Source organism: Arvicanthis niloticus, chromosome 14, assembly GCF_011762505.2.
Source record: "Arvicanthis niloticus isolate mArvNil1 chromosome 14, mArvNil1.pat.X, whole genome shotgun sequence".
Taxonomy (NCBI): Eukaryota; Metazoa; Chordata; class Mammalia; order Rodentia; family Muridae; genus Arvicanthis; species Arvicanthis niloticus.
This window is the reverse complement of record NC_047671.1, coordinates 23,035,531-23,107,619: the sequence shown is the minus strand read 5'-3', so window position 1 is coordinate 23,107,619 and position 72,089 is coordinate 23,035,531. Positions and strand designations below refer to the sequence as shown.

Sequence of the window (72,089 nt, the reverse complement as noted above, 5' to 3'; positions counted from 1 at the left end):
AGTTAAAATAATCAAATCAGGGTTTACAAACATCCGGTCAGAATTCAGTTAATAGTGAATATTCTTGGCCATCTTCAGAAATGTATGGCCTTTGTATAAGAGGTAAACATGCTTTCTACATACAAGTTAACCATTCACTGTTACAACCTGCAAACTTTTTATTCTTATTTCCAGACTAAATTAAATGTTGGTGTAAGGACATTGAAACGAATAATGACTCCCTCATATAATTGTGCCCAAATCATCATGAGCCAATGAGGAGAAGAGCTTCCTGGAGGTGTTTCTGGTTCACACAGGAGCCCAGTATATACAGAACAGAGAGGAGCGGAGTTCATTTACCCTCAAAGCAAAGAGCAATCGGCAGCCTAGTGCTTCCCAGAGGAGGTAACACCTTTATTTCAAGCATTTCCTTTAAGTAAAAAGGACCCACCTTGGTGGTGGCACACGCCTTTTAATCTCAGCACTTGGGAGGCAGAGGCAGGCAGATTTCTGAGTTCGAGGCTAGCCTGGTCTACAGAGTGAGTTCCAGGACAGCCAGGGCTACACAGAAAAACCCTGTCTCGAAAAACAAAACAAAAAACCAAAAAAACCCCAAAACAAACAAACAAAAAGGACCACAAGTCTCTGTAGGGCATCTGGCAAGAAACTTGACCCCCTCAGGATTTTCTATGGCTTCCCTGTCATCCCAGAACCAGGATCTCTTAGAACTAATTTCTCATTCTTTTCAGAACACATGGATGGCTCGCTATGCAAAAGGGACACTCTGGTGAGTCTCTTGCTCTATTCTCTCACATCTGGCACCTTCCTTTTTAGATGTGGAAACAAAATGATTTACCAAGGTGATTCAGAACATTGTAGTCAAGTTAGAGGAGGAGGCTCTAGATTCAGGCTCTCCAGGAATTCTTCTGGACTCAACACCTGCTCCAGAACCCTCAGGGTCTCACTGGGACATCTCATGATTGCATGAAGAGCATGCCTGTATTGAGTCCCCATGTAAACATCTGCTGTGCAGACACAATGACGTCATTCTCCACACTACACCCCAGTTATTTACCAAGCCAATCATTTTGGTCCCGAGCTTGCTTTTTAAAACTTTTGTAAGACCAAGGAGTGTCTATGTAATAAAAAGAAAATTCTCCTGGCAATAAGTTCACATGGCATTAGTGTGTTAGAACCAGCACCCACTGTCCTGTGGGAGCTGGAGTCAGGTTTTTTTTTTTTTTCCAGCTCTGATGCCATTATTTGCTGTTCAAAATGAGCCATAGTAGGAGCATTTTCTTCTCAGAAATCGGCAAACATTCAAAATTGGGGTGTCCCGCCATTTACTAGCTCCTCTCCCCCTAAAGAATTAGAAATCACAGGATATCTATTAATATCAGTTTTAAAACTAGAATAAAAGCAAGAACTGCTAGTTAAGAATGTTCCCCTTTCTTAAAAATGCAGAGTAATATCATCTCAGAACGCATAAACAAAAGGGAGGCATTCGAATATGCAGCACGGAAATGGACCTCTGGGGGCTGCTGGGAGCAAAGCTACACTGAGATAATTCCTCTTTGCTTGTTTTCTAATTAAACTAATTGAATTCAGAGTGTCTGGGGGAAGCAGCACTAGAGACATTTATCTTGAGGGGATGATGATCTCGAAGCTCAGCAATCCTCTTAGAGCACTAAGGAGGTAAATCCAAGGATACCCGCCCCTGTGCAGCAGCCCTTGGGCACACCTACGCCTGTATTTTTATCTTTCCTTCTCATTTCGGGAAGCCTGTTCCACTAGCTGCTATCCAGTGAGCCCTACACTCAAATGCGCATGCTCAGACTCCCCTTTCCCTCCCCGCCCCCCCTCCCCCGCTCCATTTTCAGATCAAGAGTCTAACATATTCTATCAGTTTATCATTCTATTTTATCAGTTAAATTTAAAGAGTGAAGACAGACTCGGGCCATAGCCACACTCTGACTCATTGGGTACGAGCCCATCGTGGACACAAACATTCAAACACCAAGGCTGTCTTTTACTTCTTCCTTTTGTAAACCTGGAACGACACCAAGTGTACCATCTCGACCGTTTTAAGTATATGATTCATTGGCACTAAGTACATTCACATTGCGTGCAACCCCCCCCCCCCAACACCTGCAGAGCTTTTCCATTTTCCCCAATTCTGAGCCTGTTAAATAATAACATCTTACTGTCCTCTCAGCCCAGCGCTTCGCAATCAATGGCCATCCTCCTATCTACTGCCTCTATAACTTGACGACTCTTAAGTACATCCTGCCAGAGGAAGTATACGATATTTGTCTTTTTGTAATAGGTTTATTTCACCTCAGTGTCTTTGACGTTTAGCTGTATTGTGGTACATATCAGAGTCTACTTATTTTTGAAAAGCAAAACAGTATTATTTTCCACTGTTTGTATATACCACATCTTGCTTCTCTGCTCACCCACTGATGGACATTTGTGTTGCTTTCATCTTTGGGCTGTGGGCATCAGTTGCTGTGAGTGCATTTAAGCCTCTGCTTTGAATTCTGCTACCCAGAAGCAGAATTACTAGATCACACAATGACCATTCAAGTGTCTGAGGCGCTACCACACTGTTTCTTTCAGGAGTGGCACCATCTTACATTCCAGTGCAAAGGACTGCCAACGCTCCACTCTTCATTAAGAGTCATCCTAACATGTGTGAAGTAGTATCTTACTATGGCTATGATATATACTTCCCCAATGCAGAGATTCTGAACACCTTTCATATCCCCATTGGGCATTTTCATGTGTTCTTTGGAAAAAATGTTTTTTTTTTTAAAGATTTTTTTGCTTACTGTGAAAATCTATTAATACTTTGAAAAATAATGGCAATGTATGTGTTCTTTATATATGTTAAATAGAAATCCCTTACCTGACACATGTTTTGCAATTTTTTTTTTCTGTTTCTATAAAAAATTATTACGGGGCTTTTGATTTGAATTGTGTTATAATACAATGTATCATGAGAGACTACTATAAGCAATTATAAGCAATTATAGACTAACAATTGGATAACCTAGAGGATGTGGATAAATTCATGGAGATATACACTCTATCAAGACTTAATTATGAAGAATAAACTACCGGAACACACTAATAGTAAGACAGGAGATGGAACCAGTAATTTAAAACATGCTCTCAGCAATGAAAGGCCCAGGACCAGGGGCCTCCTGGGTGAATTCTGTCAATCAATTAAAGAAAAACAAATGCCAATACATCTGAAATACTTCCAAAGAAATGGAGGCAAACAAAAGGGAAAATGTTCAAAGTCGCCTTATGGGGCCAGCATTTACCCTCACACCAGTCCCGATAAGGAAAGTGGAGGATATTTATCAAGGATGTTACATGCTAATATCCTTGCAATAAATGGATAAAAATCTTAAAATTCTGGCAAACCCAATATACTACAAGTATCATCACCATGGTCTAGTGGGATTTATCCCTGGGCTGCAAATGCTTTGATCCTCAAGCCCAAAATGTGATAGACTACGTCTGCAAGATAAAAAGTCTAAGATCCTCTCGATGCATGTAGAAAAGCTAGCTGACAAAATCTAAAATTCCATTATTCTTTTTACCCCTCTAATTTGGTGTAGAAATGTCCAGATTTCTAGATTAGGTTCAATTTCCATGATCCTACCTTCAAGTCAAGGTTCCTGATCACTCTGTCTTTGGTCCTACAGGGATGACCCAGTTACAGTCTCCTCCCCCTCCCCTTGGCCTTAGTCCTTGTCAATATCATGGACATCTTGATCACGCTGTTGATGGAGTACCATGTATCACCTTTCCACTGCTGTTTTATTCCATTTTCACATCACCCCACCAAATGGATGTCACCGAAACCTCTCCTACAGCCCTAGCTTCAGTACCTCTGTGAGCCCACTTGACTCTTTTCTCTAGCACAGTGCAGTCCACTGTCCTTCTAACTGTCTTCTTCCTGTTACTATTCAATCCCATCTTTGTACCCAGCAGTCAGGTAGCTGCTCAAAAATAAAGTCAAAGCTGCATGTGGTGACATACATTTGTAATCCCAGGAGTCTGGGCCAGGAAGATTATGACTTCAAGGTTGTCCTCAGACATAGGCTCCAGATCAGTCAGGTCAATATGGTAAGACCATGTTACAAAACAAAACAACAACAATAACAATAATAATAATAGACAGATAAATCTATTCCTTGAATAAGACCCATCCATACCATTATACTTAGGATCAAATCAAAGCTCCTGCCCTGCTCTATAAACTCCTGTCCTTTCCCAGGTCTGGGTCCACCTCTTTGACCTTATCCTCTTTCCCAGAAGAGCCCTCCCTCTAATTTTTATATTTTCTTTACTGCCATTTTAGTTTTTTCCTATAGCATCAACCAGTGATCCAACCAGTGACCCTTATCACGTCTATACTGGTTTGATGCCTGATGGTCACTGGAATCTAAGCTGTATGGAAGTAAAGACCACATCAGCAGAAGCCCAGCACCGGGGCCGTGGTAATGTAATTTCAAGGAACTCTTATCTTATACATGAGGAAACTGTTAAGCAATGTGTCTATTTCACACAGTTACTACTGGCACAGATGTATTGTCCACATTCTTGTATTCAGTTATCTGGAGTTCTCTAAAATATTATTTCTTGTATGTTTGAAAAATGTCAAATGTTTTTGTTTTCCCTCTCAAAAAGTCCACGGGAATCATTTGATCACTTTCCAAGGGCATTCAGTCCACTCCTGTTTTGTTAGCGTTAGTGCTGACTGAGGTTCCCTCACAGCCTTTGATTTACTGAGGAGACAAGGTTTCCGTGCAGGGCCACTACCACCTTGCTGTAAGACCACACCATCTCAGGGGCTGCCATTGTTTGCCTTCAGTGGCTCTGGCAACTCTGTGGCAGCCATATTTGGATAGTTAACTTGGTTTACTGTGGTTTTGTGGACAATTTTTTTTTTTCCTTTTTGGTCCATTTGCTTGTGCTCTCTCCTTTGACCCTTTAAGCCATGGAAGTGCTGATCCTGTATGTCCTGGAGAATCCAATTAGCCCCAGATGCTTTCAGTAGGGTCTCAGAGGCTGTCTAGAAGTGTCTTCATTCAAGTGAAGGAGGTCAGGACTGACTATAGGTCCTGTGAGTTAAATGAATGATCTTTAGTGAAATGCAACTTGGAAGTCTGAGAGGTTTCAAAAATGATTTACAAAAGCAAGCAAACACCAGTTGGTGTACACACTCCATCTTTCCATAGCTCAGAAATCACATAGTCTAAGAATGATCCTGCACAAATACCAGCTTGCAAGGCTAATAGCACTTCAGAGTTAGGTAAAGAAACAGGATTTCAGAATCCATGGATTTGTTACACTTTTATTTTGATTTTTTTGTTTTATTTTTCTCTTTGTTTCTTTCTCATTGTTGTGTTTCTTTCTCTTTCTTTCCTTCCTTCTTTGTTTCTTTCTTTAACTCTTTCTTTCTTTTTCAAGATAGAGTTTCTCTGTATAGCCCTGGCTGCCCTGGATTTGATTTGTAGACCAGACTGGCCTCCCACTAACAGAGATCCACCTGCCTCTGCCTCCCGAGTACTGGGATCAAAGGTGTGTGCCACAAAGCCGGGCTATTTTTTTTAATGATAATTTTTTAAAAAGATATTTTCTACAAGGTTTCTGAATCTGGATTTAGTCTGTGTGATTCTACATTTTTATAACACTTCTCAGGCATTCTTTTTGTAGCCTCTCCAAAGTACTATTTATCAGTTATGAAAAACTTGTCAGCGATTCTTTTTGTCCATAGGTACTCAAAACAGAAATGATGGACCTGGAAGACAGCTCAGTTGGTAAAACGCTGGCTGTGCAAGCAACAAGGATCAGAATTTAGCCCCCCATCCCCCATTCACATTTTTTTTTTTTTTAAAGCAGGCAGTCTGGTATACTTAGTTTGTAATTCCATCACCAGGAACTCTGGGGGCTTGCTTGGCAGGCAGTCTAGTTAGTCGGAGAGGTTAGAGCCTGTGAATGACATTAACAAGACATTGAAGTAGATGGAGTCCTGAGGAAGGATATTCACACCTCTGGCCTCCACATGCAAGCACACACATGTACACATGAATACCCAGGAAGAGCTGACAGCAGGAATTCACCCACATTCTTAGCACCCACAGTAGCCACAATTTTCAGGGGCATGAGTGCTCCCCAGTGCAGAATGCCACATATACCTATGGTAGAACATTACCCAACCTTAAAAAGTGAGGTACAGCCTTTAGACCCCCACGGTGAAAGGTGAGAACCGACTCCTGCAAGCTGTCTTCAGCTCTCCCCATGCACGCCCACACACATACGTACATATGAAAGAAATACTAAACCTATAAACGTACAAAGAAGGAGAAACTATGCTTCACCATGGACACACCTGGAAGATGGCATGGTAAGGAAGACAAGTAACTGTTTCAAAACACAGGTACTGTACTAGTCTGCTCGAGTGAAGTACTGTAAGGAGTCAAGTTCACAGAAGCAAGCTGGGCGTGTGGCCTGAGCCTGTAAGTCTAGCACTGGGGTAGCAGTGTCTGGACGACGACAACAACGAAGAAGATGATGAAGAGTCCAGTCTGTGCTACATATTGAGACTATGTCTCGAACAAATGCAAAATACTCTTGAAAAAAAAATAAATGAGAACATGTAGGGAGATAGTTGTAAGCAATGTTGTTTTCTGACTACAGAATTTCAACTGAAAAGATTAAAAAGTGCTGGAGACAGGTGTGTAGTGGAAACACTTAAGCAAATTTGTGAATGTGCTTAGAGCCATTCACCCTGAAAATGGCATATTTTATGCTGCATATATTTTACCAGATTTAAAAATGACAAGGGATTCTTTTGGGCATGTATTCTCTCTCTCTCTCTCTCTCTCTCTCTCTCTCTCTCTCTCTGCTATTTTATTAGATATTTTCTTTATTTACATTTCAAATGTTCAAATGTTATCCCCTTTCCTGGTTTTCCCTCTGAAAATCCCCTATCCTTCCACCCACCCACTCACTCCTGCTTCCCTGTCCTGGCATTCCCCTACACTAGGGCATCAAGTCTTCACAGGACCAAGGGCCTCTCCTCCCATTGATGTCTCACAAGGCCATCCTCTACTGGATGTGTATGCAGCTGGAGCCATGGGTCACTTCATGCATACCCTTTGGTGGTGGTTTATTCCCTGGGAGCTCTGGGGGGGTCTGGTCAGTTGATATTATTGTTTCTTTTATTGGGCTAAAAACCCCTTTCAGCTCCTTCAGTCTTTTCTCTAACTCCTACATTGGGGACCCTGTGCTCAGTCCAATGGTTGGCTGCGAGCATCCACCTCTGTATTTGTCAGGCTCTGGGAGAGCCTCTCAGGAAACAGCTATATCAGGCTGCTGTCAGCAAGCACTTCTTGGCATCAACAATAGTGTCTGGGTTTGGTAATTGTATGTGGGATGGATCCCCAGGTGGGGCAGTCTCTGGATGGCCTTTCCTTCAGTCTCTGGTCCACACTTTGTCTCTGTATTTGCTCCCATGAATATTTTGTTCTCCCTTCTAAGAAGGACTGAAGTATCCACACTTTGATCTTCCTTTTTCTTGAGCTTTATGTGGTCTATGTATTGTATATTGGGTATTCCTAGATTTTGGACTAATATTCCCTTATCAGTGAGTGCATACCATGTGTGTTCTTTTGTGATTGGGTTACCTCACTCAGGATGATATTTTGTAGTTCCATCCATTTGCCTAAGAATTTCATGAAGTCATTGTTTTTAATAGCTAAGTAGTACTTCATTGTGTAAATGTACCACATTTTCTGTATTCATTCCTCTGTTGAAAGACATCTGGGTTCTTTCAAGCTTCTGGATATTATAAATAAGGCTGCTATGAACATAGTGGAGCATGTGTCCTTGTTATATGTTGGAGTTTCTTTTGGGTATATGCTCAGGAGTGGTATAGCTGGGTCCTCATAATGCTATGTCCAATTTTCTGAGGAACCTCTAGACTGATCTCCAGAGTGGTTGTACCAGTTTGCATTCCCACCAACAATGGAGGAGTGTTCCACTTTCTCCACATCCTCGACAAAATCTGCTGTCACCTGAGTTTTTGATCTTAGCCATTCTGACTGGTGTGAGGTGGAATCTCAGGGTTGTTTTGATTTGCATTTCCCTGAAGACTAAGAATGTTGAACATTTCTTTAGGTGCTTCCCAGCCATCTGGTATTTTTCTCAGGTGAAAATTCTTTGTCTAGTTCTGTACCCCATTTTTAAATAGGGTTATTTGGTTCTCTGGAGTTTAACTTCTTGAGTTCTTTGTATATATTGAATATTAGCCCTCTATCGGATGTAGGGTTGGTAAAGATCTTTTCTCAGTCTGTTGGTTGCTATTTTGTCCTATTGTCAGTGTCCTTTGCTTTACAGAAACTTTGTAATTTTATGAGGTCCCATTTGTCAATTTCTTGATCTTAGAGAATAAGCCATTGGTGTTCTGTTCAGGAAAATTTCCCCTGTGCCCATGTGCTCAAGGCTCTTACCCACTTTTTCTTCTATTAGTTTCAGTGTATCTGGTTTTATGTGAAGATCCTTTATTCACTTGGACTTGAGCTTTGTACAAGGAGATAAGATTGGGTTGATTTGCATTCTTCTATATGCCGACCTCCAGTTGAACCAGCACCATTTGTTGAAAATGCTGTCTTTTTTTCCACTGGATGGTTTTTAGCTCCTTTGTCAAAGATCAAGTGACCATAGGTGTGTGGGTTCATTTCTGGATCTTCAATTCTATCCCATTGATCTTCCTGCCTGTCTCTGTACCAATACCATGTAGTTTTTATCACTATTGCTCTGTAGTACAGCTTGAGGTCAGGGATGATGATTTCTCAAGAAGTTCTTTTATCGTTGAGAATAGTTTTTGCTATCCATTTTTTTTTTGTTATTTCAAATGAATTTGCAAATTGTTCTTTCTATCTCTATGAAGAATTGAGTTGGAATTTTAATGGGGATTGCATTGAATCTTTAGATTGCTTTTGGCAAGATTGCCAGTTTTACTAAATTAATCCTGTCAATCCATGAGTATGGGAGATCTTTCCATCTTCTGAGATCTTCTTCGATTTCTTTCTTCAGAGACTTAATATTCTTGTCATACAGGTCTTTCACTAGCTTGATTAGATTCACACCATGGTATTTTATATTATTTGTGACTATTGTGAAGGGTGTCATTTCCCTAATTTCTTTCTCCTCCTGTTTATCCTTTGAGTAGAGGAAGGCTACTGATTTGTTTGAGTTAATTTTACATCCTGCCACTTTGCTGAAGTTGTTTATCAGGTTTAGGAGTTCTCTGGTGGAATTTTTGGGGTCACTTAAGTATACTATCATAACATCTGCAAATAGTGATATTTTGATTTCTTCCTTTTCAATTTGACCTCCTTTTAACCTCCTTTTGTTGTCTAATTGCTCTGGCTAGGATTTCTAGTACTATATTGAATAGGTAGGGAGAGAATGGGCAGTCTTGTCTAGTCCCTGGTCTTAGTGGGACCACTTAGTGGGTCAAGTTTCTCTCCATTTAGTTTGATGTTGGCTACTGGTTTGCTGTATATTGCTTTTACTATGTTTAGGTATGGGTCTTGAATTCCTGATCTTTCCTAGACTTTTATCATGAAGGGATGTTGGATTTTGTCAAATGCTTTCTCAGTGTCTAATGAAATGATCATGTGGTTTTTGTCTTTGAGTTTGTTTATATAGTGGACTACATTGATGGATTTCTGCATATTGAACCATCCCTGCATTCCTAGGATAAAGCCTACTTGATCATGATGGATGATTGTTTTGATGTGTTCTTGGATTCAGTTTTCGAGAATTTTATTGAGTATTTTTGCATTGATATTCACAAGGAAAATTGATCTGAAGTTCTCTTTCTTTGTTGGGTCTTTGTTTGGTGGAATAGTTTGAAGAGAATTCGTTTTACGTGTTCTTTGAAGGTCTGATAGAATTCTGCACCAAAACCATCTGGTCCTGGGCTTTTTTTTTTGGTTGGGAAACTATTAATGACTGCTTCTATTTCTTTGGGGGTTATGGGACTGTTTAGATGATTTATCTGATCCAGATTTAACTTTGGTACCTGGTATCTGTCTAGAAAATTGTCCATTTCATCCAGATTTTCCAGTTTTGTTGAGTATAGGCTTTTGTAGTAGGATCTGATGAATTTTTGGACTTTCTTGGTTTCTGCTGTTATGTTTCCCTTTTCATTTCTGATTTTGTTAATTTGGATACTGTTTCTGTGCCCTCTGATTACTCTGGCTATGGGTTTATCTATCTTGTTGATTTTCTCAAAGAACCAGCTCCTAGTTTTGTTGATTCTTTGTATAGTTCTTTTTGTATCTACTTGGTTGATTTCAGCCCTGAGTTTGATTATTTCCTGCCATCTACTCCTATTGGGTGTATTTGCTTCTTTTTGTTCTAGAGCTTTCAGGTGTGCTGTCAAGCTGCTAGTGTATGCTCTCTCCAGTTTCTTTTTGGAGGCACTCAGAGCTGAGTTTTCCTCTTAGTAGTGCTTTCATTGTGTCCCATAAGTTTGGGTATGTTGTGCCTTCATTTTCATAAAATTCTAAGAAGTCTTTAATTTTTGTCTTTCTTTATTCCTTGACCAAGTTATCGTTGAGTAGAGTGTTGTTCAGCCTCCATGTGTATGTGGGCTTTCTATTGTTTTTGTTGTTATTGAAGACCAGCCTTTGTCCGTGGTGATCTGATAAGTTGCATGGGATTATTTCAATCTTTTTGTATCTGTTGAAGCTTGTTTTGTGACCAATTATATGGTCAATTTAGGAGAAAGTACCATGAGGTGCTGAGAAAAAGGTATATTCTTTTGTTTAGGATGAAATGTTGTAGAGATATCTGTTAAATCTATTTGGTTCACAACTTCTGTTGGTTTTACTGTGTCTCTATTTAGCTTTTGTTTCCATGACCTGTCCATTGATGAGAGTGAGGTGTTGAAGTCTCCCACTATTATTGTGTGAGGTGCAATTTGTGCTTTGAGGTTTAGTAAAGTTTCTTTTATGAATGTGAGTGCCCTTGCATTTGGAGCATAGATGTTCAGAATTGAGAGCTCATCTTGGTAGATTTTTCTTTTGATGTGTATGAAGTATCCTTCCTTATCTTTTTTGATAACTTTTGGTTGAAAGTCGATTTTATTTGATATTAGAATGGCTACTCTAGCTTGTTTCTTGGGAGCATTTGCTTGGGAAATTGTTTTCCAGCCTTTTACTCTGAAGTAGAACCTGTCTTTGACACTGAGGTGTGTTTCTTATATGCAGCAAAATGCTGGGTCCTGTTTACATATCCAGTCTGTTAGTCTATGTCTTTTTATTGGAGAATTGAATCCATTGATGTTAAGACTTATTAAGAAATAGTGATTATTGCTTCCTGTTATTTTTATTGTTAGAGGTGGAATTATGTTTGTGTGACTGTCTTCTTTTAGGTTTGTTGAAAGAAGATTATTTTCTTTCTTTTTCTAGGATGTAGTTTCCCTCCTTGTATTGAAGGTTTCTATTTATTACCCTTTGTAGTGCTGGATTTGTGGAAATATTTTGTATAAATTTGTTTTTGTCATGGAATATTTTGGTTTCTCCATCTATAGTAATTGAGAGTTTTGCTGGGCTGGTATTTATGTTTTCTTAGGGTCTGAATGACATCTGCCCAGGATCTTCTAGCTTTCATAGTCTCTGGTGAGAAGTCTGGTATAATTCTGATAAGTCTGCCTTTATATGTTACTTTACCTTTTTCCCTTACTGCTTTTAATATTCTTTCTTTCTTTCTTTCTTTTTTTTTTTTTTTTTTTTTTTTTTTTTGTTTTTTTTGAGACAGGGTTTCTCTGTATAGCCTTGGCTGTCCTGGAACTCACTCGGTAGACCAGGCTGGCCTCGAACTCAGAAATCCGCCTGCCTCTGCCTCCCAAGTGCTGGGATTAAAGGCGTGCGCCACCACTGCCCGGCTTAATATTCTTTCTTTGTTTTGTGTATTTGGTGTTTTGACTATTATGTGACAGGAGATATTTCTTTTCTGGTCCATTCTATTTGGAGTTCTGTAGGCTTCTTGTATGTTTATGGGCATCTCTTTCTTTAGGTTAGGGACGTTTTCTTCTATAATTTTGTTGAAGATATTTACTGGCCCTTTAAGTTGGGAATCTTTGCTCTCTTCTATACTTATTATCCTTAGGTTTTGTCTTCTCATTGTGTCCTGGATTTCCTTGATGTTTTGGGTTAGGAACTTTTTGCATTTTGCATTTTCTTTGACTGTTGTGTCAATATTTTCTATGGTATCTTCTGCACGTGAGATTCTCTCTTCTATCTCTTGTATTTTGTTGGTGATGCTTGCGTCTATGTCTCCTGATCTCTTTCCTAGGTTTTCTATCTCCAGGGTTGTTTCCATTTCTTCATTGATTCTATTTCCATTTTTAGATCTTGGATGCTTTTATTCAATTCCTTCACCTGTTTGGTTGTGTTTTCCTGAAAATTTTAAGGGACTTTTGTGTTTCCTCTTTAAGGGCTTCCACCTGTTTGCCTGTGTTCTCCTGTATTTCTTTAAGGGGAGTTATTTATGTCCTTAAAGTCCTCTATCATCATCATGAGATGTGACTTTAAACCAGTCACATTTTCTGGTGTGTTGGAGTATCCAGGGCTCTCTGTGGTGGGAGAACTGGGTTCTGATGATGTCAAGTAGCCTTGGTTTCTGTTGCTTATGTTCTTACCCTTGCCTCTTGCCATCTGGATATCTCTGGTGTTAGATGGTCTTGCTGTCTCTGACTGTGGCTTGTCTCTCCTGCAAGCCTGTGTATCAGTACTCCTGGGAGACCAGATCTCTCTGGGAGACCAGTTCTCTCTGGGATTAATTTGGGTGTGGAGAGCTGTGGCACAGGTTCAGCTCCGGGATACAGACAGAAACCTGAATGACCCTGTCCCTTACTGCTCCTTGGTGCCTGTGTCCTGATGGCTCTAGGCTGGTCCCTCTTGGGTTGGGAATTTGAACAGAAGTGGTGGTGTTACCTGTGCTCACAGGTGTGCCAGCACTCCTGAGAGATCAGCTCTCTCCTGGTGGTATTTGGGTATGGATCGCTGTGGCATAGGATCATCTCCTGGAGCAGGATTTTTTTTTAAAAAAGAGGAAAAAAATAAAACTAACTGGAGACTTAAGGAGGTAGAGGACATTCAGAGACTCTCAAGTGTCCTAGTGGTACCTATTAGAGCTGTCCTTTTGGTTTGGAGGACAGAATCTCTTGCTGGGGGGTTTCCAGGGCTTCGTGCTATGGTTGTGTGGGACCGCATCATCTTTCTAACACCTTCTGGGAGGCCCTTACTCCTGGTAATGATGATTCTGTTGAGAGCTTAGACTGGCTGTGGATGTGAACAGCGGGACTAGAAAAAAAAGACAGATCCATTGCAGAAGCCCCTGTGCTGATGGGCTGAGCACTCTGAGTTTCCAACACTTTCACATTGGACCCGAGAGACTACACAAAACTTCTTATTTTAAAAGCTTTGGGGCGCTAGTCTTTTACTTGCTTTGGGGAAGGTAAAAAGACAAATTCACTCTCCAGAATCATCTCGATTTATCAATGGCCTGGCATGCCTTTAATCTCAACATGTGGGAGGCAAAGGCAGGCGGATCTTTGTGAGTTTGAGGCCAGCCTGGTCTACAGAGTGAGTTCCAGGACAGCCAGAGCTACACAGAGAAACTCTCTGTGGTGGGGTTGGCCTAATGCTGCTTGTATTCTAATGTTAATTTGGGGCCCCCAAGACTGGTTACCCCAAAGACAAGAGAGTCTGTACATAAGGCACTGAATGACCATGCCCCCAGTTAATTGAGACTGGTAAATAAAGATGCCAGTAGTTGGGCAGAAGAGACATAGGTAGGGTTGAGGGTTTGGTGACTTGGGTAGGAGAGATCCACAAAGAAGGAAGGAAGAGGAAGAAGCCGATGGAAGAAATAAAGGCAGAATGTGCAGGAGAGAAGAAAGGAGAAGCTGCCATGGGTGAGCTGAGCCATAAAAGCGTGGCCCTGAGGGCTGCCCAATTGGAGCTAGGAGCAGCCCAGATGGAACACAGTAAGTAATAACTTGGGTTATTGATAGGAAGGTATAGTCTAACAGAATGGAGGGTAGGCAGCTGCCCAGCTCTTGTGCTGCTTAACTCATATTGTAAATATAAAGGTTGTGCGTGTGTCTTTCATCTGTGAACTCAATAACCAAAGGTGAGGTTAAAACCCTGGGCCAAAAATTTTAATAATTTCTACTACAACTCTGTATTGAGAAAAAAAAAAAACAAAACCAAAACAACAACCAAGTATTTTGACATTTATTATATTTTTCTTGTATGTAGTGTGTGGGTGCACATATGGTTTAATCTCTCCTTCCATGTGGTTTGGGGTTTGTGGGTATAAAACTCACATCATCAGGATTGGTGACAGTCATTCTTACCCCCCGAGCTGTTTGCTGGCCTTATTTCTTTTTTCTTTGGTCTTTTTTTTTTTTTTTAATTGGATACTTTATTTATTTCATCTCAAATGTTTTCCCCTTTCTTGGTTTCCCCTCCAAAAACCCCCTATCCCATCCCCTCCTGCTTTTATGAGGGTGCTCCCCCACCCACCCACTCCTATCTCACTGCCCTGGCATTCCCCTACACTAGGCTATCGAGCCTTCATAGGACCAATGTAGAGTTTTATGAGAGTAACATTTAAGTATTAGTCAATGCTTTTTTGGTTGTGGGGTCCTAGGGATTCAAATTAGGATTTTGTGTGTCTAAGGTATGCATGCTAACACTGAAATACACCATCTACACTCTGTTCAGGGCTTTGAATGCTCATACAGAAGCCCAGCAATCAAACATCAGTCTAGGAAGCAATGTTCATTTCGGGATACCTGGGTGGAGGAGGAAGCAAGAGTCTTAAGTACATGTGAATCCCAAACTTCATTTTGTCTTTTTGTTTCAGCTGCTGGTAAGGATAGAGGAGCTCACTCTGCCCCCAGCGTTCAGCTAGGAAGTATGAAACAAACAGAACAATTTCAAGACTATAAGCAAACTGAAACCATTAGAAGCTTTGTGGGCCGACCACTTAGGCTCAACGTTAGTGCTTCTCTAGAACATACACTCACTCTATCTATGCACTTGCCTAGCAGCTTGTGTTTTATGCCTTTAAAGCAGATTTCAGACTTCTTTGCACACCCCTCCCCCAGGCCCGTTACCTGGAATTCTACATTGGTGAAGGGTTCTAGTTTAGTATACAAGTCTTTTACATAACCCTAACAGATCTTTCACCAAAGTAGTTGTACTAATTATATTCTCTTCAGTAACATGCATTAGTTCTGACTGCCCTGTACTTTCTCCAACACTTGGTAAAGTCAGTCTTTCTATTAAACTATGAGTAGGTCTTTTGTGATATGTTACTTTAGGGCTGATTTTAATTTTTATTTCCCTAATGTTTGGTTGGGCACATTTTCATATGCTTGGTCATTTGCATATCAACCCTGGTCATTTGCATATTCTTATTTACTGAGTATTTACTGAGCTTTTGCTTTTATTTTCAATTTTTTAAAAGTTATTTTTGTGCCGAGCAGTGGTGGCGCACGCCTTTAATCCCAGGATTTGGGAGGCAGAGGCAGGCAGATTTCTGAGTTTGAGGCCAGCCTGGTCTACAGAATGAGTTCCAGGACAGCCGGAGCTACACAGAGAAACCTTGTCTCAACAAAACAAAACAAAACAAAACAAAACAAAACAAAACAAAACAAAAGTTATTTTTGAGCTGTAAGTGTTCTTATACACATGCTGTGTATGTATACACACTCCCTGCATCCAAGTCCTTTGTCAGATATGTGCTTTGTTAATATTTTCTCCAATCTAGAATTCATGTACTTATTTTAATGGTGTCTCTTGATGAGTAGAAGTCTTACATTTTCAGAATGTCTAGAGATCAATAAGCTTTGCTTATCTTAAGATTACAAGGATTTTCTCTGCTATATTCTAAAAGTTTTACAAACTTGGCTTTATGCTTAGGTCTAATTGAACTAAAATTTTGCTACAGTGTGAGTTAAAGGTCTAGATTTAATGTATTTCTGTAATTCAGTCTGCTTATGGATTACATTGGTACTGCTGTCAAACTCATTTAGTTGGGAATAATTCAATAGTTGATGGTCATTAGTGATAGGAAAGGCATAGGATGGATATGGTGGTGTTGGCACAGGGAGACCCCATGGTGATGGAATAATTCTGTATTTTCATTGTAGTGATGGTAACAGAATCCTATACACATGATAAGATGATAGCAAACTGACTGCACACGTTGGACAACTGTCAACTTCCTGATGGAGTAATTATAAAAAATGAAATTACTCAGGGGAGCTGAAGGAAGTATGTGGGACCCCTCAGAACTATCTTTCCAGAAATCTGGGGAGTCAGTTGCTATGTAAGTGCATGTCTATTTCTGGGCTCTGTATGCTGTTTCAGTGGTTGGTCTGTATCAGTACCACATTGCTATGGTTACAGAAGCATCAAGAAAACCCCCAGCAAGCAGATCTTTCAATCCTGTTTTCTTTGAGATTTATCCAGTATCTCTAACATCATTTGCCTTGCCAGTGACATTGTAGGAGCAGCTCATCCTTCCTCCAGTTATGGCTGGCATCTCACTGACTCAATCCCTTCAGAGGATGTGAACCAGGCTGTATTAAGTCTTGTGATACATGCACATGCTTCAGTTTTCAGTGTGCAGGCTTTCCTCATCCATTGATAAATTTACTATTAAGAACTTTGTTCCCTAATGCTACTGATAATAAAAATCATTTCAAATCTCATTTTTTAAAAACTGAAAGAGTCTTACTAGGCAGTCCTGGGCTGGCCAGGAACTCTCTGTGTAGACCAGGTAGGCCTTGCACTCACAGAAATCCATCTGCATTTGCATCTTGAAGGTTAGGATCAAAGGCAAGTGTACCACACCTCATCCTGGCCCTCTGTTTTAGTCAGAGTTCTCTAGAATATATGAATAAATAAATATATGACTCATTTATAATTTATTAAGTGAGCTTTAAGATAATCCAATAACCAAATTATACCTGAGGTGCTGAGTGCCAGAGTAGTCCCAGAATAATTGTCTCTTAGTGGGGCGACTACCAGTAGTCACTCAGTCCATAAGGTGGGGTGCCTCAGTAGTTATAATCTGACACCAGAAACCTAGAGGGCCCCTGGAGAGCTGCTGGTCCCTGTTCCAAGGTAAAAGCTTGGAATCACTGGCTCTACAGCCAGTAGAGGAATTGGAAGCAGCAGCCATAGGGCAAATGAACTCTATGGCAAGAGAGAAGGGCCAATCTGCGAAGGCGAGAGTAGACTTCCCCTTGAAATACCCGCTTTATCTGGGCTCCTACTAGAAGGTGCCATCCACAGTCCAAGCCAGGCTGAGGAAGTCTGTAATCTTAGAAGCAGGGACAAGTGATCCCTGGAACAAGCTTGCTTGATATCCTAGCTCAACTGGTGAGCTCTGGATTCAAATGAGCGACCCCAGCTCAATATGGAAGGTGGAGAGGCATTGAGGGCCAACTCCCGGCGTCAACTTGTAACTTCCACATGCATCTGTCACATGCACATAAATATGCATATACATGTGCACACACAATACAAATACATACATACATACATACATACATACACAAAAACCTGCATTTGAGTTGCTGATTTGAGTTTCATATAGTAAGCTTGCTAGATTAATTTTGGGGTGGGAATCGGAGAGAATTTCCAACAAGTTCTGGAATGGCTTTAAACATAGATCTGTCATTTTATTTATTGTGTGCTTGTGCAAAGTGGCATATTGGACACTGATGATTATAAAATTTTTTGAAAGAGTTTTTTTTTTCTTGAGACAGGGTCTCATATAGCCCAGGCTGGCCTCAAACTCACTCTGTAGCCAAGGCTGGCCTTCAATTCATAGTCACTCTGCCTTTACCTCCCATGTGTAGGGATTATAGACAAGTGTCACCATATTCAGCCTAAAATCAACACATTGATCAACTCTAAAAAATGAATGTTTAAAATGTGTCCTACAGTATCAAATATTCAGCAAAGAGCTAAAAATTTTACATATAAATAAATAAGTACACCTATCTTCTTAGAATACACATTTGTTTTTATTTTAATAAGTGGTAAAATTATATGTAAAATTGTTTCAATTTTTATGACTTGTCAGTGAATATTCATATATATATACACCAATGTGTGTAAAAATTTCTTAAGTGAAAGGGGTTACAAAAGAAAGTTTAAGACGCTCTGACCTAACATACACATCCTCCCTGCCCCAACCCATATTCGCAGGAGTCAGTGTTAAGTGGGATAGTGTGATCTGGCAATATTGTACTAGGGCAGCTACTTTCAACCTGTGGGTCTCAATCTTTTCACAGGGCTCACCTAAGACCATCATAAAACACAGATATTTATGCTACAATCCATAATGGTAGCAAAATTACAGTTACGAATTAGCAAAGAGAGTAATTTTGTGGCGGGGGTCACCCCCACGTGAGGAGCTGTATTAAGGGGTCACAGCATTGGGAAGATTCAGAGCCACTCTGTATTGGGATGTGGTTAGGGGGTAGGCATCTGCCGTGCTGTAACGTGTATACTCTTAGGTGCAGTGATATGATGTGATGGATTATATTATGGGGTGGTGTGGTGCTGTCACATGTGGTGTGTTGTGGTAGCGTGCCGTGGTGTGGTGTGATGCTGTGGTGTTACAGTATGGCATAGCACAGTGGTGTGGTATGCTGGTATGGTATGGTATAGGAGGTATGGTATGGTATGGTGTGGTGTGGTGTGGTGTGGTGTGGTGTGGTGTGCTATGGTATGGTGTGGTGTGGTGTGGTGTGGTATGCTGGTATGGTATGGTATGGGATCTATGGTATGCTGCTGCGGTGTGCAGCTCTGTGGTGTGATGCTACAACTCCACATGTTGTAACTCAAATGGGATTATGCCAGTCCTCCACAAGCCATACAGCTCCATCGGGACAATCACCAAATGGTATTGTGGTAATTTGGGCTATCGAGATTGAAGTGGGCCATTTGGTAACGTCCTTGGACATGTTGGCTTCATAATTTATAAGAAATCAAGTCTTTGAGCCATCCTGCAGCTGCTCTGTTGAATAATTAGACACAGTGTTTCCTGTCACAAAATGTACAAACCTCAGACCGACCCAGCCCCTCGCCCAGCTTAGCCCACCACTCCATGAACTAGAGCAACAGAGACAGGCATCAACTGAACATGTTCTTTAAAGCTACATCTTAAAGTTTCTTTTTTTATGAACCACAACTCATACTCATTATGATAGGAGTTGAGTACGTTCTTAAACTCTGTCCATGGTGTGAGAAGCTGTGGTTGGCTACAGCATCAGCATCTTCCAGTAATGTCTGAGAGGAGCTAAACACTGCCAAGAGCCATCAGTTCTGAACTTGGCTGCTTGGTTTTATCAGCAGGCTTTTATGAAGCTGCATCTTGTACACTTCATCCAGGAATCTGGGTATACACCCATGTTATTATCTTATTACCTCGAATAGAGAATTTCTTCTTGATGGGAGTGTTCTGTACCCTCATTCGTTCTGTGTTCTGTGAATAGATTCACTAAGGAGCTCCTTTAGTTTTGTTTCGGTTGCTGTTGGCTAAACAGCTCCAAGGGCTTCAGAGGCAAATCTTTGATTCCTCGTCTTTAAGAGAGCTGATGTTAGGAGAGAGACAGTGATGTCTACCCTGAGTGTCAGGGCTGAAGGGTGGAGTTAAAGCAACAGGAAAAGAGATGGGGAAGGGGGAAGCTGAAAGGACAAAGAATGACAGCTTACTATCAGAGTTCAGACAGAAGGAACTGTCCTCCACTCACAAGTAGCAATGGCTGTCCTAGTGCTACCCAGCCTTAAACTTCACCACCTTCGAGGTCATTCTGCACCTGCTGATGACTCCCCACCCCCTCACCCTAGTGCAGAGGGCTGGTGACGTCTACTTTCTGCCTGTGCTTCTTGTCTTTGGCCACATCCCTGAGTACCACCGCCACTTAGCTGAATCATGTCTGCAGTAGCTTGGATAGGGAATGTTCCCTTCAAAGGATCACGTGTTGGGGGCTTGTGGCAGCTGGCAGTCTTCACTGGGACAGTGACAAATAGCATTGGGAAATTTGGGGTTGTCAACATGAAGTGTCCATTTAGTGATTTATTTTATTTTTTTTTATTTTAAGGTTCTGAAAACCTTAAGAGGTAGGACCTAGCTTAAGGATGTAGATCACTGCATTTCTTGTTCCTGGAGGTCACTCCGTTCTCTATCCTTCCTGCCATGGTGTTCTGCCCAGTCCCACACAGCCAAGCAACCATGGACTGGATCTTCTGAACCATGACCCCGAGCAAGTCTTTCTTCCATTTATGATGCGTATATCAGATATTTGGTCGCAGAAACACAAAATGGCTTGCACAGTGTCTGAGAGACAATTTTTTTTTTTAAATCATGGATATCAAAGATGCTGGAAGTAAAAAGCAGTGTGGTGTATCTGATGGCTCCGTCACCTGTAGTCTGGGGACCATGTGAGCAGCCTTTTCTCTGGAGGTAACTGGTACCATGCTGATGGTTGGACATCGTGAGACTCTGCTCGCTAAGGAAGAAAGTCAGAGAGGAAATGCCACTTGCTTTTGTTTGGCTCCTCCTGGCTGTCCTAAAGATCTTTAAGCAGATGGCCTCACACCATGATTTATGACTGATATTTCTTAGTTACTCGTGGCTATAACTAAAGGGAAACACATCTGTGCTGTGAGGGCCCAGTTAGTGCCGTGCCTGGGACATCGAGGTTGACCAAATTGCTGTGTACATGCCAGTAGACAGCTTCATCATCATGGCCGCTTCCCTAAATACATGTGCTAAGTTATAATGCATGCTGGTGGTCCCCACCCCCAGGATCCCTGTCTTCCTGCAGGCAGCCTGCCTCTCTCCCTCCACCTGGCCTGCCACCTCTCACTCACATCACAGAACATTTCTGTTCTGCGGACTGTTTGATTTCCGTGAAGGTGGCTTGTGCCTTTTCTTTAATGGTGTCCAAGTCCATGTTCTGGAGGTTCTGCAACTGCCCGAGGATAGAATCCTTCTCCTCTTCCTCATCTTGGTCTTCGTCTACCATCTTTCGGAGATCTTCTGGCAAATCCACATCATCCCCAGCCAATTGGATTTGTGTCTCGTCCATTTCACTCTATGTGAAAAAAAAAAAAAAAAAAAAAAAAAAAAAAAAAAAAAAAAAAGAAAAAAGAAAAAAAAAAAAGAAAAAGAAAAACCACATAGAGATATATAACTCTGAAATTGACCGACTGGTTAAATGGCTGAATAAAATGTAGATACAGCATGAAAGTAAGACTGTCAGGAATGAGTGATGTGAGCCTCGTGCTTGGCTGCTGTACAGTGGCCCTGACCTGGAGATAGTGGCAGACATTGCAGCTCTAGGGTGGGAGGTCCCTCCCATTCTCTCTGCATCTTGGGCTGACCAGAGCCTTCTAGCCCAAACATTTTTCAACTGTGTTCCCAGAAGAAGAAGCATTGACATCATCTGGGAGCCTATTACAAATAGAAATTCTGCCATCTTAGTTTAGATCTACTAGATCAGAAACCTTGGTAACGAAACCCTGAAATGAAGGTTCAGAAGTGATCTCTCTCTCTCTCTCTCTCTCTCTCTCTCTCTCTCTCTCTCTCTCTCTGTCCCTCTCTCTGTCTCTCTGAGATTTTTTTTATATGTTTGTCTGAATGTGTATCTTTGGATCGTGTGCATGCATGCAGTAGCTCAGACTGGAGTTAAAGATGTTTTTGAGTCACCACGTGATGTCCACAAGCACAAGCATGCCTGGTGCCCATGGAGGTCAGAAGAGCACACTGGATGCCCTGGAACTGGAGTTACAGACTCCACCCTGGGAGCTACCATGTGGGTGCTTGGAACTGAATACAAGTGTTCTAGATAACGGCCCGTGCTCGGAACCACAGAGCCATCGCTCCAGCCCCAGAGGCCCTCTCTTGATGTGCACAGAAGCTAAGTTCATCTCAGTTCCTTCCAGAGCAGCTTTATAAATTCTGCAGAGCCTGTCAGCTCCATGCCATGACTTGTGGGTTTGGTAAGACCCCACTCTAGGGGGTGGCGTTTGAGTGGACACTGACCACCTATGACTCCATTATTTTAATTCGCACATTTTAGTGGCGACCCCTGCTTAACACTTGCTCCTTCCTTTCCTTCTGCTGCACTGGGTTCTCCTCGGGGACACAGAACCATGTCTAACCTGACCTTGGCCCCCCAGTGCCTGGAGATGGGTGTGGCAGGTAGCCCGTGTGTGTTATAGGTGAGGGTCCTCATCGACACTCTGTCTGATTGGCAGCATTGCCACAATACATGGATGTGGCAGGATTTGCAAGTGTGCATGCCTCATTTCCTGCCTCCATGCTATAGAGCTCTTAGTGATGACAAAAAAAAAAAAAAAAAAAAAAAAAAAAAAAAAAAAAAAAAAATTCCCCTGGGAAAGGCTCATAGTAGCTGATGTCCCAGACTACAACTCTGAAACCATTTTCTATCTGGTAGCCAATATATAGCAAAATATAACTTTATTTCAGGAGCACAGAAGGGAGTTCAAGAGTATTAGAAAAAGTGATGGTAGACGCGGCCCATATTAGCGCCCACCCCTGCGGTTTCAACTGGCCTTGTATTTGCTACCAAAGCATGAAATCACTAATGCACGCTGACTTGACGTGAGACAGACTAGTATCTGCGGAGTTCCTTAGTGAAGGCAACACCTACGGGAGATGGAAATGCCCCTCACCTGGGGGCCTCGCAGAAACCATGAGAGACTGGTTGTCCCGAGGTCTGGGAGCTCTGTCAGAATAATGCATGCACTATTCATTCCTCATCTCTACATGGGCTTAGAGGAATGAGGTGACTAAAGTCTTGCCTGAGCTGTGATGAACTCCGTCAGGAGAGCCTTGGGGATGTGGGTCAGACTTTTCCCTGAAGCCTCAGTTATTTAGTTTCAAGTAGAGTGACAGAGAGTCTGGCTGTAGAATGGGCTTAGGAGGCAGGGGCTTGATGCTTTGGGGGGGGGGGGAGGTGGTCCTCATATGGGCTCTCTCTATAGACCTCCAACTCAGTCTCTGCAGCCCAGGCCTGCACTTGGCAGGTGACTTAGCCCCTCCTGGTGCTTAACAGATTAATTAGTTCCTACTCAAAGCATTGTGAGAGTAATTAGTTAATCCCCAGGGGCTCCCAGGCAATCTTGCCTTTCCATTTGTTTTTATTTACCCATCCTAATGGGCAGCTCTTCTGGAAGATTATCCTCTGTGTATTTCTGATGGAGGACTTGGGGTAAAAGACTTCATCCAATTCTCTTTGAGTTCCTGTAAAATGGGAACATTGCACCCCCCAATCAAATGCAAATGATGAAAAAAACAGTCTTGGGGGTCCTGGCCCCCGCCCCCTCTATGCTTGGGAGTAAAATCTCTGCATTCATCAGCAGATAGGACCCTGGACAGAATGCCTCTGGACAGAGTGACCACCGTGGGCCTAGACGTCCAGGCATTAGAAGCTGGGGCTTGGGGTGGGGTGGGAGGTAGGTGTGTGCACATGCCAGCCAGCTTGTACTGTGAAACACCAGACCTATTCTCCTCACAAGGGGCAGCATAGTCCAGCTCCAACTCCCTGGACTACCTTAGCACAAAGCATTCCTCTTATCCAAGAAACAGTCTTAATGGCTTCCCTCCCTTACCAACCTTGTCCAGGGAAGATGGAATGTTGGGATCCCCTGGGGAATGTTACCTTAGATGATTCTGCCTTCATGAAGCTGAGAGTGGCTAAGCACACACCTGCTTGCTGTGAGGGAGATCTGGTTTTGTTTGAGGCTTGTTCACTTATTTTGGGTGTGTGATATACCAAACAACTGGATGGGCAGATGTTTCCTGACATATGACATCACCTTCAGTAGTTACTTCTTGCCACGGGTACTTGCCCCAGTCCTGGTTCTGAGGCAGGAGATACTTGGAAAACTCCTCAGGTGTTTCAGGCATGAGGGTGGCTGCCTCTGCTGCTGTCCCTGCTGCTCTTAAGGAGGCCTGGGCACACCCACAATGTAGAAGAACCATGGGTTTGTCCTTTTCCACAAAGGCCCTCAGTTTTTAGTGTCGGTTGGAAGTGGAAAGTTATCTGAGTTTTTAGGAAGCAGCCGTGCGTACATGGCTCTTCCCTCGTCATAGGAACCTCGGAGGCTGGCACAGCTTCTCATTTTCAACTGAGGAAAACAGGGTCCTATTAGGCAGATGCTTGCAAAAGTGTCATTTGCTCTGCATGTGATGGCTTATGCCTATAAGTCCAGCACTTAGAAGGCTGAGACTACAGGATTTCCAAAGTTCAAGGCCAGCCTGAAGTACACAGAAAGTAGTAGACCAGTGACACAGGTGCACCCCTTATTAAGAATGCCACTTTTGTTATTGTTATTCCAGCAGGACAATAGGCTTGTAGGGTCAGGTCAGTTTATGATCCCACTACGCCATACACAGGCTTTGTGATCTTAGGAAGTTGCTTTGCCTCTTTGAGTTGGCATTCTGACAGGGCAGTTGAAAGCTTAAGAGAGAGAGGTGGTGTGGCCTAGGAAACCCTGCCTCTTTGTGTCTCAAGCTTGTCCCTTGGGACATTCAGTCCATTGCTCTTGGGTGGGGGTGGGGGCTGAGGAGGAAAAGAAGCAATGGGAACCAGGACAGGCAGAGGAGGGGAGGAGCGGGGGAGAAGGGAGGCAAGGGGAGGGGACTTCACTTGAAGCAGCTGCCAGAGACAAGCTGGCTCTGTGTCTCAGACCCTGCAGAAGCCCCAAGGACCTCTAATCCTAAAAAGACTGTGGAAGGTGCCTTGAGCCATTCTTTAGAATTATGTAAATATTTTGAATGAAACAAGTTCAAAATTAAATTCTAGTGGCGTTTACGATATGACACATTTAAAGACGGCTGTGTTGAGAGACTTTCATAATGAGCAGTGCCCTTCATGGGGCAGACAAACGCCAGGTGTAACTAAGTCTCGCGGCTCAGTAGGGGACAGCATGCTCTCCAGTGTCTGACCCAGATTGACAATTCTGCTAATAGGATTGGGGCACACTGTGGAACTCTTTTCTCTTATTAATTTGGCTTGACTTACATATACATTTTGAATTGGTTGGGGACAGGGCTCAGTTACTTTTTAAAAAGAATCTTGTGGCTTTATTTAAAACATCTCTCTTTACTGGATTAGAAAATTTTAATTATAACATAAAGTAGTCTTTTTAGTATACAACACTGTAATGTTCAATCCAGTTCTGTTCTTTGCATAAAAATATATTTGAATATGCTTCTTATAACTGGTTCTTTCTGTTGTTTCTGGTGTGTTGTTTTTGGGTATGGGGTATTATTCTCTTTTAGTTTTCCCAATAACAACCATTCAATCAGCAGTAATATTCTCTCTCTCTCTCTCTCTCTCTCTCTCTCTCTCTCTCCCTCTGTCTCATGTGTGCTTGTGTGTGTGTTCACATATATGTATGTATGCATATGTATGTGTTCTGGTCCATGCTAGGCACTGGGACAAAGATGAAGTCAGTCCTGTTAAGGTGGCAGCTATGAATACTTAGGGTCCTAAGATGACATAAGGCAGTGGTTCTCAACCTTCTTAGTGCTGTGACCCTTTAATTCAGTTACTCATGACCCCCAACTATAACATTATTTTTGTTACTACTGTATAACTGCAACTTTATTACTGTTACGAATCGTAATGTAAATATCTGTGTTTTCTGATGGTCTTGGGTGACCCCTGTGAGAGAGTCATTTGATCTCCAAAGGAGTCTTGATCCACAGGTTGAGCACCATTGGTATAAGGGATGGCCACCAAAGTAGGTGAATCCAGAGGAGGTGACCCAATCTAGCCCTTGGCTGGGGAGGGATTCATGGAAAGTTTTAGAAGAAGCAATGGAAATTGGGGTGTGGGGACAGTGTGGGATGCAGGTCTAGAGAGCATGAAGCAGCCTGCAGTGAAGTCAGAATGACAGAGGCCACAAAGCATGACAGGGCATTCAGGACACAAAGCCATGGCAAGGCATGCAGGACACAGTTATGGCTAGGATTTCTTTTAAAAGCCATAGTTAGACTTTGGGGGAAACCCCAAAAGACAGGGAAGGAAGAAGAACAGATCTACCTTTTGGAAACCTCTGACTCCAGTCACAAGGCTCAGAGCTGCTGTCCTGACAGAGATAGAAAGTGCTGTAGCTTGCATGGGGGACAAGCTGAGTGTACCCACAAGGTGAATAAAGGTGACTGGGTGATTGTGGCGACAACAAACAGGAAAGGCAAGTGTGTTTTCCATGTGCCAACCTGGCCATGGGTGACCATGACAGCCATCACAGTGCAGCCTGGGTAGGAATAAGTTTGTGGGGTGTTGAGTAAGGTATTTGAAGGTGAGTTTGCTCTCCCAGTGAGGTGACTAGATAGTGACGTTCAGGCAAAAGATGTAAGCTGTAGCTGAGAGTCACCAACATGTAAAAGGCAGCAGAAAACAGAAGATACAGCCACCCAGCAGGAATGTGTGAAGTTGAGTCAGACTTGAGTCTTCAGGGGGATGACCAAGGGATCATGCTGGAGCATTCTAGAAAGTGGGACTAGATGGGGGAATGTAACCTATGAAGAAAAACAAATAGAGTTGGGGGGTAAACCAGGAGGGGAAGGGTAAACAGAGGAGAAGGAACAGCATGGCTGAAGTGACCACCCATGCTAAACAAAACAAGGGGCTCAGACAGGAAGGAACTATGTGGACAGACAGTTGACATGCTAAAACAGTGGTTCTCAACCTGTGGGTCTTGCCCCCACCAGGTTCGCACATCACACACCTTGCATATCAGATGTTTACGTTACAACTCATAACAGCAGCAAAATTACAGTTATAAAGTAAGCAGTTTTATGGCTGGGGAGGGAGGTCACCACAACACGAGGAACTGTATTAAAGGGTTGCAGCATTAGGAAGGTTCAGAACCACTGTGCTAAAGGAAGATGAAACTCAGAGGCAGGAACCAGGCCAGTGAAGGTATGTTCAGGTGAAATGCATCACTTGCTTGCTTCAGTTGGGATGGAGGCGATTTCTTTTATGGGAATCTACAGAAGGGAATCTGAGGGGGGAGATCAGGGGATATTTACCTGATAGAGGTGATTCCACCTCACATGAGTGTGGACGATACTAGGCATCTTAAACACTCCAGTGGGCTGTAACTGAAAACCAGAGGAACCCAACACAGGCTGGGGGTGTGATGTATATGTACATATCCATCATATATATATATATATATATATATATATATATATATATATATATATATATATACTGTCCCTTGGAGTGCTGTAACATGGTTACTGCATTTATTGGACGACTTCTCTAATGACTGCAATTAACAATAACTATCCAAAAGCCTATGTTCTGCATTGTTAAGAATCACTTTCATTTTTTTTTCCAGCCAGTAATAATAGAGTGAAACTCTCTTGCCTAGGAAACACCAGTCAAGCAAACTACTTTAGAAAGTACAGTTCTAATTCCTAAGTGTGACACAGCTGTCCTCATTAAACCTGACAGCTCCCGGGAAGGCATTTTTCTCAAATCTGCTCCCTGTTTGGTTTTGGCGAAGGGAAAGGGTCTAAATTGACTCCTGTGATTATGTAACCACAGTGGTGGTGACCGAAGGGTATTGTGAATGAAGACCTTAGCGTCCTTGTTAGTGAAACGGTGTGTTGAGCTTGTCCAGTTCCCTATAGACCGCTAACACTCTGCTCTGACTGCCCTCCTTCTGCATATGTCATCAGATAACACAGGGCTGCTTATGCTACAGACACTGCATGGACGGAGTGGTGGTTAGGTGCTCACTAGAGTCCAGGTAAACCTCATTCTCTTCCCAGGGTCATTTTCTTTGTTAGCCTACCTGTTTGGTTCTAATGTCTAGCATTGTGGAGGAGCGGGCATGAGGAGACTGGGGCATGGAAAGATCCTGAATGAAGAATAAGTGTCCCTGATGTCCCAGTAGGCTTTGCAATCTTTCACGAACCTCTCTGTTTAAGTGCTTTTCTTGATTTTTTTGTATGCAGTGTGTACCTATAGTGTATCCTTCCCTAGATGCAAAGAGTAAAAAGTCCTCAGGCACTCGTACCAGGGAGCTGAAGCGTGGTGACCATCCTGGAACCTAGATCTATTCTAGGAAGAGAATTTAGCAATTATAGGGGTGAGGGAATCCATGGTGGGGCATGCTCCTCAGATGACCCTGCACGGGAAGCATGCAGTGACTAGGTTCCTAGGGACCTTGGACATTCTGTATCACAGAGTCAGTGACTGTGGAGCAAGGGGCAGGAAAGAGACACATTTTTCCAGTCCAGGGTCTCTGGCTACTACAAGTCTCCAGCTCGGATTCTGACTGTGATATTCTGAGAACACTCCAAAGATTCCAACGGGAAGGAAGGGCTCTGTGGCACAGTCCAAGGAAAGCTGTAGATTTGCCTCTAATGTGACAAGCCCAGCAAAGCGGCCACAGGTTGGCTGGTGACAATACGGAACACAGCGGTTGGAACACCCCTACTTCATCCCCCCATCTTCTGTTGCAGTTTGATATTCCAGTTCTGTCAGTTCATTCATCTCCAGCTGATGTCATTGCAGAACCATACCATCCTAGTTATGAAGAACACACTCTCTCTTAGTATTCCACAGGAAGATTTAAGATGCACACTTTCACCCTCACCGGCAAAACGACGCATGTTTAAAGGGTAAACTGTCATCCAGGCATGTGTTTTACAGAGTCCTAATGCTGTTACCAGCCCACAGGTCGGGCTCTGGAACCGGGAGAGTCTTTCAGACGACTACCACCAGGGGGCACCTGGCATTGGGGATCACCCGCGCAGGTGGCCTCTGGGGTATGCTCCATGGTCAAATCTGCAGGTGGCACCACCCAGAGCTGCTCTACTTGGGGAGCTTGGAGCCTTGGTCCCAGTGCTGATCTCCAGAGCTGCTTCTGACTCTTGTGGGCTCTTGTGACTATTGCTCCCCAAACCTCATCAGTGAGCGGGGAAGGGGGACATGCAACTCAGAAGGCAGAGGAGGCACCCGAGGGTGCCAGTACCACTCAAAGGCAAACAGGAGGTAGCACCCCTTGAGGTTGGGGAAGTAAGTTGCTTCTGGTGCTCCACAGACTAAGTAGAATATGAGCCATTTGATTTTTTTTTTTTTTTTTTTTTTTTTGCACAGTTTCTATTAAGCGCTCTTTTCACAGCCGTGCTGGATTCCAGTTCCACAGACTTTACAGAAAGCAGGCAATCCAGTCATAGGCAGCAGGGTTTTCAGTGTTTCTCACACCACTGGGAAAATTTTAAAACACCATATAGAATCAATCTTACAAACTGCAACCATAATTGAGAAACACCATAGGGAGGCTCCCAGCCAAAAGGCAACTGGCCAAAGAACTGTGGCTGTACAGTGTTCTTGAGTGAAATTCTCATCTGTATACTTGGTGCGTAGGCAGCCAGGGAAGTCCCTGAAAACCGTCAGAAGCCAAGAAGGCAGAGGACCCTCAGGGGTTGGTGGTAGTGGGACTCAATGCCTTGCCCCTTGTCCCAGTAGGGCAGTGTGGGTTATCCAAACGTTTTAATGTAGTTTTAAGCCAGATAGAATTCAGACTTTGCACTCCGTCGTTTGGGAGCTGAAAGAGCAGACACCAATACCACAGGTACAGGAAGCTGTGTTCAAATCCTTCTGTATTCTGTTCTTGCTCATGATCAGGAAGCCTGAGCTACAATGTGTCTTGTAGTGCCTAGACAGGACACTTCACTTTGATTAGTGCTTGTAGATTCTGGAATTAGCTTTTCCAGGGACCCACTAAAGAAAAGACTTTTGTTGTCCTTTTTAACCCGTGAAAACATGGATGTGGCTCATATCGGAGGTTTGCATTTGGGAGGACTTTTACATTGACTGGACTGGACCTATGGGGTTCTGCAGAGAGAATGCACTTTCAGAATGCAAACTTGAACACCCATTTTAGGGGGTAAAGGCAGGATAGTTAATGGACCTGGGTAGTGAAATGAGGAGGATGGGAAGACAAGAAATGAGTGAGAACAGCCAAGTGCCACTCCCTCTGCCCCTTGGAGACAAGCCCTGAAGTAGCATCTCTGAGCCATGTGCCACAGTGTGTCAATATACCCTCTTTTAACTAGCCAGAGACACATTGGACCGCAGCCAACTCTCAAAAGCTCTGAGATGGAGAAGAAGATGCCAGGTGAGAGCCACCACTACTCTGGCATCTTCCAAAAAGAGAGAGAGAGAGAGACCCATTGTCCCCTTCAACCAGAGGCAGGAATTGAAGGGTGTAAGCCCTGGATCAGGGCAGGAAGGCCCTACTTTGTGCCAGTTTCTTCTGCTATAAGATGGAGGTAAAAGCGGGCCCTGAGTAAACCAATCAATCAATCAATCAATCAATCAATGTGGAATACAATGCCTGACACCTAGAAAGAACGTCAGTTCTTCTAGAATGTCAGTTATGACATTGTACTTACTGTTCAAGGATGTACAAGGTTTTGTAACAAAGTAACCCTGTCGCAAATAAGGACGAACAGCAAGGTAGTCTTCTGACCACATTTGAACCATCATATATGTATGCTCATATTCATACACACAAATGTTCTCACATGAGTCATGCACATACACATATACACATATGCACACACACAGAAACAGACACATGTACACACTCACACACATTCATACACGCACGTGCGCGCGCGCGCACACACACCTCATCAGTATCAGTTTTTGTGAATCAGTTTTATAAACATTAAACTGTTTACATGAACTCCTAGTTCAATGCTTTTTTTTAAACAAGGGCACGTATGTAAATTAGGACATATACTTATTCATCAATGTGATCTCGCTGATAATCAAATATTCTCCATTTTTTTATTATTAAGACCTAATGAGATACTTTCTTACCTTTGGAAGCCTGTATTTGTCCCTGAGGTGGACTCGTAGGCATGCCCTCTCTGCCTTTTTCTGAGTAAATGCAGCATCTCTCTCCATCCTAAAAACAGTAAAGAATAGGAAGCAGGGTCATAGGAGATAGAGGGCCCCACACATTTCAGGGTGCTTGGGGAGCAGGACTCTGGGACACATTTGATTGTCACTGACCAATGACATTTGGGGAAATGTGGACCTTCCCCTCCAAGTCCCTGATACTTGCTTCTCTTTTGCTATCATTATGGCCTCCAGCCCTCTGGACCTCTAAGCCCTCAGGCAGCCTGTCTGGGAATGCCTTTGTGAAGTAAACAGAGAGCATCAGATAAAGGACTGTTCATGGACTGTGTGGTCCTGAATCCTGAGTCTCAGCATCACCCGAAGGGAAGGCTGATTTCTCCTGTGTTCCTCTTTGGCTGCCTCAGAACCTTTTAAATGGGAGGCTACATTTCTGACAAGCCCCTCCCTGAGCTCTTAAAGAAGCAAAAACCAAGCCGCCCCATTCCAGGATGGAGATATTCTTTGCCTGTGGTGTTTGGAGATAGGATGCTTCTGTTCATTGTCACTGCGGCCAGACTCCAGTGACAATGTTTAGACAGTGTCCCTTCGTCAGAAGCACTGTCTACAAATGAGGTGGTGTTTGCTCTCATCATGCCGACCAGACTGGGAGCCTGCTCTGGAGATGACCTACTTCAGTGGTTCTCAGCGTTTGAGTCCGGACCCTTCAGGAGTCACATATCAGATGTCTTACATACTTACATTACAATTCATAGCAAAATTGCAGTTAGGAAGTTGCAACAAAAATAATTTATGGTTGTGGGGGATCACTACCACATGAGGAACTGTACTAAAGGGTCACAGAGTTTGGAAGGTTGAGAACCATTGACCTAATTGAATCCATGGTGAGGCCAACTTGAAATGGACTCCCTGGTTTGTGCAGAAGTGTAAGGCTTTGGGGAATGTGTGCAAAGCTCGCAAGAATTGCCTCCTTCCCTGGTAGAGCAAGATGGGTGCTGAATTTATCCAAAGGCAGTGTCAAATGGTTGTATATGGATGGACCATTTGGATAAATGAAGTTTCTTTGGGAAGCTAGGTTGGAGACTGAGAAAGACTGAAACTTGAAGCCTGGTTTGTATGGCAAGTGAACTTGAAGGTCATTGGCTGGCACGTGGTCCAGGTCATAGAGGGCTCTCTGTGAGTGAGAGCTAGCTGCTAAGGAAGACAGGAAAGCAGCCCTGTGGGGATAGGACAATGCCTAGAGTTCAAAAGCGTGCTCATGGCCACTCAGTAGTCATGTGGGTCTCCTGTACACCCAAGGGAGGCCTGGTAAGCTTTTTGCTATGGACTCTATGGGGCATTGCATGAACATAAATTCTGTTTTCATTTTTTTAGGTGACACTTGGCTCCTGTTTTGGTTTGTTTGTTTGTTTCCTTCAAGCTGGGAAGCAATCCTAACCATTACAAGAAAAGCTGACTTTGAAGAGGGTATACACATGAAGCAAGCAATCAAATTAAATGGCTGATCACCAGGTGCCTTGGGCTCAAGTGTTCTTGACTCGGTTCTACCCTCCAGAACATTCTGGAATAGGCCCGAGATAACACCGCATTCAACCTTTGAATTTTTTAGAGGAAGAAATAGAAAAGGCGGTTTACCCAATGCCTTGTGTTATGGGTAGGGAACAAATTCTTTCTGCTCAATATTTTATTAAGAAAGCTTTCAAACATACAGAAAAGTCAAACTTTAGACTGAAAGCCACATTTCAGTGACCTAGCTTCTCCAGTTTATGTCTCATGTTTTAACACATACCTATCCTCTGTCTGTCCATTTATTCATCTTACTTTTTGATATATTTAAAGCTGTAAAACTCACCACAGCTCCCCAGAACACTTCAGCATACATATTATTAGCTGGGGTTACACATTTATCTATACTTCCTCTGATTTTCTTTTGAAATTAAAAAAAAAAAAAAACAACTGCCTGCAATTCAATTCCCAAGTCTTAAAGTGTGCTATTTGGTGATGCCCCTCCCCCCAATACCCACATCTATGTCCCTCAAGCCCTTTAATCAGAAAGACTGAAAACACGACCTCACCGGGTTTTTTCTTGACCAATTACATCAAGGCCAATTATCAGTGTATTAGTTGTTGTTAAGTTGTGCTAAGCATGGTGGACAGAGTCACACAGTGTTGTTCACCTCCATCTGTATCAGTAGCATCCAGAGGCAGGGATGCTGCAGGGTTCTGCTTCAGCAGGACCAACTTTCAGGTAGTAGAGTCAAAGGAAGGGCATCCTCAGAAGCCAAGAGCCATCAGCCCGGGCTCTGAAGGCATGCACTGGGGATGCACCCCCTTTGCTCTGCAGGGCAGTGAAGGCTGGGTACTCACTTCTCTTCAATCATCTGCTTCTGATATTCTTCGTATTCCTCTCTAGTCATCCCTTTAGCTGCCGCGGGGTCTGAGGTGCCTCCTTCTTCTTTCGTTTCTTCAGACGCACCTCCAAATCCTAAATTCTTTACCTGGTTACTTATCATACTTTTCACAAAGAAAGCCATTGTCTTGGCCTTGGAGAACTGAAACCAGGTCAAAGATCGACAAAAACAACTCCAACCAAACCGAAGCAAAACCTCCAAATATTTTCAACCACAGCCGCACATTTGGGAGCAAAGGATTTGTGCACAGCCTCCTCTGTCCAAGGACACAGCGGTAGGGGAGAGTGCTTCTGCTAGTCGTAAGCTGGATTAGAGGGCAAACTCTTAGTACAGAGGCAGATGGTTCTGATTACTAAAACCCACAGTCAGATGCAACCCTCTGCCTTATGATTAATACACTCAGCTAATTTCACAGGGCAGAAGCCCCACCCATGTCTGCCCTGTTCTCCTTAGCCTTCTAAATTTTATTTTGCTTTTGGCCAGAGCCGGAGATTGAGAGTCGGGCTTTGTGCATGTCAGGCCAGCATACTACCTCTGAGCATAAGGCATTTCCTAAAGTTCAAATTATATACCCAACAGGGCCTCATCAACAGTCCTGTTTCAGTGACATTAATTGGAGCCAACTGATTATATGACTGCTGCGAAATTGCCACCTCCTTGCCCCAGACTACAAACATACTATTGGAAATAGTCCAGTGAGACTCAACCTCCTGAATGCTTTATGAAGCAAAAGTAATGCTTTTGATCCATGTTTTATCTCACCGGACTCTAAGACTTCAGCAAACATTGCAAAAACGGAACATCAGTTCAGTTTTGTCCCACTACATGGGGAATAGTGTTTCACACAGAAACACATCCAAAAGGGGAGCCATGGTCTTGAGTTTACACAGCAAGATTTGCTTAGCTTCTACTACATGAAAGTGCCACTCATCTTCCTGAGAAGGATCTGTTTGACCCTGAGATAGGAATCAATGGGAGGGAAGTCCTCAGTATGTACTCGTGCACTTTTTTCTTTATACACAGTGCACGTCCTAGGTGACCTGCACAGACACAGCTACTGCTCTGACAGTGTTTTGTAACAGGACATCCTCTCTGGCTTTTATCCGGTCAAGAACTGAGAGTAGCTAAGACTTTAATCCAGTGGTTCTCAACCTGTGGGTTGCAACCCTTTTAGGGAGAGCAGGGTCAAATGACATTTTCACAGGGATCGAATATCAGATGTCCTGCATATCAGCTATTTACTTTATAATTCATAACAGTAGTAAAATTACAGGAATGAAGTAGCAATGAAAATAGTTTTATGATTGGGGATGGGGGTCACCACAACATGAGGACCTGTATTAAAGGGTTGTAGCACTAGGAAGGTTTAATCTATGATTGAACATTTCTAATTAAAGAGCTGGGGAGAAGACTGGAGTTATTTGTAATTCATGATCATTATTTTCTCAGCAGGAACAAGTCTTTCTAGGTGTCTTAGTTAGGGTTTACTGTTGTGAACAGACACCATGACCAAGACAACTCTTATAGGGACAACATTTAATTAGAGCTGGCTTACAGGTTCAGAAGTCTAGTCCATTATCATCAGGGTGGCAGCATGGCAGAGTCCAGGCAGGCATGGTGCAGGAGGAGCTGAGAGTTCTACATCTTTATCTGAAGGCTGCTAGCAGAATACTGACTTCCAGGCAGCTAGGTTGAGGGTCCTAAAGCCCACACCCACAGTGACATACCTACTCCAACAAGGCCACACCTACTTCAACAGGGCCACACCTCCTAATAGTGTCATTCCTTGGCCAAGCACATTCAAACCATCACATTGCATTCCCTGGCCCTCATTAAGCTTGTTTAAACATATGAGTCTATGGGGGCCAAACTTAGTCATAGCATAATAAAAAATACATTTAGTCCAACTATCAAAGCCTCCATAGTCTATAGCAATCTCGACAATGTTAAAAGTACAAAGTTCAAAGTCTCTTCTAAGGTTCATCCAATCACTTAAGTGTAATCCCCAAAGCAAGACAGGAAACCAACTGGGCAAACTCCAAGCTGTGCACCTCCATGTATAATGTCAAATCAGTTTTCAGATCTCCAACTCCTTTTTCATCTTTGTTGACTGCAACAAACTTCTTTCTCCTCGGCTGGTTCTACTCCCTGTTAGAAGCTTTCCTCAGCAGATAGACCATGGCTCTGGCATCTCCAACATCTTGTGGTCTAAAAGGCAACTTCAATGTTACAGCTTCTTGTTTCAATGTCTGGGATCCAAGCACGATCTTCTGGGCTCCTCCTAAGGGCTGGTGTCACTTCTCCAGCTCTGCCCTCTGTAGCACTCTAAGCTCAGGTTGGTCCACTCCACTGCTGCTGCTGTTCTTGGTGATGATCCCATGTACTGGCATTTCCAATACACGGGGATCTTCCGCTGCAACTAGGCTTCACCAATAGCTTCTCATAGGCTCTCTTCATGGTACCAAGCCTCAAATCCTCTGCATGATCCTTTCAGTCCTGGGACATCAATTGCAACTGAGGTTGCACCTTTACCAATGGCCTTCCGTGGCCTCTCATAGTGCCAAGCCTTAGCTGTTCTTTATGACACCTTCATGCCTTCAAATGCAGTGACTGGGTGACACTTATACATTGCCAAATCCAGCTGTAGCAGGAGGTACAACCTTGGCTGTCTCTAGAACACAGCTTCTTTGTGCCCTCAAAAACGCTTCCCAAGAAGATTTCACCTCAGTAATGCTGGTCTCTTCTTAATCACTGCTAATTTCTTAGCTCCAGCTAGCCAGCATCAATTGTTCCAGTAGTTCCTTCTATTTTTCACTCTAAAGCCAGAGCTACATGGCCAAAACTGCTGAGTTCTGCTGCTTGCAGGAGCTGGAACATGGCCCCCTGGTTCTGTTACATTATCACTAGCTTTCTGTTTTCCAACTCGTTCACTGCCTAAGCTTGGCTGTCCTGGAACTTGCTCTGTAGACTGACTTTGAACTCAGAGATCTGGATGCCTGTCTCCTAAGCACTAAGATTAAAGTTGTGGTCCACCAAGCCTGAGTTTAAGTTTTTCTTCACCTAGAATTTACTCTGTTCTAGGCTAGCCTTGAACTCAGAGAGCTGCTTGTCTGCCTCCTGGGATTTAAGTCATGTACTACCAAACCTGGACCTGAACCTAGCTGGCTGGCTTCTTGCCCCAAGGTCACTACTCCTTAATCCAATTTAATGTCTTTGAACACAGTATTCAGCTCCACTTCATTTCCTGGTGCCTCTTTAATACTCAAACCATATATTTTTTATATTTTTTCTTGCTCACTTGCTATGCCTATTTCAAATGCTCTTCATGAAACTAAACCAGAGAACAACGTCTATGATGGGCATTTCTGAGACTTCCTTTGTCAATGCAATTAATCTGCATCTCTTTTCCTTAGCCTCAGGCAGACTCTTCTGACAAGGGCAAAAAGTGGCCACATTCTTCACCCAAATACCACAAAACAATCTCTATGCCACATATTGAAATTCCCCGCTGAAGTGACTTGGGCCAGGTCCTCACAGTTCAGATCACTCTCGTTACAAAGTCTTTCATATTCCTACTAGGATAGCCCCATTAAGCCCCATTTAAAGCATTCCACTGCTTTCCAAATACAAAGTCCCCAAATCCACATTCTTCCAAGCAAAAACATGGTCAGACCTATCACAGCAATATCCCAGTCCCTGGTACCAACTTCTGTCTTAGAGTTTTACTGCTATGAACAGACTCCATGACCAAGGCAACTCTTATAGGGACAACATTTAATTGGGGCTGGCTTACAGGTTCAGAAGTCTAGTCCATTATCATCAGGGTGGGAGCATGGTAGAGTCCAGACAGGCATGATGCAGGAGGAGCTGAGAGTTCTACATCTTCATCTGAAGGCTGCTAGCAGAATACTGACTTCCAGGGAGCTAGGTTGAGGGTCCTAAAGCCCACACCCACAGTGACACACCTACTGTAACAGGGCCATACCCCCAAATAGTGCCACTCCCTGGGTCAAGTATATACAAACTGTCACACTGGGCAAAAGCCACCATCCCTAAGAATGAATGGAATTAGAAAACCTGGGTTTGGTGGTTTTTGCGTAATATGTTCACTGTACCTATTTTAAAGTCTATTTTCCCTATTACTAATCAATCTGTTTTTAAAATGCTGCTCAGATAGCTTTGACATGAAAGACTAAAAATAGATACTGTAGAAACTTTACCCCACAATTGGAGTGTTCTCCAACTGAAAACAAACATTAGCACCCAACCCCACTTTTGTTTTTCAATAGGTGGCTTGAATCTTAATATATTTGAACATCATCGCTAAATTCCTGCTTATGGTGAGCTAGACCTCATTTCCTCAAGGGGGTCTCACAGAGCTTTTTAGACTGTAAATTCTAAGTCTTAACTTTTTGATCCTGTGTTCCCTTTCCTCCCTATAGTTTAGTGCATAAAAATTCTCTCTTAGAAAATACCGCACATCCAAAACACCTTTGTCTTCCACAGCAAAGGACAGCCTGCTGACGTTCTGTCCTCTGTAAAAAGTGTGATCGGAAAGTAAACCCCTGAAAGCTACGTAAACAGCCAGCCTGGATCTGATGGGCCTGAATCTCAGAGTAAGTACTATCCCTTAGCAAAATAATGAAACAGCAAATAATAAAGCTTAAAAACCCATTTTGTTATAGTTAGTTAAATTACTTAGATTTATTTTAAAATAGCTAATGCAGTTAATAAAGAAGGCAACAATTCTAAATTAGCCTGTTAAACATTTTTCTCTTGTCTGTGGGTGCGGTGTGAGCACTCACGCAAGTGTGCATGTGTTCACTCTCATCCTTGTAAAACCTCTTAGGTGTAGTCAGACCAGCGTGAAAATGGAATGTCCCTTGCCAGGCTTTGCTTTGGGAAATGAACTTCTGACTCACTCCCCAGCCAACCCTCCCAACAACAAGTGGAACCATGTCTCAACTCGCTTCTTGCTTCTGACTGAATGGCAGCATCCTTTCTATTTGACAGCTAGTAGCTATGTTCTGCCACTTGCAGAATCTGTGTAGTGAATTTCCCCAAGAGGGGAAAATAAATCCCACAGGACTCATGAGTTCAGATGGATAAGTACTGCCATTCCTGTGCCTTTTTCTGTGCTTGAGTTAAGTCCGCACACCTCACTGTGGCCTGTGAGGCCTTCCATGACTTGGGCTGTGCCAGTTTGCCAACTTCCTCTACCATTCTCCTTTATTGCCAAGGCCTCCTCCCATCACATTGATATCTTTATCATTCCTTTATTCAAGCTTGCCTCCACTGTATGGTATGCATGTGTATGGGGGGTGGTGCTGGGATATCTTCTTGCCTCCTGCTTTCTTGAAAGAAAAGATTCAGTAGAGAAACAGCATAAACTGAAGTTTCTTAGGCACAGAGACATAAATCAAGTACTCTAAACAGAGGAGAGGCTGGAGAGTCGGCTCAGCAGATAAGAGCAGTCAATCGACAGGCATGAGGACCTGAGTTCAAATGCCTAGAACCCACATAAAAAGGTAGGTGTGGTCAGTGTAGCTGTAACCTCAGCACTTCGAGAGGGCAGAGACAGGGGCGTTGCTAGGACTTGGTGGTCACTATCCTAGCTCCAGATCCAATGAGCGACTGTTTCAAAGAAATAAGTTGAAGTGTGTTAGTGCAAGTTACTTGATATCCTCTACATATGGGTACATGCATCTGCATATCTCCTCCCCCACACACCAATTAATTAAATTGCAGAGATTAGAATAGACAATCCCTACGAATATAGCGGCAACCCAGTGGATTTTGGGTTATGGGTCTTGAGATTTCATATTTGAGGTAAGATGATTCCCTCCAAAATCAGGGTAGGTAAATTTCCCACAAAGTTGGGGCAGGAGGATTGAAAAACAAGAACAACAAAACAAAACAGTGCAAATGATATAATAAACCTAAGATCTCTTGGAGAGGCCGCCCTGCGCACTGGTGGGAAAATGTGCGACTACTTTAGTTTTGGATATAATAGGCACAAATCTACCTGCGGCCTCAAGGATGGTTTACCTGGAAAGGGGATGTCTGGCCAGGGCACACAGATCTCAGGTATAGCTGTAGTCTTCTTGGTTACCTTAGGGTTAACTTCTTGGAGATTGCTCAGGGTTCCGTGGTTGACCTTACTCTAATTGCTTGGCATTAGAGTATTTTGGCATGTTTTAATTTGAGCTTTGCGCTAAAATGTAAGGCCAGGTTTTTTTTTTAAATACAATTTTAAAAGTTATTCTTCAACTGCTCTTTCTCTGGGTTCCCTGAACCTTGAGGGAAGGGAGGGGTCTGATGGAGACATCCTGTTTAGGGCTGAATATTCCAAGGACACTCACTTTCTGCATGTTGTCTGGCGATGAGTCTCTGCATTTGTTCCCATCAGCTGGGGGAGGAATCTTCTCTGAGGATGGCTGAGCCATCCCCTGATCTTGGGTGTGAGTAGAGCACAAAGTCATAGGAGTCATTTTATTGCTGTGTTCTTTTAGTAGAGCAGTAGTATTTGGTCCCTGGGCTATCTAGTCTCAGGTTCTTCATTTCCCAAGGAGTCTCTGGGATGTGTTCCATCTCATGGAGTGGACCTAATCAAATGTTGATTGGTTACTATGACACACTTTGTGCCACCATTGTACGATGATACCTTGAAGGAAGGTCACCATTTCAGATCAAAGGGTTTGTAGCTAGGTTGGGGTTTACATTTCTCCTTTGTTAGAGTGCAGAGTATCTTCCTGTACCAAAGATGTTACAATGTAGGGTGGGTGGGTTTGACTTCTCCTTGTTCAATGAGTTGTGTAGGTGTGGTCTTCAGTAATAGGGCCTTGTGACCAGTTTGCAGAGAGCAGCCTATAATCTTGCCAACGATCTGGTTTGTTGGAGGATTCCCATGGGACATCTTTGGCCAACAACTCAATTAGATGTAGCCCATTCCCAGTACTGGAAGCTTCCTTTTGTGACAAGAGGTGTCCAGATGGAGTTCTGTATCCTCCATTATTTGGTGATTTCATTTAGATCACCTTCATATGTGTATATATTCTAGAAAGCTTTTACTTCTAGCTTTTACTGTAGGTTTTTATACTACCCCTCAAGTGGCCCCTAATTTTAGCTGTCTCCCCCATATTCCCTCCCTCATCCCCCTCTTGATCCTCCATTTCAGTACCCAACTCCATACGTCTGTAACTATCTATTCTATTTCCATTTCCTGGGGAGATCTATCTGCCCACCATAGTCCCTTACTTCTCACCTAACCTCTGTAGTGCTATGGATTGTAGCTGGGTTATCAGTGACTTAACAGCTAATATCCACATATAAGTGAATACATACATCTTTTGTCTGAGTCTAGGTTATCTCATTTAGAATATTTATTTTTCTAGTTCCATCTATTTACTTGTGAATTTCATTATTTGATTATTTTTAATGACTGAAAAATATTGCATCATATAAATTTACCACATTTTCTTTATTTATCTGTTGAGGGGTGTTTAAGTTGTTTCCAGTTTCTGGCTATAGTAAATAGAGCAGCAGTGAACATAACTGAGCTCTGGGTGGATAAAGCATCCATTGGGTGCATGCCCAAGAGTGGATCTTGAGGTAGATCTATTCTCAACAACCACACTGATTTCCATAGTGGGTGTACAAGTTTGCTCTCCAACCAGCAATGGATGAGTGTTCCCCTTAATCCATATCCTTGCCAACATGAGCTGTCATTTGTTTTATTGATTTTGGCCATTCTGACCAGTATAAGATGAAATCTCAAAGTAGTTTTGATTTGCATTTTTCTGTGACTATGGATGTTGAATATTTCTCTAAGGGTTTCTCAGCCATTTGAGTTTCCTCATTTAAGAGTTCTGTTTACATCTATACCCCATTTTTAGCTGAGTTGTTTGTCTTCTTAAAAAAATTATTGGTTATTTATTTACATTTCAAATGTTATCCTTCTTCCCAGTTTCTCCTCCAAGACCCTCCTATCCCTCTTCCCCTCCCCCTGCTTCTATGAGGGTGCTCCCTCACCCACCCACCTACTCCTGCCTCACTGCCCTAGCATTCCACTATGCTGGGGCATCAAGCCTTCCCAGGACCAAAGGCCTCTCCTCTCACTGATGCCAGATAAGGCCATTCTCTGCTACATATGCAGCTGGAGCCAAGGATTCCTCCATGTGTGTTCTTTGGTTGGTGGTTTAGTCCCTGGGAGCTTTGGGGGGGGGGGTCTGGTTGGTTGATATTGTTGTTCTTTCTATGGAGTTGCAAACCCCTTCAGCTCCTTCAGTTCTTCCCCTAACTCCTCCATTGGGGTCCCTGTGCTCAGTCTAATGGTTGGCTGCGAGCATCCACATCTGTATCGGTAAGGCTCTGGCAGAGCCTCTCAGGAGACATCCATATCAGGCTCTAGTTTTTTCTTTATATATTTTAGATATTAGTTGTATATTGTACATGTAGTTGAAAAAAATCTTTTCCCATTTTGCAGGCTGCCTCTTTGTCCAAATGATGATGTCCTTTGCCATGCAGAAGGTTTTCAGTTTCATGAAGTCCAATTTATTAATTGTTCTTCTTAGTGCCTGTTCTAATGGTATTTTGTTCAGAAAGTATTTTCCTGTGCCAATGAGTTCAAAGGTATCCCACACTTCTCTTCTATCAAGTTTAGTATATCTGATTTGATGGTGAGGTCTTTGATCCATTTAGAGTTGATTGGTTTCTTTCTTTTTTTTATTTAGACAAAGTAGTAAGTATAGATCTATTTGGGTTCCTCTATGTGAAGCCATCTAGTTTGACCAGCACTATTTGTTGAAGATGGTGTCTTTTACTAGTGTGTATTTTTTTTGGCTTAATTATTAAAAAAAACAAAAAACAAAAAAAAACAACCCAAACCAAAAACAAAACAGGTGTCCATAGGTGTGTGGATTTATGTATTGAAGTCATCTCCCCTATTTGAGAGTCAATTATATAATTTAAAGTGTGGTAGTGTGTTTCTTTTACAATCTTGAGTGCCCTTGTATTTGGTACATAGATGATAAAATTTGCAATGTCCTCTTGGTAGACTTTTCTATTGGTATGTAATATCCCTCCTGATCTCTTCTGAGTAGTGTTGGTTTGAAGTCTATCTTGTTAGGTATTAAAATGGGTACATTGATTTGTTTCTTAGGTCCATTTTCTTGAGATGCTTGAAATATTGTTTCCATCCTTTTACCCTAAGGTGATATTTATTCTTAAAGTTAAGGTGTGTTTCTGGATATAGTACAAGGACAGATCTTGGTTTTGCAACCATTTTGTTAGTCTCTCTTTTTATTGTGGAACTGAGATTATTGATATTGAGAGTTATGAATGAGTAGTGTTCGTTGACTCTTGTTGTTTTGTTATGGTGTGTGTGTGTGTATCTCTTTTGATTTGCTTTTTTGGAATCACATATTTCTTGTATTTTCTTGGGTGTGGCTAATCTCTTTAGGTTAAAGTTCACCTAGTACCTTCTGTGGGGTTGGATTTGTAGATAGATATTGCTTAAATTTGGTTTTATCATGGGATGTCTTTTTTTCTAGATCCATTGTGATAGAAAACTTTGCTGGGTATAGTAGACTGTGTTGGCATATATAGCCTCTAATATTTGTGGAACATCTGTCCAGACCTTCTGGTTTTTAGTCTCCATTGAGAAGCCAGGTGTTATTCTAATAGGTCTGCCTTTGTATGTTATTTGGCCTTTTTTTTTCTACCCTTGCAGCTTTTAATATTCTTCTTTTGTTCTGTACATTTAGTGTTATATGCTGTTGAGAATTTCTTTTCTGGTTTTAGTCTATTTGATATTCTGTATGCTTCTTGTACTTTTGACACACAATTCCTTTTTTATGTTAGGGGAATTTTCTTCTATGATTTTGTTGAAAATATGCTCTGTACCCTGCCCTCAGTTTCTTTTCCTATTACTTGTAAGTTTGGTCTTCTCATAATATTTTCTGAATGTATTATGCATGTACTTTTTTTTAGATTTAATGTTTTCTTTGACTGAGGTATCTACTTCCTTCTATTGTGTCTTCAGTGTCTGAGATTCTGTCTTGTGTGTTGGTGAAGCTTGCCTCTGAGGTTCTTGCTTCAGTTCCTAGATTTTTTGTTCAGTTCCAGTTTCCCATTTTAGTTTTCTCTGATTCCATTTCTACTTTCAGATCTTGAACTGTTTTCTTCATTTCTACCCACCATTTTTATTTTCATAGATTTTTTAAAAAAGGGGCTTCATTCACTTCCTCTGTAAGAACCACTATCATATTCATAATAGTTATTTTAAGGTTTCTGTTTTATGCTCCATCTACGTTGGAATTATCTGAGCCTCTTTTCATAGGGTTGCCATGCTCTAGTTGAGACTTAACGTTGTTCCATTATTGTGTTTCTTGGAACCATATTTAGGTATGGGGATGGGCTGGTAGTGGCAGTGATCTGGAGGGAAGAAAGTAAGGTGTCCCACCAGTTTCTGCTTAGTCCCCTAGGAGGAAGGGTGGAGCCGGAGAAGAGGCTACAACAGGTAGTCCACTAGAGCTGGGCAAGACTTGGGGGTTGGTATGGAAGACAGGAGGGAGAGTGAAGCTCTAAAGCTCACTTGCCTGCTCTTCTGGCCTACTTGCTTTTCTGGTAAGCCCAGGGAGAGGCGAAGATCTCCAGTTAGCCTACTTGCTTCCCTGGCTGTCTCAGGGTTCCCAGGGGAACACCTGCTGATGTTGGGGGCTGGGATGAAGTAATGAGGGGAAGATTGTGTGAGCCATTCGGAGATGGGGCAGGAAGCAGCAGAGTGTCTGCCATAGAGCTGGGGGTGAGAATGGGAGATTGGATCTAGAGAAGAGAGTGAGTTGAAAAATCTCAAGTTAGTCTACCTGTTGCCCTGGCTACCATGTAAGTTGCTTTGTTATTGTTTGCTTTGTTTTTTAATCAGGTCTAATCTTGATTTAATGGCTCACCTTTAGAAATGCCTAAGCTGAAAAAAAATTTGGCATCTGACTTGAGGTCTTTACTAGAGTAACAATAATCCCATCAATGGGACAGAATTTTAGAAAAATATCACATCCAAATAGCATAAATCCAGTTGGGCCTTTCATGCTAGAGCCCATGACTGGACTTGAGGCTCATTTGTGGTACGCTCTCTTCTCCGAGGAAAGCACAGCTATCCTGCTTGTACTGTATCATGGTTGTACTGGCTCAATGTTTCCATCCTTTCTCTCCAGTGCTACAATTCGAATAAACTCCCATCGTTGGTGACTAATGAGTTTTTTTTTGACTACTAATTAGGTTGCTACTAATAAGAAATGAGTGAACATTCCAGCTAAACACAGCAACCCTGATGCCAGTGTTTGATCGTGTTTATGTGTACAGCTGGGGACTGACCCAAGCGTCCCACACACACTAGACCAGTGTTTTATCCATGGTCTACATTCCTAGCCTTGAGCATTTGGTAATTAAAGGGTGAAAACACCAAATACACGGCTTTAACTAATACATACTTTTCATCACTGGCAAAGGTAAACATTTATCCATCACTACTTCTACTCTCCTCCGACCTCCTTAGCTCTCCATGAGTCGAGGCCACAGATGGTGGAGGGTTACCTAGGGGAGGTGTTATGGTCAGTTTTAGTTGAACTTGACGGTATCTAAAATAACCTGAACAGTGTTTCAATGAGGGTTGTTTAGACTGACGAGTATTCTATAGGAGACTGTATTCACTGTGTTCATGGGGGTGGGAAGGCCCATCCATTGTGAGTGGCACCATTTCCTGAATTTCAAGTGTAGGGCAGGTGTGAGCACAAGTAGGCAGGCAACAGTCATCTTCTCTTTGCTCTTGACTGGATGTAACGAGCTGCTTCAAGTCGCTGCCTTGGCTTCCCCTATGTGGGCACTAACTGGGAGTTACAAGCTGAATGAATAGAGCTTCTTCTCTTAAAAATGCTTTGTGAGCAACTGCAAACAGGACAGCAGGTAAATAAAATACAACTACAAAATAGGGCATATCTGGAAAACAGCTACTCAGGCCCCAACACCAAATCAATGGAGGAAAAAGCCAATGTACTAAAATATTTCTTTTATTTGAATAAAGTCATTGACATTTCTTGAATTCTAGCTAGCATCAAGTAACAATCAGGGAAGGAAAACAAAAACAAACAAAACCTTGACAAAACGTTATATAATTAAAATTGACAGTGGATAGAAAACCCTTTTAAAATTTAACATCGTAAGAGAAATATATTAAAATGGGCAACATAGAGATTTAAAAAGTTCTAAGAGCTGATATCACCCTAAATCTTACAAAGTTCCCGATGACTAATGTGTCCATTGCCTTCCTCCAAGCAACATGTGGGCACTGTAGAGTCAGAGTCAGTAACCACAGTGATGTTCTTTATGAAGACTGATTCTCCGAGAGCAGCAGGTGAGCAACCCTTATTCAAGTCTTTCCCATTTTCCTCATGCTATCACCATGTTTAGCATCTGAGGTAACCAGCGGTGACCATCAGGAAGGCAACGGCTTTGGCTGGCAAGCCTCACGATGGGCATGCTTATGCTTTGCCATGAGCCAAAAATGATTCTACAAGTTTCAAGAGCCGAGAGGTCAGCCAACAACATGGACTTTGTAGTTGCTAGCGAATGGAGAGTTAGTGAGCGAACACTGAGATGTACAGAAGAACCAGCACAGACGCCGGACTCAATGACAGTGAAAATGTGCATGGCTCAGTTCTGAGCCCACAATAAACACCCATCAAATATTTTCCCCTACTCCCCATTCTAGTGGTTCTCAACTGTCAGTGTGCTATGTCTGTGGTGTCTATGGAATGGACACTCTGAGCCCACCTGAGTTGTGATGTGGACTGGACTGGGGCCTTGGAATCTGTATTCTTAATCAGCATTCCATGAACTGAATGGCTGGTCCATGGGACATACTCTGAAAAACACTGATGTGCCTTCCATACATGATAAAACACTGGTTACTGTTTGTGACTTCACGGTGAAGTTTTAAATGACAAAAGCATTTAAATAATTCTACCACAAGCAGTGTATTAAACAAGCCTGTCAGCAATTACATAATTGAGATTGCTTTTAAAAGTGGCATTATAAATAAGACTTAAGTTTTAAAATAAATTTTGTTTTAATCCAAGGCACCTGTAAAACACTTGCTGGTGTGAGAAGTTGAGTTATTCCAATCACACAAGACACTACAGAAATGGAGGAGTCTGGCAGTGATAATTTTCCACAGAGCAGGGTTTTGCTCAGAAGTGAGCTATTTAGATTTAATGATTTTGAGAAAAACAAATAAAGACAGATATTCTATGCGAACTACCTTGATGAGTGATTTTTTTTTTTTTTTTTTTTTTTAGCAATTTAGACATAAAAGGATCCCTGCTCCTGCTACACTGACTGTCTGCAGTCACATTAGGAATGACCAGTGTACTTCCCCTTGGACTTTCGCCTGAAAATGTACACTGCCCAGATTTGGGGTTCCTTTAGCATTCAGGCACACGTGACTGTGGACTGTAACACTGGCTTTGGTAGCCTTTATCTCAGGAAGCTTTCCCAAGACTCATAGTCTACAACCTGACACTTGTCTAGAATTTTTTTTTAAATATATGTGAGTTCTGAAAGATGACACTCTATTAGAACGTGAGTGTCAAATGCTAGCTCCACAGAGGACAAAGTAGGAGCACTTTGTGCTGCAGTGAGTTTTGTGGAGTCACTGTGAGTGCACTGGGACACTTCTAGGATAAATGTCAGCGTAAATGCAAGGAGAGACTGCACATGTGGTGCAAGTTAGGTAGTGCCGCAATGTAGAGTATTCTTCATAAAGTCTTATATAGATTTTTGGTTGTCAGACCAATCTGCAAATGACATTTGAGAGGAAACTTACAAAGGCTTACAACAATTTAGTAGCGTATGTACTAAACAGTGCTGTTCTGGATCCCATAGCAAACGACACCATTACTTTAATAAGAGGTAATTGTCTTGAAGCCAGCGAAAGTCTAGCCCAGCTGTAAAAAGAAAAGTGAGATCTGCACTTTAAAATGTCACAGATGGCTTCTCAAATACCTACGACTAACTATGTGCTGACAGCAACTCTTTCCAGCCCAATGTTTCCTGGCTAATTCACTAATGCACGTTTCACACCCTTATTTCTAGTGTTTAAAGGACAAACAGTTAAGTATTTACTTTACAAATTTGCTTTCTAATAGCTCAAAGCTGCTTCCACTACAGCCCCCTCTATTTATGAGTTTGCAAGTCATAAACCTTGGGTTACATAGATTAAATGTAAACCAGAATGCACTGGTAAGTCCTGTAAATTAAAATAGCTGCAGAACATGCAATTGGAGCTAAACTACATGTTCGACAAAATGGGAGAAATAAATTTCACAAATTAGAAGTATAAAAATTATTTCTGTAATATCATTGACATTATTGGACCAAAGATTTCCAGTACAGTGCCCATCACGAATGAATACACTACCAGAAAAATGCGCATTAAAAATCATCGTCATAGGAATGTTGCCACCAAATGATGGGGAAATAGTAGTTATTGGTTTTCCACCAAAGTTTCCTTTAAAAGTGAAATACACACTGAACACAGCGGAAAAGCACTTCATTAAATGCTCTGATTCCTGCATCTAGGTTAAAGCTCTCAGACAAGTCTCAGATCCCAGAAGGAGCTACATTGGGGCCAAAGGATGGTTAATTCCACTCTTGTATTAGGGAATTCTCACTTCTAAAACTGACTTTGGTTAGATGAATAGGGTGCTCTTGTTTAGACCTCATATTCTGGGGGAAAAGGACAAGTTTATTTACATAAATAAAGAACCCTCCAATAACAGAGACACAGAGGGTGTCTGTCACCCACAGCCAGTGGCCACCCTGACTGTCTTCAGGTCTTGACTTGCCATTACTCTATTCAGGCTGCACTCTGCCCACCACAGACTAACTGAAATCTAAAGACATGTAGTACTATGAACAAAATGTGGTTGTCTTTAACATTTATTTTTACTGAAAAATGAATGTTTTCAAAGAGCTAAATTTTATACAAAATTTAATAACTTAGACTATGAAGCAATTTAAATACTAAATTCCCTCAAAAAGACAACATTTGCACATACATACATGATGTACATATAGGAAAATGAAGGTCAAAAGAATTTTTTGGCAGCTGCTTCTTGCTGAGTCCTAAAAAAGAAACAAAACTCAAAAATCTGGCAGATGCTCTATACACTTAACCTGGGAAAGAAATGGGATTGTTAAAACTAGCAACACCCTCAGAAGTAGAAAATGACAGAGTGTGGCAAACACACTTTAAGCATGCTCACCCAATGGACTAGTTTGCCTTGAAGTGAACTGTCTACGTTAGGGAAAGCTACATTAAGGTCCCATTAACTCCACAAGGCATATCATCTAAAGCCATGTTGGGTCAAGTGTTATCAAGAGACTTACCTGTACATGATATAGCCAATGAACAACACCGTCTGCACCACTACAAATATCACAAAGTGGATCGTAGACAGACATGACGGGAATGGTGGGAGATCTGGGCATTTTGGTTTTTCATTAGATGGCTGTAAGGCAAAGAACTTGTATTATAATTAGTCAATAATGGTCTGGAAAGACATAAATGTCAATTTTATACAACTCAGAGTTCATTAATTAAACAAGTATTTTTTTTTACCCATTCCCCTAAATATTTTCTACCTATTTAACTAAAAGATAGTAATCTTTTAAAAATTCTTCTTCTTTCAAAGAGCAGCTGACATAAGGCATTCCCCCTTGTCACCATCAAGTCATCAACATGGAGCCACCTGCTGCCCAACTTTACTACAAATGACTTCAGTGCCCTTCAAGGTTCTAGAGACTGGGGTTCTCACAGACTCCCACTGCTCCAGATACGTCCAGTTCATAATTTCTGTACTGGCATAATAATTAACAGCAAAGACCTCATGCCCAAAAACGTTCTAGTTCATACAATAAACTGCATGGTACTTACCAACACACTACTTAAACAGAATTTTGTCTCCGGGCACATGCTTTGTAATCTCACAACACTAAACCTGACTGACTTTGGAAAACTGTATCTTCTGAGATCCATAAGATAGGATATTTTAAGGAGCTAATTAAATATCAGAGACAAAGATGACTCAAGATAGTTGTTCTCAATCTAGTTGCATCTATGAGGCAGAGTTTTGGGGACATGCCCATCCATAGTACCAAGCAGGCCACTGCAACAAAGAGGGAAAATATCTTCAAATAGAACTAAAATATAATGATTTGGATGAAAAACCAAGGCCAATAAGAAAACTATTAAGCAAGTTTGCAAAAATGATTCAAGGCCTGTAGGTAGTAAAGAAAGACAAGATTGGAAGTTGAAGACTAAGATGTTTTCCCTTACTAATGACCTGGAGAAAGTCGTGTTAATGTCATTTATTGCTGATATAAAAACATAAGATATTTCAAGGAGTTAGTCTTCTGCTCCTTCTAAACTTGACTAGGACCAACCACATGTGTGTGCACAAGGCCACTGAAGGAGAAGAACATTCAACACAGTCTCATTTAACTCTATCTAATCTCTAAAACTAACTGATGTGAAACAGGAACAAAACAGCCAGAAATTTTCAGATCAGAATGTTGGGTGAAAATATACCAAAGAAATATACTTTTAAAAAACATAGATTCACATGAATACAGGAGATCAAGTCAGCTAAAATCCCAGCACCAATGGGAGAGGGGCTAATGAAATCCTACCCAGGCTGAATGCCTACTGGGAGAGGGAGTCATTTCTCCTTGGGGCTACTGTCCCTCATGAGCTGCCAGTGCTCCGGTGGGTGGCCCTCATGCACACACAGGCAGCACTAGGTGGACTCAGTGGGTTTACTGAGTACCTGAAAGGAGGAGGGCAAAAGTAGGAGCAGCAGGAGGGGAGGGCAGGAATGGGTCTGATCAAAACACCTTCCATCCAGATTTCCTCCTAAGGCCTTCTTACCTTTGTCTCACCACCAACAACTTAAGCCTCTCTCCCCCTGGAAACCCACTGAGCACAGCCACCAGGGACTAAGAAGGCAATCTTCACTCTCCTTCCTACCCTCCACTCCTAGCACTGAAGCAGGTCACTCACAGAGGGTAGTCTTCCCGCTCTTCCTCCAGTCCATCCTCTCAGCTTCCAGCTCTTCTAGTTCATCCCCACTCCTACAAGTCAACTCAAAACACCCAGAAACCAGTCTACCCAGGATACTCAGTTGACTACACCTGCCAAGGACCCAGAAGCACATCTTACCAGACAAAGCACAGCCACCGTACACTCCTAAGAGCCAGAGGGGGCAACAGAAGTCAAGGACCAGAAAACTCACCCAACAAGGACAACACCCAGAATCACAATCATCCCAAGCCCAGATGCCTGGAAACCAGCATAAAGACAGTAACAGCCAGGAAGCTCACTATGTCTCCACCAGAGCCTGGCAAAACTACTACAGTAGGCCCGGAGACAGTCAATATAGCTGAAGCACAAGAAAGAACTTGGAAATGGCTATAAGAAATTTGTGTGTGGTTCTTAAAGAGGGTATGAGTAAATCCACTAGTGAAGTCTGTGAAAACACAAACAGGAAGGAAATGACATGATTGACAAGAACATGATCATCACTAAGCGGTACGAAAGACCTTTAACAAAATCAACACCCCTTCATGGTAAAAGTCCTCAAGTATATAGATACAGGAGACATATCTAAGCATCATAAAGGCAGTTTCTAACAAGGCCCCAGGCAATGTCAACTTAAATGGAAAGAAACTCAAAGCATTTTCACTAAAATGAGACCCAAGATAAGGTTGTCACTCAGCTATTTAAAATAATGAAATCACAAAATTCACAGGTAAATGGATAGAGTTATAAAAAAAAAAAATCATCCTGAGACAACCCAGGCCAAAAGACAAATATGGTGTGCATCCACTTCTATGCACATGTTGCCTGCTACGTTCCTGAGAAGAGGCTACGATCCATACGATCATAGAGGTTAAAAAGTTAAGTAAGGGGAGGGGGCTGGACATTAGGAAGAGGAAATAGACAGTTATGGAAGGGTAAGGGGAGGGACTGGAATAGTAGGATCAGGTGGAGAGGGAGACAGAAAACAGCTGAGAGAGAAAAAATGAGGGACAGCTAAAACTAAAGGCCACATGAGGAGCTGCATGGAAACCCAAACAGTAGACACTTCCTAAAATATTCACTAATACTAAGGTGATCTAAATACAATCACCAAATAGCTGGGGAGACAGAGCCCCAACTGAACATTTCTTGTTACCAAATGAAGCATCTTGGAGGAGCTGCAGGAGGGGAAACCATAATCAGTATATATTGCACTGAAAAAAAAAAATGCCTATTTTCAATGAAAAGATAAAAAAAAAACCCTATCTTATATTCATATATAAATTGCCAAATGTGGATTATAGAGGATATTAAAATGAGAATAGAAATATTTTCATTTTCTGGTAATGCAAATACTCACACATAAAAGCCCTCACTGGTTGCTTTTGCTCAACAAGCAGTCACGAGAACAGACAGACTTCTACTTTTACCTAGAAACCCCGAGCCAAGGCTCTCGGAACGCTGAGGTAGTTAGGAATGACCGTGAGCACTTGCTTAAGGCCATGACCCAGGGAAGCAAGTACCATGCTGCGCTGTGCGAGGCTGTCGATGTCTCTCTTGACCACGTGCAGGTGCTCCTTGATGTCCATGAAGTGCTGAGTTGTCTCATAGATGCCTGCTGAGCCCGGGTGTTGGACGCCACTAACCAGCCGCACAGTTTCACTCATGGAGTTCCTAGAACACAAAATTCCTTTGAAATCACAAGGGTTTTGTTTTTTGTTTTCAGTTATACATTTCAAGCGGTTACATTTTTCTAAGTTCAACACATCAGATCTTTAAAAAACACACAAGTTTTTTGACTGTTGACCACATGACTGACTGGCTGAATGGAATCTGATGTTAGGTGCCATCACTGCCATATCATATCCATAGCCATACTACAGCCTGGGAAAAGTAGTATTCCAAATTCCAAATCTGCAGATCTGCAGTACAGTTTTTAATACCTACGTATCACTTTCAAATCATGGTAAAATAAAAACTTGAAATCCACGCCTGTGTGCTGGGAGGCTTCTGGGAGGGACAGAGGGAGCTCCTGGGTCCTGTATAGCTTTCTTTATGATTGTTTCTTTGTTGTAACAAACCACGGCCAGGAACACAGCAGCTCTGAACTCTCTGACAAGTCAGAGAATCTGTTGGTCTTAGGGACTCCTGACACAAGTGAACTCTGCCTCTATTTCCCGGTGCTCCAGCAAATGGCCCTCAGGTACAAACCCAAAACACAACCAGGAAGTCAACCGATGAAGCAGCACTAATCTCTGAAGGAGTGTGAGTCTCCTAACTAGGCGGCATCTTTACATACTGACTTCAGGAGACTGCTCTGTGTGAGGTGTGACTCCACTGCTCACAGTTAAGGCAGAGCAGCCATTGAGCCCTGTGGATGAGTGACAGCATGGCAATAAGACACTCCAATCACAGAGTAAATAGGACAGATTTGTTATAGAAAGGGATGAATGCACCAGAAATAACGATGGGGCTTTAGCTAGTGGCACTTTCAAAGCTGTCATCACGTGTTACCACTGACAACATCAAACGCCCTCAAGTCTGGTAGCTTCCTAAGGTAGATAAAACACTAAGTTGCTGCCATCTTTCTGATTTTATTTTCTCCTATTCCTTCATCTGTCTTGGTCCTTTCTGTTCCCTGAAATGATCCTCCAACTGTAAGCCCGTCTGTAGAATGTCTTCTAGACACAGCCCCTGCCTCCTATCTGTGGACTAGAGTAAAGGGCAAGTCAAATGACACCCCTCCTCAGCATGTGCCTCTCCTGCAATCCTTCCTTGCCAAAACCACACCAACAGTAAACTTTCCCACTCTACTGTGCGTGGTTACTCTGGCTCGGTGAGTGAGGAGGGTTCGCTCCTAACTTTCTATCAGCAATAGTGAGCGGGTCTATTTAGATGAATCCATCAAGTTCTTACCCTTACTTCCTCTGTGTGAATTTTAGTGTAAAAAGCAGGAACTATGAAAGAAATGAAGAGAACTGTCAAGAGTTATGTCACCATGGGTTAGTGTGTGTGCGTGTTTGTGTGTGTGTGTGTAAATACGTTAAATATGAAAGTTCCATCTGACTTGAATGAGCAGGGCAAACTTAACACTAACCACAAAATACCTGGGGTTTTCTCAGTCTGAAACCAATTGCAATTTATCTTAATGGCATGGGCATCTAAGTTTTCCCCTTAAAACATCAATTAAGGATTACAACTTAATATATCTAAAACATGTATAAGACTAACCTGGATAGTGTAACTTTCTCATAAGCGCACACTTAACATTATTACATCTCAGAAGCACAAACCTGCTTATGATATACATTTTTAGTACACAAAGACTCGCCTTTGAATAGATTCCTAGGCACTCATTCACTTGCCTATGATTTGCCAACCGTTACATGGCACATGTTATGAGCTGGGCAGTTGCTAGGAAAACCTGTGAAAGCAGAATCCTCGCTGCTTTTCCAGAGGACCTGAGTTTTATTCCTAGCACCCACATGCCAGCTTACAACCACCTCTAACTGCGGTTCCATGAGATCTACACCATTTGCTGGCCTCCAAGGGTACTGTATGCACATGATACAGACATACATATTAGCCAAAACCATCCATATACATAAATAAATCTTTTAAAATATTGTATCAAAATAAAAAATACTATTATACAACCCTGTCAACTTCTTTTAAAAAAAAAATCTATTCATTTGATTCAAATAGGGCAAGTATTCACTTGGGAGTTGTGAATTAACAACAGAAAAAGTTTCTTAAATACAAGGAACAGAATACAAATCTCCAGTTGTCAGCTGAGTCTTTTCAGCTTCCTGCTCTGTTTAAGCTGGTCCTGGACACTTGTTCAGACCTTAAAACACTCACCTTGACATTCTCAAGGTCAAGGGTTGTTCTGGGTAGACTTGCTAAAGCATTAGCTTATGAAAACACACAAGGCTTGCTCTCTCTGTCACAGACACTGGGGATGTTGGCTGGATGTCAGCCATCCTTATTAGAAATTTACCACTCAACCATCCAAAGACTGCTATCTCCTTCCTATCGAAAACCTCTGGCCTATCTGTCTTAGGTCAGAAGATAGAATCAAAAAGAAGGCCCTGAGGAAGCTTGCCTGGTTTCCAATCCAGCCACAGCAAATGTCTTCCTGCCCCCAGGGTTTCTCATGGAGTTGTGACAAGGCATTCCACTTTCTTCCCATAATTCCCAGAGAGGCACTCACCTGGTCTCAATCACTCCAGTAAACCTCTTGGCAAAAGCATTTTTTTTTCTTTTTTTGAGCTTATGATGCTTTTTAAAATGTAGACGTTTGGCAGTTTGCATATGTTTACTCCTATGACCCTAGGATGTGCAGCTTACCCGGCTGAAGGGCACCTGACGGAAGAGCAGGCACACCCTGTTTCATTAGGACGAGGGCACAGAACACTGAAACATGACTGGTGGATACTTACTTCACTTCATTCACTTGTCTCAAAATCTCTTGCTGGGTCTTCACGACTGTATCCAGTTCCTGTTGAGAGACCTGGAGGGAAATAGGACAAGCAAGTAGCTTAGCATCCACTGGTCACACAGAGCCCAGTGCTGTCTGACTCTCCTCTGGCTGGAACAACTGTGTATGAGCTTACCTGCCCGGGCTGTCCTGGGGTCCCTGCTCCTCTCCTGGAAATCTCCTCTGTCAGGGAAGACACATATCTCCTCTGTTCATCAAGAATCATATCCAGCTGCCGGTTAAGCTGCTTGATCTCCAGATGAATCCGATTCTGTCCTTCAAACACCTGCCTCAGCTCCCGGTCACCTATGCTCTCGAAGATGTCATCCGCTAAAAAGTGACCACAATTACAATTCTCTATACATCTGTGACTTTGAAATACTGTAACATGCCAAGTGTTGACAAATACCCAAACCAGAACATGACCAACACAGGGGTATAAACTTATCTGAATTTTTTTACTTAAAATATTTTTTTTTTGTTTTATACATACTATATAATTTTACTAGGGAGAACTACTATGAAGGTAACAGAAATTAAAACAGTGATAGGCTATGTAGAGAGTACACTTATGGCGCCAGAGAACTTTCTGGAGTGGAAAAAATATTCTGATGTGGTGATGCTTAAGGTACACACAACTGCCAACAACCAAGTGTGTTCTCTGTACACCTTCCACAAGCAGCTGCAAGGTACAGGCACAAATTACACAATGTTTATCATACCACCAATCACTGTGAGAACTGTAGTTTACAGTGTTCAAATGCTAGACACAGGCTTCACCAAGTACAGTCTCTATCATTTGAGCTGATAGGGAGCAAACCAGATATAAAAAACCAGCATATTCTAAGCACTGACAATGTAACAACAGATAAGGACTCAATTTCTTGGGCTTTAAGTAGCATTTTAACTTTTCCCACCATTAAAGTCCATGATTCTCCATAGTAAGGGGAAAGAAGCAGGTACCACTTCGCTTTAAGCTCATAATAGTTCTGACAGTCCTAAACACGACATTTACATCACTGACCCCAAGGTCCAAGGACATGTAGAGGGGACAGAAATACTGCAGGAGCAGTAATATGGGAAGCAGTGCCATGAACTACTGCCATCCATTCCTAACACAGCTACTGCAAGCATGACTACACAGAGCTGTACAACACTGGCCTTTCAGCATTTCATCATGCAGCACAGAGTCCCAGGAGGCCCTGCTCACTCCTGAGAAGCCTGACTCGGTGCTGGGGAAAGGGCGTCCCTTTCTTCTATGGTATGGCCGCTAATGGACTAGTAAAAGAGATGGGGTTCAGAGGGAAAGGAAGATAACACAGGGTGATGGGGCAAGAAAATTCCAGTAATTCCAACATATCCATAAATCTACCAAAACTGTGATAAAAGTATGTAACACTGAAAGGAGGCAATGGTCTTAGATGCTTTTATGTAGCACTTATCCATGAGGGCAGTGCTGTCCATGGCTGTTCATTTGTTTAGTTTAGAGAACACAGTGCTGAATCTGGCAATGCCATCCTCACCAAACTCCAACACAGTGGCTCCTGTTCACCTACACCTCTGCTGTGTTCTTCATTCCTACCTCACAAGCCACACTCTAAACCCTGAATAACCCAAGCTTTGCTTGTCCAATGCTCCCCTCCATTACTGAGTGTGCTGGTCTGAGAGCAGAGGTGAGGGCGGCATGCAGACCCCAGTGTCCTCCAGAGAGCAACAACCCCAGCTACGTCGTACCTGGCTGCCCCTGTAGGTCAGGTTGGCCCTTCTGGAATTCTTCTTTCTTCTTGTCTAATTCTTGCTGGAAGTGCTCAAACTCCTCTTGATACTTTTCCTTTTCTTTTTCTGAAATGTCTTTTTCTGGCGTAGGCTTTTTCAGAGAAAGAACAGGTCACAAGTAAGGGAATCGGTGAGACAGCTTGATGCCTGTGCTCACACTCACTAGTCCTCACTAGCTTCAAGATCATCTCCTACTTACACTGTAGACAGTTCGCTCTTGGTTTTAATAACACCCAACATCATAGTTACCATTTAATGAGCATTTACTGTAAACATCTGTCTCACTTAGCACTATAGCACCAAGAGATGGCCACTAAACAGACACCGGTTTTGCCAAGGAGAAAGTAAGACCAAATGGCAGTAAACCAAAACAAGACCCAGACTGAGGTCAGCCTTCTCAGAATCTACAGCTGGAGTAACACCACTGAGAACTAAAAATTAACTGTTTGGAAAAAAGTGTATACTCACTGGCTCTTTTCCAGGCTCAGTTAGTTGGAAAGTCAGGAAAGAAAGAACGTCGTGGTCATCTATAAATTTAAAAACTGCTTCAGCAAGTGTTGTGACCAATTGTTTCACAGTTGAGAACTGACGTGACAGGTATTTATACTTATTACTTAGGAAAGACTGATATCAGAACTACTCCAAACATCTAACCCTAAGACAGCACAGCAGAAGGGTTCAGCTAGAGAGAACGGTAAGGGTCTAAAGGCTCTTCCTACGCTTTCCCAGTCTCCTGAATGGATAATGTGTTCAAATTACTCAACCCCCCTGTCCACCTATTTCCAAAACCTTTCCTTTGGCAAGTACCAGCTCTGGCCTTTCACGCTTGCTTTTCTCAACTGAACAACAATAATACTTTTATTTTCCCTAAATCATGTAAGTCAAATCTGTATCAAGTTGTTTCAGCTAACGGCAGGAACTGAGGAGACTGGACCTCAAGGCAGTGAGCAGCTGTGCCACCCATCCTGGTTGCCCCCTTCCATGGTACAGAGTGGATTATTTCAAGTGTGCAGCATCTTTCTATGTCTGCCTCTCTTGGGGAGATCCAGAGAGGTGGCTAGGGAAGCAGACACGATGCACTACGGACTGAGTGACCTCAGGAGAGGCCATGTGCTCAGCAGTCAGGATCACAAATCCAGACCTGGACTTTCTGGGGTGGCTGTGTGACCCTGAGAAACAGCCTTCATCTGGACTTGGCAAACAGCTGGAAAAACATGTTTATACATCTTCCTCTTTGCTTGGTTGTATAGAACAATCTATAGTTTTGGCAGTATTTAAAACGGTAATGTGCCGTATGAATAAAGGCAGTATTAGTGTGGAGGAACTTCATTTATTAACGTATGTGGACAATAGTAATTATTTTCATCTAAAGTTTATTCCCAAATAATACTTCCTTGGGTTTCCAAATTCATTTCTATATGATACAGCAACTTTCAAGTGTCCTGTAACATTTGGGAATTAACTTCTTATATCCTCAACTTTACATACTCACTACAAAATGCACCTAATGAATGGTGTGACTGGCATGCATTCCTGCAGCTCCAACTGCCGAGACTGTAGAACGGACGATGGGAAGGCTTCAAAGACTTTCAAGAGTGAAACAGTCTACATTGCCTAACCATACTATTACCAGTAGATTCATTCACAAGCTTTCAATATGAAAAGATGGCAAGATTTACCTGCAAGACCTCCTGTTGCAGCAGATATCCCAAAATGCCCTTGTGTGGGGATAACCATATTGTCCACTTTGGCACAGAATTCATAATCATTTTTATCTGGTGTAAAGCCATTATTGATCATGACCTAGGAACACATACTGAAGTTGTATATTCTTACAATAGACATTTAAAAGTACATTTCCGCATTCTGTGATTAGTAAAACCCACTTAACCACTACTGTCTCCTTCTGCTGTCGTGACTCTCTTTGTGTATGGACAGTGTGTGTGTGTGTGCGCGCGTGCATGTGTGTATAGACACTGAGTGTGTGCGTGCATGTGTGTACAGACACTGTGTGTGTGTGTGTGTGTGTGTGGACACTGTGTGTCTGTGTATGGACACTGTGTGTATAGACACTGTGTGTGTGTATGCGCGCATGTGTGCATGCTTACATGTGTGTGAGTACATGGTGCCTGAAGTCCACACTGGGTAGCTTCCTCAGTCACTTCACATCTTTTGTACTGAGGCAGGGTCCCTCATCTGATCCCTGAGCTCAGCCAGCCACCTTGCCCTGTCTCTTGAGTGTTGGGATTCTAAGTGGCCACATTTCTCAGCTTTTCATAGGTTCTGGGATTCTGAGCTCTAGCTCTTAAGCCTGCATGGTGAGTTCTCTATCGGCTGAGCCATCTCCCCAGTCCCCTAACAGGTAATTTAAAGTAAACTCACTACTGTTTACCTACAGTAAAGTAGGTTCTCGTCTTACAAAGCCTTAGCAGCCACGATCACTCTGAATATGTCACCCAGTAGAAATACAATTCATCTAGACTATCCAAGGTGAGCAACTGAGACAACGCTGCTCATGTCTCCTATACCTTTGGCATCTATCACCTCAAGTCAGCAGTAAATGGAGTCCTGCAGATATCCGGATTCAAATTACAGTTCTGTCCAAGTTACTTAAGATTTCCCACATTCAATTTCCCATGTTGCAAATGGAGAGATGAATCTCACAGAACTGTCTGAAAGCTGCATTTAAAGCACAAAGCACCAGGCATGGAACTTCCAGGGCCAAAAAGCCCAAATCCTCTCAGCTTTTGTTCATATCACATTATTGTGAAACTTAACAAGTCACTTGTTCAAATTGTAAATGCTATCATTTCACTTTGGCTGAGAATGCCAACTCTTTTAGAAGTTACTCATAGGAATGGTTCCTGCTGGCCTTTCCACTCAACTTCAGAAATGCCCTTTATCTTCACGCTACAGTGAACTACTTGGCTTTCACAAATGTTCAGCTTCTTGAAGGCCCTGTCTGCTTTCTGTGCCTGGAACACATACGAATTTCCTACTCCCGCTTTGAGTTGCATCTCAACTAAGAACCCCTTCCAGACCTTCCCAGGGTCATCTCTCAGGGTCCAGGTTCCAAGCTGACAATTCCTTCCTGCTGTGCCTTGTCTGGTGGCTGTGTTCCCTCTACGGTCTACAAGCTATTCAGGAACAATGGCCTATCTTATTTATGTTTCTATTCTATATATCTTCAAGCTGGGTGCTTAAGCCTTCTCTAACCAATCAGAAACTAACTGACAAAGTTGCACCACAGAAGATCACATATACCAGATACACTTACTTCTGGTGTCTTAGAGAAGTGGTTCTCATCACGACCACCTTTGGCAGTCAAAGGACCCTTTAGCAGGGTCACATGTCAGATGTCCTGCATATCAGGTATTCACATTAAGATTCCTAACAGTAGCACAATTACCATTACCAACATGGAGAAATTGAAGGAGCAAGAAAATAATTTTATTCGTTGGGGTCACCACAACATAGGGAACTGTACTAAAGGGTTAAAACATTAAAGAAGGTTGAGAACCGCTGTCTTAGGGCAATACATACAAATGCGTGGAAATCCACATTTAAGTACATTACCTTCTGTCAAGAATTAAAACAAACAAACAAAAGCAGTATTAGAGCACTACTTATTTGATCACTGTCACTTACTGTCAGTGTTTTCTGGTAATAGGTAATCTTTGCGCGGACAGGATAGGGTTTGTTACGGAAGTCCCTCTGACAGCTTGCTAAAGCTTGAGTGGCACCGTCACTGTAGATTCAAAAAGACCAAGTTACAACAAAGCTTATGACACGCACTGAAGGGAGGGGGATACACTATTACATATGTGACCAAGATGGCATACAAGTCACCTGGGGAGCTCGGCTATATCCCAGGCCCTCGAGGAGTTTTTAGAGATACATAAACTCCTTCCAAGCCAGCTGAAGCAGAATCTGAAGAACTGGCCTCGGCATTTCTATTTTAAACCACTCCTCGGGGTTTATTAAAAACTGCCAGCATTGTAGTCTCCAAGATAGGAAAGAGCAAAGCCAGGCACAGAGAAGCAATGTGCTTACACTCACTGCCTAGAGACTCCGTACCTCACTGACTGTCTTAAAGTGACACTGACATTGAAAAATGGTGGCTCAGACTGGGTACTCGTCAATTTGGTGAAAGCTAATTTATTTTTGAAAGATATGTTTCAATAAACACGGAAAGTGTGGCTCACAGAAAGAACTCCAAAACAAAAAGAAAATGTATGCTTTTTCACCTAGTGGCAATACAACAGCTAAAGAAGGGATAATCTGATTTTGTTTGAAGAGTGTTGAGATTTGAAGCAATGTATTTCATAAGGTTTCCAAAAAGAAGTTGAAATAAGAAACAATGCAGAAATCACACTTACTTTTGATGGTCATAATTGATTTGTCCGTTGTTGCCTATAACTACTATAGCAGGATTATTTTTCTAGAAATAAAGAGAATATGTATATTTTAATATCTTTCATCGAAAACTTCATCATTCTTCATTTGCTATGAGATCTCAGACTGCTAAGATTCTAGGGCTCTGAAATGTTTACAGTAGTATGGCCTAAGCTTTCAAGGGGCTATTAAAAGTTCTTAATGTGTAACAGTAGCTCTGAAGATCAGTAAACAGCCAGATAACAGGAAGAACATCAATCTTAAAGCTTTCAAGCCACGAGTTAGTATTTTCAGCATCTAAGTATGTTTGCTTTAACTGTTTTTAAAACAATATCAGGAAAACTGACCCGATCAAAAAGTAATTGACATAGGAGCGGATCCAAGTGTGAGAGCTGGCTGCAGCCAAGCATGTGAGCGCTGCCACAGCTTCCTAAATGCTACTGGTGTCGCCCAACCCCCACCCCCACCCCCCATCTAAAGACTCATGCTGACTTTTCACATTTACTAAGCATACGTATGCAGGGTGTGAATCACTGATAGGTTCTCAAGAGCTAGGTCTCCACCATGGCTGTAAATTAGTGTAAATTAGTCGTGCCTACAAAGCTCCTAATAATTAGTCTCTGTTACCAAGACTAATTACCATGCTCAGACCATCAGCCAAGTTCTTTACTATTAAATTTAAGGTGTCAAGTAAGACACCTTTTCACAGCCTAACTGTGCTGGAAATACATTAACATGGAAAATGGCTAATGGTTTTAACAATAAGTATACCTTTCCATCATTGTCAAAAGAATCAAAAAATATTCCAACACCATTCCATGTATCAGCTGATCCAAACACAGGGCCATCCAAGCCTTGATTTTCTGTATACCAAATTGCCTGAGAAAACGTAAGAGGGACACCAGTTAGGAGCCAATGGCGCTTGGCAGCTATGCTCACTCGAGTGACAAAAATGACCATACTAAGCCATCAGCTCCAATTCGACCTCGTCCGGTCACTCGGAATGTCACTTCCACTTCCCAGTTCTCAAAGGCTGCTTTAGCTTTGGTCCACACGGAACCTCGTTGGCTTTTTAATGACGGCGCTATTCGAATCTGGTCTGCACTTGGGATAGCATCTGTGGTAGGAATCAGAAAAGAAAAGCTTTAAGTTGTAAGTATGCACAACTCCACAGATTACCTCTGAGCAGCTACACAGCTTTAAGGATCAAATTTTACCTTCATATTGTACATCCATTTTGTTAGAAATAGCTTCTCATGCTGACAGCTATGACTTTGAAAAGAGAAATACATCTGAAAGCCTACACCCACATACTAAATGCCAAGGACAGAGATAAGGACTTAAAACTTTTGCTTTTATACTGTGGTTTCTGATTTTGTGTTCTTACGTTTTTGTTTTGTTTTTTTTCTGTGCGTATGTCTGTTTCTTGTGGTATTTTTTCTGTGTTTTTAAAAAACTTATTTGTTTGTTTTGCCTGTTTGTTTTCGGAAGAGACAGAAGTTTGTTTTCTAAAGAGAGAAAAAGCATAAATTTGGATGGATGAGGAGATGGGGAGGATCTGGAGGGAGACGGGGGGGGGAAATGGGAATCAGATTATATTGTATAAATATTCAATTAGAAAGGCAAACTTCATTTGATTTTCATCTCTTTTTAATAAAATTACATCCAAAATCTGCCCAATATTAAAAGTCTACAATGCATTTTACCAGTTACGAATGTTAGAAGAACCATTATGACAAGAACCCATCACAAGGAATCAGGTTCAGCTGTTCCTCGTTCAGCTGTGACTTTGATCAAATTATGTCCTTACTCCACGGGTTCATCAAATGTTCATGTGTGAAATGAAAGGGCCAGGCCTGACGATTTCTTTAAACATTCCAAAATCACATGCAAAATATCCTGCATATAAACATTTTCCCAGGAATAAGGCCAGCTAAATTTTAATTTAATACGCAGTTCTTTAACTACAGTGGACTCTCAGAGAAAACAAGTGACACTCAAGAGTAGATGGCTCAGGTCCCAGTTCAGCCACATATGACTGTTGGACCTTAGGCAGGTCATTGAGTATAAATGCTTATATAGGCATAGCACAGGGGGAGGGTAATGCTGGTTCAGTTTCAAACTGGCACAGTAAAGCAAAGCACCCTTTTTTTTACATTGCTTTCCATGTATCTAAAAGTTACATTTATACACTACCTACTGAGTGTATAACATTATCATATCTGAAATAGCAATGAGTAGGCTTTAATTTCAAAACATATTCAGGAATCGGCACGTGGGTCAGCAGAAGAGCACTTGTCTTATCACTCACAGGCCCTGCGTTTGACTCCCAGGATCGTAGAGACAGAAACCAAAACCAACAATACCACTGACTGAAACTGCTACAGATCATCTGGCAGAGTGGACAAGCACCATGGACTTTTGAACAAACTTTCAGTCTGTTAAAAATACCTCAACCTCAAACACAGTCTCTGCAAAATGTGATAAGTTGGGACACAATAAAACAAGGTCCACTTATAAATCCTTCCATCTTCCTACCATTGACTAATTATTAAGACATCTAAAAGGCCTAATTTTGAACAATGAGAACGTACTCTTTTAGAGTGTAACCATTCTGGCACTCAGGCTAGGAAAGGAAACACTTCATATGTAGAAAAGAAAGCTGAGTACTTTAGTGTACTTGCTGGTTCAAACATTCAAAGGTTGGAGGGAGATCACTAGGGGAAAAGCCCCAGACACAGAACTGGAAGATCTGAGCCTACTGTCCAAGAACCTTCATCTGTCTGTACAGTCACCTGTTCCATCTATATGGTAGATATCACCTGGCTGCCTATGACAGCTCAAGACAAGAGAATGAAGGTGAGAGCTTTGACAGTCACAAACAGCTACAGAATATTATCTTTTTTTTTTTTTTTTTTGCCCTTCTGAGCTCAAGGCTGTGTGCTGACAGTTCAAAGGGACGTAAGATTTACAAAAGACATCTATGTGATCCTAATTAATGGATTGTGTTTAAACTAGATCCTAAGTGTCTCTGTTTTTTGTTTCAAATGATGGGTTGCAAGAATAAATGAGAAAGGAGGAAAATGAACAACAGCATTAATAGAACTGTAAGATTAAAGATTACAGTAACCACGAAAGCAAGTGATTCCAATGCCATTCATCCCAGTTGAGTCTAACCACACACTTGCATGAGAGTACATTAGACACAAACCCCTATGCCCATCTTTAGCTCAGACTGAAGTTAAATTCAGCCAAGGATGACCTTGAACTTCTGATCTTCTTGCCTTTACCTCCCAGTGAAATCAGTATTGGGATTACAAATGTGAACTACTACACCTGGTGCTAGGGATTGAACCCAGGGCTTGGTGCATGCTGGGCAAGCCCCCTACCAACCGAGCTGCAACTCTAGCCTTTTATTCTGACCTCTTTCAAAATAGTCTAGATTTATTTGTTGCTTGTGGCTCTAAAAAAAGAGATCGAAGATAACTAATGTCAGGAGCTGATTAACATCCTGAACTTGCTGACGTGTTGAGTGGAAAAGAGAGAAGAGCAGACAGGTGATGGACAGGTGCACAAGTGAAGAAGCGCTGCCAACACATTCCCCATCATTTCCAAAAGAAAAACAGAAAGAGAAGATCTGAAAACCGGCATTTGTTATCTTGTTCATCATCTTTGTGTATTCAGAGCAATGCTGTCTTGATAGCATTCTAAGCCCAGAAGGCTTAGAATAAACCAACCAAGTTAACAGCATAATTACACTCTGCTTCAACTACATAATGACTCTGTCATTAAGTTCAATAAAATTTACTCCCGATAACTGCACATTAATTTGAGGAAAATGGCCCTTCCTAGAAGTGTGCTTTAGCCACTACTTTCTAGAAATGAAGCATTTTGTTTCAGTCTCCGGACAACGTCAAATGATACAGAAAAGCCTTCTATAAAGGAACCCTCAGTTACACACAAAAACAGAAGATATTTACTATTTGCTTTAGTGGATGTATCTGACAGCCCCTGAAGAGCTTGTGGAACAAGTGCCACTGACAGTCTTTGGTCAGCAGTGACACATCAGCACTAAAAAGTGCAGATACATTTTCTTCTCACCAGGGCAGGGCTCTGCCACAGTTCTGTCATCTGTGTCAGGGTGAATAAAACTTGAAGCAGAAATGATCTCATTTTTTTCTAAGTCTTAAAAGAGAGGATATGAGTCTATTCTTAGACCAAGTTCAATCAATACAAAAGATATGAACTATATAAAGACACTAACATTAAAGTTACAGTGTAAAGATCAAAGACTATACACACTGTCACTGAGAGGCAATTCTTTGGTGTAATCTCAAAATTTAAAGAACGACATCCAAAGACCTAAAAATCACTCTAACATTCTATGCTATCTTGGAGCATTCGGGAAGTTAGGTGCAAACCTGACCACTGCTAACTCCGTAAAACAAGCAAGCAGAAGGAGGCTGTTGGAACTGGTCTCAGATTGCTATGGCTACGGAAAGTGTACCCTTGAGACGTGGCATTGGGGTGTAAGGTAACATGACACTCAGAAGCTGGTTTCAGTGCAAGGAACTGCAGAAAGTAACAAAACACCTCTGAATCAGAAAGTACTGAAAGGAAAGGAAAGAAGGGAAGACTGGAAGTGGGTGGCCAAGCTACGTGAGAAGACTCGGGAACACGCGGGGAACTTGCCGGCCGGGGGGACCTGGAGTTGGGGCTGCCTGGAGAGTCCTGCCCCAGTGCATGTGGCATGCAAGGCTGGAGCTGACCCTCGGCACTGCAGGGCATTGGGGAGATAGACCGAGGAGACGGAAGGCAAGGAGGGAACCCGCCTCCCCGCCCCAGTCCCGGCTTACTCCCCGCGTGGGCCCAAAAGGGCACGGTCCCATCGCTCTGCACCAGATGCGGCCCCTTAAAGCTGTATTTGTACTCGAAACGGCGGTGTGGCAACTCGGCCTGGGTGCCCGCGGCGCCGGGAGCCGCAGCGTCGCCTCCCATGCCGTCGCTCCCGACGAACTGGCTGAAAGATAGCAGCAGGGCGCAGAAGAACGACCGCGCTCCAGCCCGGGAGCCCCTCCGCCTGGATACCGCCATCTTGGATTCTGGGACGCAGAGGCCGGCGGGAGAGGGAGGGGCTCTGGAGCCGCGGATGGCCAACAGGGCGCTCACTGATTGGTGGAGCCCGGGAGACCCGCGGGCCAGCGATGAGCCCCGCCCCTGGCCGCCTCTATCCTGGGGGGGGGGGGCATTAGGACTGTGAGGATCTGTGGGCGGAGCTACAGAAGGGGTGGGGCAAGACTGGGACGAGGAGCTGGCCTAGGAGCTCGCAACTCCAGCAGCCTGGGGTCGGGGCAGGGACATGGGCGGGGACCAGGACGGGGACAGCGGCAGTCACGGGGTCAAGGACGGAGACTTGATCTAGTAGAGGTGTGGTGTGTCCAGCTCTTTAGTTCTTTCGGGGGAACGTGATTACCACTTTTTCAATTTTTACCAATTTTTCAAGTCCCAGAGTTGCGGACTACCTTCTGTGACTTAGAAAACCTTGTGGAGCCAGCCCATAATAAACTAATGAATAAAGGCATCTACAATTCAGTGGCTGGCTTTTGTTTTGTGAACTTTCGCAGAAATGATCACGAATACTAACAGTCTCAGCCCACCGGGAGCATCTCAAAAGAGCCCTAGGACCTTTTAGGTGGTTGAATCAAGTTCACTTCTCAAAAAAGGAATTTCGAAGGCTTTCCAAATACTTGAAACCTTGACACAGTGTATTCAAAGAGAACTCGGTAGTTTTATTGCAAGCTAATATGCTATGAGCAGAGTCGATGAACGAGTTGCATTTTATTTTGTTTTTATTATTTTGTGTGTGTGTGTATGACGTGTGTGTATGTGTGTTTATCATGTACCACAGTACACATGGGGAGGTCAGAGGACAACTATGGGGTAGGTTCTCTCCTTCCATATTTATGTGCAGTCTGTTCTTGGAGTTAAACTCAGATCCTCGAATTTTCATAGCATTTGTATTGTTAGCATATTTATGGCTGTCCAGTTTTGTTTTATGATGATTAAAAAAACCCCTGAAAAACCACAAAATGATTTGTTTCACTTTACACACAATTCTAGTTTGTCTGGGCTGTCAGCAGCACACTGTCCTTAGGGCTGTGTGATTACTTGTATTTTTTCTACCTCCCAGTTTCTTCTCTCCAGACTCTCTAAGCCATTACTAGTAAATCTTTTTCTAGAGCACAAATCAAACCACACTGAACATAACCGCATATAAGGTTTCCCACTAAGGTGGAAATACAGTTCTCTATGCTCTGTTGGAAATCTTTGCCTATTTTGAGATCACAAAGATATTTTCTTTTGCGAGTATTACTGTTCTAACCTGCATTTGTTATAAATTGATTTCCCATGGAGATGTGCATTTCCTACATGCATATTCAATGGACTCAGTAACATTTATAAAAATGTATCTTCCTTTCCTCACTGGTCTTCAGTGTGGTTTCTCTCCACTCCAGCTGACAGGCTCATATGAGTGTATTTTGGACTCTGGTTCCACGGTCAGTTTGCTTATCACTGCGCCAATGATTACATCTTAAGTGCAGAGTGTTACACAAGGCTGTGGCATCTAGCCTTGTAACTCCTCCAGCTGAGTTTTCAGCATTACATAGGCCATTCTTGGCACTTTCTTTTCTTTTATTTAAGCTCTTTTTAAAAAAATAAATTTTATACATGAGTACTGTATATACATCCTTCCCCTCTCCAACACTACCCATGTTCTTCTCTTAAAGCACGGACCTCTTCTTTATTTTATTATTTTTACCTACATATGCGTATGTGTATGTATATACACTGGTGAGTCCTCCGCTAAGTGTTGCTCATATGTATATTTATTTAGGGCTGACTGTTTGGGATTGGATAACTTATCAAACTGTTCGATGCTGAAGAAGAATGATTCTCCCTTTCTCAGAAGCCGTAGCTCTTCATCTAGGCTTGAGGCCATGTGAGTTTCCCTCACCTGCATCAGAATGCTACCTGGGGGCTGTCATTATGCAGGTCTGGTTTAGGCAACCACCTTCTACCTCACAGCAGACATCCCAGTCCTCTGTGTCTTACAGTTTTTGCAACATCTCTTCTGCAGTATCACCTGAGCCTTGGGTCTTATGGTTGCATTGTAGATGTATCCCACTGTTGGGTACCCCACAGTCTGGTTTTATTTGCATTTTGACCATTATGGATTTGGTGACATATCCATATGGACTATTTGGCATTATGGATTTCTGTGGTGATAGTTTCTATCTTTGAAGGGTAGCCACACTTATCTGTGTGTATATGAATACGTATTTAGAAAAAAATTTAAGTATTTAGAATCTATTTAGGAAGTAAACTGTCTTAGGAAACTGTCATATATATGTTCTCCTATAGGGCCTATAACCATATGAGCCACACATAGGTTTACAGTATCAGGCATAAGTTGCTTCCTATTGGAGGGAAGCTGGTAGGCTATCTTCAGACCTTCACTGTCCTAGTCCAAATCCAATGTTCCAATCTCATCCCCAGTTCTGCAGCAGATTACTTGCTGTGGCCTCCCCTTCCTTTCTCTCCCATCTCCAGTGAATTACTTGGCTCTTCTCCCACACACTTCCTAGCTACACCAACCCTTTGTCTTAGCTGCCAATTCCAGATGACATTCCTCAGAAAGCCATTGATCAAGCTTTCCAATGAAGCAGTTAGGTGACCATCAGATCTTCATTCTCTCCTCCAAACCCAGTCTCCCAGTCTCATCCCCAGCTCTGTAGCAGATCACCTGCTGTGGCCTTTTCTCCCTCTCTGACCCCATTACCAAAGGACTAAGCATATGCTGGTGCTATAACCTGCTTTCCTTGTCCTCTGGAACCTGAAACCCTCCACTTCTAGCTCATTCTCATTACTAAGTATCAATACTTAGAAAAACACTCTACCTCAAACCCCAGTGGCCACACCTGGCAAGATTGCAGAAGCATTCCCTGCCTGGCAACCGACAGCAACCAACCTCTCCTAAGAAACAGAAAAGGTAGCAGAAACCAAGAAATGGACTACCCAGCCAGCAAAGACAAGACCAGATATGAGCACCTAACACTACAGTCACCCCAAACTAGAATGGCTACATGCCAAAACATTACCATAAAAACATACTAACAGCTAGGACAATATGTCTCCATGATAGCCCAGCAACCCCACTACAGGAGGCTTTGAGAAATGCAGTATAGTTGAAGCACCAGATAAGGACTTCAAAATAGCCTTTATGAATATGTTAGAGTTCCTTTAAGAGGAAATGAGTAAATCAATAAAAGAAATCTATAAAATCATAAATAAACAGCGGAATGAAATGAAGAAAATTGTTCAAGGCACGAAAGTAGAAATGGAATCAATAAAGAAAACCCAACCTGATGTAAAAATTGAAATGAACAATTTAGGAACTAGAACAGAAACCTTAAAGGCAAGTCTCACCAACAGAGTACAAGGGATGGAAGAGAGATTGCCAAACATAAAAAAAAAAAAAAAAAAAAAAAAAAAAAAAAAAAAAATCAAAGAAATGAATACCTTGGTTAAAGAAAATGTTAAATCTGAAAATACCTAGGCACAGAACATCTAGGAGATCTGGAACATTCTGAAAAGACCAAGCCTACAATTAAAGGCATAGAAAATATCTTCAACAAATAATAAAAAAAATCTCTAACCTAAAGAAGGGGGTGCCTATTGAGGTACAACACGTACATACAACACCAAATAGATTGGACAAGAAAAGAAATTCCCCTAGGCACATAATAATGAAAACTCTAAATATATAGAACACATAAAAAATATTAAATGCTGCATGGGGAAAATACCAAGTAACTTATACAGGCAGACCTATTAGAATAACAATTGATTTTTCAATGGAGACTCTAAAAGCCAGAAGAACCTGGGCTATAAACTTTAAGAGACCACAGAAGGCTGCCAGGTTACTTTACCTAGCAAAACTTTCAATAATGACAGATAGAGAAAAGCATTTCATGACAAAAAGCAAATTTAAGCATTATCAACGTACAAATCCAGTCAAATAGAAGGTGATAGAAACAAAGTTTCAAACTGAAGAGGTTAATCACACACATGCTTACCTGCATGCATGTGGGCGCAAACACACACACACACACACACACACACACACACACAACCCTAAGGAATAAATAATTCCAGACCAGCAAATCAAAAGAGGCAGGAAACCTCCACACAATAGCAACAAAGTAACTAGAAGCTACAGACATTGCTCATTGATAACTCTCAACATCAATGGTCTTGATTCCACAATAAAACAAGAGGCAGACTAACAGAATGGATGTGAAAATGTCCTTCTTCTTCATCTAAGAAACATGCCTCAACATCAAGGATAGATATTACCTGAGGGTAAAAGATATTACCTGAGGGTAAAAGGACGAAAAAACATATTCCAAGAAAATGGACCTAAGATGCAAGCCTTTGTGCTCATTATAATATCTGACAAAATAGACTTAAAACAAAAACTAATCAGAAGAGATAAGGAAAGATATTACATACTCATCAAAGGAAAAATTCACCAAGAGATCATTTCAGTTCTAAACATCTATGTGCCAAACACAAAGGCACCCAAATTCATAAAAGAAACACTACAATAGCTTAAATCAGTTGTTGACCTTCAGGCACTGATAGTAGGTAATTTCAATACCTAACTCTCAGCAGTAGATCACTCCAACAAAAACTAAACAGAGAAATGCTCGAGCTAAAGGAAGTCATAAACCAAATAGGTCTAACATATTAAAAAACATTTTATCCAAATACAAAAGAACATACCATCTTCTCAGTAGTTTATAGAATTTTCTCCAAAATTTACCACATACTGGGATAAAAATCGAATCTCAATAGATACAAGAAAATTAAAACAACACTCTGCATCCTATCTGACCAACACAGATTAAAGCTGAATATCAATAACAACAGAAAAAAAACCAGAAAATTTATGAACTCATGGAAACTGAAGAAACTCACAAATAAATGAAAATGATTCAGGATAGAAATTAAGAGATTAAAAAAAACTTTGTAGAATTAAATGAAAATGAAAACACAACATACGCAAATTTTTAAGACACAATAAAGGTGGTTCTAAGAGGCAAGTTCTTAGCCCTAAGTTCTTACATTAAAAATTTGAGGAATCTCATACTAGTAATGTAACAGCATATCTGAATGTTCTAGAACAAAAGAAAGACATCGTACCCAAAATGAGTAGGTGGCCTGAAATTAGGGCTAAAATTAATAAAAACAAAACCAAAAACAAATCAAAACGAAAATAAAACAAAACCACCACTATCACCACCACCACCACCAACCCCCCCCAAAGCCTCAAGCCAAACCAAACCAAAACACAACAACAACAAATAAAGAATAAATAAAACAAAGAGTTAGTTCTTTGAGAAAATCAACAATATGGACAAACCCTTAGCCAAATGAACTAAAAGACAGAAAGAGAAAGATTCAAATTAATAAAATTAGAGATAAAGGGGGACATAGTAACGGACACTAAGGAAATCTATAGAATCATTATAATATACTTGAAAAAAAAAATCTACTCTACCAAATTGGAAAGTCTAAAAGAAGTGGAATATTTTCTTAATATAAAACAGGTACCAAAGTTAAATCAAAATCAGATAAGCATATTAAACAGGCCTATAACCCCCAGTGAATCAGAAGCAATAATTAAAAGTCTACCAACCCAAACAAGTTCAGGTCCAGAAAAACTCAGTGCAGAATTATCTGTAGAGAGAATCTCTTATAAGCATCACCTGTCAACAAAATAGCCCATAG

The 72,089-nt window shown here is 42.1% G+C and overlaps 2 protein-coding genes across 2 annotated transcripts; both read right to left on the bottom strand.

The window, feature by feature from the left end:
* Nucleotides 1-20,447: 20,447 nt before the first annotated feature.
* On the bottom strand, nt 20,448-33,776 carry Cplx4 (complexin 4). Its single transcript, XM_034517736.2, has 3 exons — nt 33,407-33,776; nt 31,001-31,088; nt 20,448-21,208 (listed from the first exon to the last, which is right to left on the bottom strand). Exons 1-3 carry the CDS (start codon nt 33,571-33,573, stop codon nt 20,981-20,983), a joined length of 483 nt encoding a protein of 160 aa, XP_034373627.1. The 5' UTR covers nt 33,574-33,776; the 3' UTR covers nt 20,448-20,980.
* Nucleotides 33,777-47,058: 13,282 nt separating this feature from the next.
* On the bottom strand, nt 47,059-66,358 carry Lman1 (lectin, mannose binding 1). Its single transcript, XM_034517855.2, has 14 exons — nt 66,092-66,358; nt 62,198-62,352; nt 62,007-62,114; nt 61,220-61,281; nt 60,489-60,588; nt 58,520-58,643; nt 57,309-57,367; nt 56,799-56,931; nt 55,201-55,394; nt 55,027-55,097; nt 52,108-52,258; nt 48,895-49,016; nt 48,568-48,630; nt 47,059-47,450 (listed from the first exon to the last, which is right to left on the bottom strand). Exons 1-13 carry the CDS (start codon nt 66,327-66,329, stop codon nt 48,594-48,596), a joined length of 1,554 nt encoding a protein of 517 aa, XP_034373746.1. The 5' UTR covers nt 66,330-66,358; the 3' UTR covers nt 47,059-47,450; nt 48,568-48,593.
* Nucleotides 66,359-72,089: the final 5,731 nt, after the last annotated feature.

Coding starts and splice junctions, on each gene's coding strand:
- Lman1 (XM_034517855.2), bottom strand. CDS start 66,329: ATGGCGGTATCCAGGCGGAGGGGCTCCCGGGCTGGAGCGCGGTCGTTC. Junction 56,932..57,308: donor CTGAGCCTGGAAAAGAGCCA/GTGAGTATACAC, acceptor TCTCTGAAAAAG/CCTACGCCAGAAAAAGACAT. Junction 48,631..48,894: donor ATTGGCTATATCATGTACAG/GTAAGTCTCTTG, acceptor TTTCTTTTTTAG/GACTCAGCAAGAAGCAGCTG.
- Cplx4 (XM_034517736.2), bottom strand. CDS start 33,573: ATGGCTTTCTTTGTGAAAAGTATGATAAGTAACCAGGTAAAGAATTTA. Junction 31,089..33,406: donor AAGCAGATGATTGAAGAGAA/GTGAGTACCCAG, acceptor TACTGTTTTTAG/GATGGAGAGAGATGCTGCAT. Junction 21,209..31,000: donor ACAAATACAGGCTTCCAAAG/GTAAGAAAGTAT, acceptor TTTTTCACATAG/AGTGAAATGGACGAGACACA.